Source organism: the organism of the source record quoted next, unplaced genomic scaffold (assembly GCF_019419815.1).
Source record: "Pyrus x bretschneideri cultivar Hongxiangsu unplaced genomic scaffold, Pyrus_bretschneideri_v1 Contig102, whole genome shotgun sequence".
NCBI classification, from domain to species: domain Eukaryota; kingdom Viridiplantae; phylum Streptophyta; class Magnoliopsida; order Rosales; family Rosaceae; genus Pyrus; species Pyrus x bretschneideri.
In genome coordinates, this window is record NW_025999394.1 from 658,839 (window position 1) to 729,726 (window position 70,888).

General features: G+C 38.2%; 4 protein-coding genes, 1 long non-coding RNA gene and 1 pseudogene across 13 annotated transcripts; all 6 read right to left on the minus strand.

Annotated features, from left to right (window-relative positions):
* Positions 1 to 5,071: 5,071 nt before the first annotated feature.
* On the minus strand, positions 5,072 to 6,916 carry LOC125470861 (2-alkenal reductase (NADP(+)-dependent)-like). Its single transcript, XM_048570572.1, has 3 exons — positions 6,577 to 6,916; positions 5,532 to 5,709; positions 5,072 to 5,438 (listed from the first exon to the last, which is right to left on the minus strand). Exons 1-3 carry the CDS (start codon positions 6,826 to 6,828, stop codon positions 5,260 to 5,262), a joined length of 609 nt encoding a protein of 202 aa, XP_048426529.1. The 5' UTR covers positions 6,829 to 6,916; the 3' UTR covers positions 5,072 to 5,259.
* A 605-nt stretch (positions 6,917 to 7,521) lies between these two features.
* LOC125470855 (probable sphingolipid transporter spinster homolog 2) lies at positions 7,522 to 14,020 on the minus strand. Of its 7 annotated transcripts, none has more exons than XM_048570553.1 (17): positions 13,754 to 14,020; positions 13,436 to 13,567; positions 13,069 to 13,170; positions 12,854 to 12,958; positions 12,662 to 12,737; positions 12,451 to 12,525; positions 11,684 to 11,786; positions 11,498 to 11,563; positions 11,020 to 11,047; positions 10,453 to 10,550; positions 10,115 to 10,191; positions 9,728 to 9,841; positions 9,516 to 9,635; positions 9,063 to 9,191; positions 8,724 to 8,802; positions 8,437 to 8,609; positions 7,522 to 7,830 (listed from the first exon to the last, which is right to left on the minus strand). In XM_048570553.1, the coding sequence occupies exons 1-16, from the start codon at positions 13,909 to 13,911 to the stop codon at positions 8,482 to 8,484; spliced, it is 1,590 nt and encodes a 529-aa protein (XP_048426510.1). In that variant the 5' UTR covers positions 13,912 to 14,020; the 3' UTR covers positions 7,522 to 7,830; positions 8,437 to 8,481. The 7 variants fall into 7 exon arrangements, with proteins under 7 accessions (XP_048426510.1, XP_048426525.1, XP_048426504.1 ...); XM_048570554.1 differs by lacking the exon at positions 7,522 to 7,830 and adding an exon at positions 8,153 to 8,281; XM_048570562.1 differs by lacking the exon at positions 7,522 to 7,830 and adding an exon at positions 8,160 to 8,248.
* A 796-nt stretch (positions 14,021 to 14,816) lies between these two features.
* Positions 14,817 to 22,828, minus strand: LOC125470864 (probable starch synthase 4, chloroplastic/amyloplastic). Of its 2 annotated transcripts, XM_048570576.1 has the most exons (18): positions 22,633 to 22,827; positions 22,463 to 22,539; positions 22,214 to 22,348; positions 21,591 to 21,792; positions 20,841 to 20,975; positions 20,007 to 20,111; positions 19,377 to 19,475; positions 18,883 to 19,012; positions 18,079 to 18,129; positions 17,886 to 17,996; positions 17,090 to 17,199; positions 16,834 to 17,002; positions 16,364 to 16,450; positions 16,054 to 16,122; positions 15,657 to 15,770; positions 15,460 to 15,521; positions 15,253 to 15,349; positions 14,817 to 15,146 (listed from the first exon to the last, which is right to left on the minus strand). In XM_048570576.1, the coding sequence occupies exons 1-18, from the start codon at positions 22,767 to 22,769 to the stop codon at positions 15,027 to 15,029; spliced, it is 2,010 nt and encodes a 669-aa protein (XP_048426533.1). In that variant the 5' UTR covers positions 22,770 to 22,827; the 3' UTR covers positions 14,817 to 15,026. The 2 variants fall into 2 exon arrangements, with proteins under 2 accessions (XP_048426533.1, XP_048426539.1); XM_048570582.1 differs by lacking the exon at positions 20,007 to 20,111 and having other exon boundaries at positions 22,633 to 22,828.
* Positions 22,829 to 25,330: 2,502 nt separating this feature from the next.
* Positions 25,331 to 25,717, minus strand: LOC125470695. The gene is made up of 2 exons (XR_007253023.1): positions 25,648 to 25,717; positions 25,331 to 25,510 (listed from the first exon to the last, which is right to left on the minus strand). It is a non-coding gene; the product is annotated as an uncharacterized LOC125470695 (long non-coding RNA).
* Positions 25,718 to 47,243: 21,526 nt separating this feature from the next.
* LOC125470715 lies at positions 47,244 to 48,551 on the minus strand (annotated as a pseudogene).
* Positions 48,552 to 49,180: 629 nt separating this feature from the next.
* On the minus strand, positions 49,181 to 55,249 carry LOC103941642 (phosphoenolpyruvate carboxykinase (ATP) 1-like). 2 transcript variants are annotated; one of them, XM_048570598.1, is made up of 13 exons: positions 55,100 to 55,249; positions 54,466 to 54,775; positions 53,224 to 53,408; positions 52,615 to 52,768; positions 52,427 to 52,511; positions 51,501 to 51,601; positions 50,949 to 51,247; positions 50,621 to 50,794; positions 50,426 to 50,491; positions 50,117 to 50,295; positions 49,866 to 50,035; positions 49,609 to 49,777; positions 49,181 to 49,518 (listed from the first exon to the last, which is right to left on the minus strand). In XM_048570598.1, exons 2-13 carry the CDS (start codon positions 54,765 to 54,767, stop codon positions 49,375 to 49,377), a joined length of 2,028 nt encoding a protein of 675 aa, XP_048426555.1. In that variant the 5' UTR covers positions 54,768 to 54,775; positions 55,100 to 55,249; the 3' UTR covers positions 49,181 to 49,374. The 2 variants fall into 2 exon arrangements, with proteins under 2 accessions (XP_048426555.1, XP_048426549.1); XM_048570592.1 differs by having other exon boundaries at positions 49,181 to 49,777.
* Between the last annotated feature and the right edge of the window lie 15,639 nt (positions 55,250 to 70,888).

Genomic DNA, 70,888 nt, shown 5'->3' on the forward strand with positions numbered 1-70,888 from the left:
AGCTTAAACCAAGGCTCACTCTTAAGGTCGCGAAGGATCTCGTTGATTGGGACCGAGAACTTGGTATAGTTCTTGGTAGCATGGCCTTCTTTTACCGGGGACCGGTCTCTGCGTTTGGCCTCTTGCATGCTTCGGTCGTTAGACTGCTTCTTGTCCACCTTATTCTAAGCTATCTCGGACTCCTTCTGAGGATGTTCAGGTGTCTTGTTCACTCGTTGGGCCTCATCCTAAAGCGCATGCTTCTCTACTTGAGCAAACGAATCTGCTAGAGTTAGGTATTCTTTCATGATCAATTTTCCAAATAGAGGATGATCTGCTGGAGTCACTTTTGGAAGGCTGTGCTGGCCATCGAGTCGTTGCAGCCGACTATCTTTGCCTTCTCCACCTTGAACCTCTCAGGGTATAGAACCAATCCTACGCCTTGTCTTGCAAAGTAGTGGTGAATATCTTGCATATTAAAGCATCATTGGCTCTGTAGAGGATCATCATGTTGATGTAGTGCTTCAAGTGCCTTTCTGAGTCTGTGTCTCCCTTAAATAGGGTGAAATACGGCGTATTGAACTTACACAAGGGCTCCATCTGCTCGATCTCGTCCATGAAAGGTGATATTCCCATGTGTGCCACGTCCTTACGAAGGGCATCACTTGTGGTCTTGATGTACTGGAATTCGTGCAATCGCTCAGTTATGAATCTCTCTACTTCTTCACTTCTTCTTGAATTTGCCTCTGCAGGGCAGCAGGGCTTCTGGCTGCCCCCGGTTATGACCTGCTGGTCTCGACTACTCTTCCATATGCTCAGCTCATCTATACTGTGGTTGCGGTGCATGTAGTACATTCCTGGCAAGGGAATAGATTAGTCATAGGTTGCCAGTCTACTTCGATGTGAGGTGGATGATGCTCCTTACGGGCTTAGCTGGGAATAAACACTTCGCTTGGAAGGTTGTCCATGTCGATTATCGAAGTACGACCCCAATCGTGAATGTATGCTCATCCGAAAGCCTAACCTAGAATGCACGCTCATTCGCGCGCTAAGATGAGAGTATACGCTATCTCAAGGGCCCAGGCGAAAGCGTATATTGCCAAAACACTCGATTTGTGGTTGGAGAGAAACATCATCACATACCTTTGTCCTACTTTGAGACACCTCGTCTGAGGCATGTTGCATCTCAGTGCGCTGTAGGAGCTGATTCACCAAGGTAGTCTACTATGCAAGGGCGTTTGTCAACTCGGCGACCTGTCATGATAGGTGTTGTTCACCATTTGGAGTGGAAGAGCTGGGATGGTAGACATCTACCTGAGTAGTGGAAGTGTAATGGACTCCAGGTGCAAAGCTTGAGTGAGGATGGGTCATATCTGCAGTAAAATAGGGTGAAAATATCCTTGGTTCTACCGTTGGCCTCGAAATCTGGATCTGGGCAGGTTAAATTGGTTTGGGACCATATTGAACCGTCTAGAGTGCGGCGAAAACAGGTTGGGCACATGGGTGCTAGGCCGCCTCGGTTTGTTCTACTTGGCCTTAAGCTGGAGGCGCGTTGGGCTCATGTTAGGTTGCAACTTGAGTCGCGGTTGACGTGGCTTGGGCTGCCTAGGTCTGGGCAGCTTGCGTCCAAGTGAATGTGGTCGACACTAGGGGTTGCTGTGAGGGCGAGCAACTACCTGAGCCTGTGCCTGTGCCTGTGCCTGCTGGCTACTTGTGCTATGGGCCTCATGCACTAGGGTTTCCTCATGATGAGTGGAGGTTACCCTGTGGGCCATAACAGTGACGGCTACCATTATTGGCATAGCCACGATACCTCGTTAAGGCAAAGGAGCGGTCATTGCCATGGTAGGCCTCAATGAGTGACAACGTAGAGCCACGTCACAATCTCCATCAGTGGTCCATGTCCTTCAATGTAGAGGGTCCCATGGGTTGTAGTTTCTAAATTTCCTGACATTGTATTTGTGGATCTACGAACGAAGAAAGTTGAAAGCAATAGTCTTTTTCAAGTCTTTGAATCAGAGCTTTTAATGAAAGCACCAATTTGTGGATGCAAATTTCTGCCTTCCTATGATTAATGAATATGCGCCTACAAAATAATGACACCTTTTGGCCTCACGCGCCCGTGATGAATGGGAAAGGGCTTTGTTGAAGAATCTCTGATGCCAAAGTTAGAATTCTAGAAAGAATGTGTTTAGAAGTTTGTGGGTAGCAAAAACCTCCAAAATTTTAGAGATAAAAGGTGGATTTATGGGAGAGATAGAGGAGATGGGCCGGTCCTCTAGGGTTTAAGGGTGGCCGGCCCTAGGCTTGTGTTTAAGTGGGAATATTCCAAGATATTTGTGTAAATAAATATCTTACAGTGATTTGGTAAATATCCTAAATAAATGGGATTATCATTACTTACTTGAAAGAAGCCTTCTTTGATTAGGAATGTATTTATGATAAGAATAAGGAATTATCTTATCATAAATACCTTTGACTTTTCCTATGCGCAAGTGTGCCTTGAGCAGTTGTTGATCTTTACCTGCTCTACCTCAGCTGCGCATGGTGAATGAGATTGCTTTCTGCTTATTTAATAGGGGCAATCTTATCTTTCTTAGGGAATCATCCACGTGTCAACTCCATAATTTTTTGGATTATTTTTTGCTCCACACTCCTCGGTCCATAAATCCTCCATTGTTTGCTAAATGCTTACTTTCGATTGAGAAGCCTCATATGGCCAATGTGTTTACTACCCACCTCGAGAGCGAGTCATCACTCACTCAGATAAAGGTGTGCAAAATTGCTTTGTTGTTGGTTTAGGTCTTCATGCTGCCTACTTCTACGGTTTTGATGGTGTTTTGTCTTCTTACTTTGTTGGCATAAGAAGTTTTTCCTTGTTGGTCCTCGGGTGATGGATATGGTTATTGGGGTGGGTTGCTTATTTCTTTTGCTGAGTATTTTACAGGCAAAATTGTGTATTCTTTGTGCATCTTTGTTGTTGTGTAATTACGGATTAGATTTGTTCTTCAATTGGGACTTATTTGCATTTGTGGTTAATTTTTATGGCCTTTTTTTGTTAGTGTTGATCGCGTATCGGCTGATCCAAACAACGAATTGGTGAGGTACATAATGGTTCTGGTAATGACGACTCTTGTCAACTGACAAAGCCTAATTGGACCATCATGTGATTTGCTTGGGCTTCTTTGTCCACTTGGCCTACTAGCAGGTTTTTTTATTTTTATTTTTTAAGTTTATCCCATATAACATTTTTTATTTTTTTATTTTTATCAATGAAGATTATGTTTGACACAAAAGAAAAAAAAACGTAAAGGTTCTTTTTGGGCTATTGAAATCTTAATTTCCCTAATATTTCAAGTTTTTTAAGGTTGGTTCGTATTTCGAAATTGCATGCTTTTATATAGGTTTATTAATTTGCTGATTCAACTTAATTATGTGCCATTGATAGGTTTTGTTTGGGCTTTCTTTTTTACTTCCTTCGCTTTGTAATTTTTACAAGGATTTTACCTATCTGTAGATGTATCTAGTTACAAGTTATTATATGTGGATCAGTTGCGGGAAAGAGGTAACAAACGAGGTATTTTGTAGAGCTTGGTATTTTTTTTTGTTTTTTTTGGACAAATGATAGATTTTGTTAGATTAAATCTTAGATTAGCTATCAAAGAGGTTTAAACCCACGCCGTTATGCAATGGCTTAACACATTTCCATCGTTGTGGTAAAGGACCACTTGCATTTTGTAGAGCTTGGTTTGCTAGCTTGACATGGTGAAAAATGTGGATCAGTTGCCAGAGGAACAAAGAAAAGAATGAAACGTTATGTTTTCAATTAAGTATTTGACACTTCTTGTTAGTTATCAATGAATAAATTGATTTTAATTTAAATCGTGTTCGTTTTGAGTTTGGATATAATTATAGGTAGGTTATGTGAAATGAGCAAGGACATGATTCGGGAATAGAGGCATTTAGTAATCAAATTGAATTTGATTCTAATTTGTGTGAATTAGTAAACAGTTTATATGATTCAATACTATTAGTACTCAGATTTTTAAAAATTTTAGTACACAATTTCAGCTGAAGTCTGACTCTAATTCCATTTCATTTCAACTCCTCCTCAATTCAATTCATTCTCAATTCCTGTCATTCGGATTACAAATTAGTATAAAGTAATTTCTTTAAATGTTGTTAGGGGTTTGTCTTTTTGTAGTTAGCTTCTGTAGGATTTTTATTACTAAAGAATTGTATTCTTTTTAACAAATGAAACAATAATCGAAGTTCCAATCATTTTTCCTTCTTCTCCCTTTAATTTCTTAACATATCAAAGCATGGTTTTCAATACATATAGAACTACAGACTTTGGTTTTCTGGAGCATACTCTCTTTTTTAAAATAAAAGAAAATTAATGATCTCATGCTATAATAGGTTTCATGTTGTAAAAATAGTGTAAATGCCCACTGTGAAAATTGTGTGAATTGAGACATGATGACTTTGGACATCGGATCATGGATTGGTAGGCATTGGTCGAGAGAGGGCTCTCGTCAGATTCTCTTTGTAAGGATTTTGGAGATCTTCAATTCACATCAGGTTGTAAATTTTTTTATTTAAAATTGAATATAAACAGTACCTGACGAAAACTAACCGCACAATTCACCTTATTTCCTTAAACTGACAAAAACTGACGAAAATTGAATACAAATACAGTTATTGCGTATAACATCTCCGTTTTTTTTTTTCCTTAAGGAATGGACTCGTTGAGAAAACCTTATTTCTTTGCAATTTTCTTCAGCTTTAGAGTGTATAATCACCTTTCAAAGTGTAAAACTTAAACTTTACGGGTTCTAATCTCGAGTTAGTTGATGGCTTCGATTATGTGTTTTAAGTAGTATCAAAGTTCAATAAACTTTATCATAAGGTGAGATTTTGTCGAAAGGTCCATCCTTTATAAAAGAACGAACGTGCTACAAAAAGAATCTCTATTGCTTTAACTTGTTTTTGATACAGTAATATTTGACACTAAGTGGAAGGAGGATATGTACTTTATGGAGAGGGATTGGCAAGGCCACACAATGGCCCAACCACTTACTAGATATCAAACTCAGCACAAATATTATACATCCGCGCCATCCATTTAAATCGAACATGAGACCTCTCACTTACAATTGAAGATGAATGCCACTAGACAGTAATACTAGTTGGTTTAGTCGCTTGAACTTTGTTTGCTTAAAGTTGCACTTAATGAGGGTTCTCCTTAATCATTAATTTTATACCAAAATGATTATAAAGCTAGTAACTCACCTTCTCTTTACTTCCAACACTTCCAACAACATAGCATCCCATCAGCCTTGCAAACTGCCCAACAAGCTGACCAACTGCACCAGCTGCGGCAGAAATGAAGACATAATCTCCCTTCTTCGGCGAACAGATTTCATGAAAACCGACGAAGGCAGTTACACCCGGCATACCTAAATGATTCAAAGAAATAAAAGATTAATATAGTGATTATACAAAGTATGAACATATATAACTCATAGTTTTGATGAAGAACTAACGCATACCAAGAAGTCCAGTATAGTAGGAAAGGGGAACATCAGTGTGGTGGATTTTAAAGAGCTGTTCTGGTTCTGTGATGATGCTGTACTCTTCCCATCCTGTTGTCCCCCAAACCAAGTCACCTTCCTTGAACTCCGGGTGCCCCGACTCCAAAATTTTAGCCACTCCAAACCCATTTAATGGCTGAAAAAATACATCAACAAGTATTTATTTTCAGATTTTTCATTTAGTGAATTCAGTTCTAACATGATTAAGCCAGATGATTGAATCTCAACCCTCTAAAATGAGAAAGCATAGTGATTTCATACTCCGTCTTCTCCTTCCCCTATACTATTCTTTGATTTATACAATCCAAAAAAAGAGAGATGAGTGTAGAGGAGATAAGGGAGAGTGAGAAAATAATTATCTGATAAAAAATACTTGGGTATGGTCATTCGTGCTACGTCAGTCATCTGCCCATGAAAGGCAAGGGTGATTCCCTGCATTCAAGCCCTACAAAGGCCTATTTTGGTGCCTCTGAATGCAGGGAATCCCCTTATGCGTGTCTTAGGCAGGACGTGGAATGTGGAACGGTGGTTCTTGATCACCACTGCCTTGGAGTCCTACAATCTATAAATCACAAAAATACATAACCAAAACATAACATTGATAATCATGGAACCAAACAGAAAATCAGGAAAGGCAAAGAGATTGCTCACAGAGCCAGGAGTGAGTGAGAAAATAATTATCTGATAAAAAATACTTTTTTTTTCTTGCCAAAGATGAAAAATAATTGGGTATGGTCATTTATGCTACGTCAATCATCTGCCCAAGACAGGCAAGGGAGATTCCCTGCATTCAAGCCCTACAAAGCCTATTTTGGTGCCCCTGAATGCAGGAGATCCCCTTATACGTGTCTTAGGTAGGACGTGGAATGTGGAACAGATGGTTCTTGATCACCACTGCCTTGGAGTCCTACAATCTATAAATCACAAAAATACATAACCAAAACAGAACATTGATAATCATGGAACCAAACAGAAAATCAAGAAAGCCAAAGAGATTGCTCACAGAGCCAGGAGTGATTGAAGTGAAGACACTGTTAGGAGGTTGAGTTCTATTCATTCGAAGCCTCAAATAAGGGTCGCACGACAAGTAAAGGTTCTTGACCACCACTGCCTTGGAGTCCTGTGGAACCTTGAGCTTCAAGGTACTAACTGTCACGTGCATGTCGGACTCTTCGGCTTTTTCAGAGACATAGTTCTTCAGTATCACCTGCTTGTTCCTCACTTCCTCTGCGCCACTCGTCATTGCCATTGCCATTGCCGTTGCTCAACCAAAACCAAACTCTATATCTTTTCAGGTCCTCTGTTTCTTTGAAAAATATGTAGCATTTAATTTACGCGTAATGTTAGGATGATCAAAATTTTAAACCAAATTATATGATTGTTGATGATTGGATTAGTATATTGATTAAAGTGCTTATTTTTTATTGGTAACGTGTCATTTGGTTTACTTAGCATTATCCTTAATTTACATATCAAAGTTTGCTTGATTTTGTTTGTCAACGTGTTTGAGGTGTTGTATGGTGGCACGTGTATGGTTGGATATATCTCCTTCCATTCCATTTCTGCTTAAGAAAGCTACGGTTATGTCATTATCTTAAGGAATCATAGATGGAACTAATACTATAGCTGTCAAGAAAAGTCCATGCTCCTAATCTTTAAGAGCATTCCACCACACGAATACACTGACGTTGCCACATGGGGTCCCTTGTCATTCAAGCAACATAACCAACACAAAGTTGTTGTTCGCGAGACCAACTTACATGACATAAGTACACCGCCACTATAGTGTTTGGTGTCAATTATACAATGCCACGTGGAAATATACTTGCATGTAGCGTTGCCCACATGACACGAAACATCACGGTAACGATGTTGGTTAATACAAGATGCCACAGTTACTGTATAATCGTTCCATGGAAGTCTTTCTCGTCATTCACTCTCCGAAAAATCATCATCAAACTCCTTTTATGTCAATATAGTGAATGAATGTTAAACATTGTGCATATAATAGTTGAGTATTTGTAGGAGTGTCGTCATCTGGGAAAAACAGTAACATTCACAATTTCACACAGAAACATAGCTGCCTGTGTTTGATGTGTAAAGGATACTCTGTCCAGCAACAGCATGGGATTTCTAATCGCCAAAGCGTCGTCCATGAACCTTTACTAGGACATAAATTCTAGCTCATTCAACTGGGAAAAAATTAGTCGTTTTACACCACAAAGACGACACTTCATTTTACGTCACTCCATATACCCTGAAAATAAATCAATCAAAAGGAGGAGGAAGACAACCGTTGATTTCGGCAACCGAAAAAGAAAATGTAGAGAACTGAACAAGATTACAAGGCAGAAGTAATGTGCTGCTGCGTACAAAAGCTGAATTAAGGAAGAAATTATATCATAAATATCAATACTGGTGTTTTTCTATTAGACAAGCTAGGAAACTATTGAATTGCATCTCAGACAACTTAATTACATCACAGTTGCCCGCTTGTTTCATCGAGTTAAGGCGAAAACTCTACATATTGATTTAAAACGGTAACTATAAATAAGCAAAGTTTTTTATAGAGAGGCCTAATCTGTTCCCAATAAAAATTTGTTGGAAAATAATTCGATAGAGAGGCCTAATCTGGAAACGGCGGAAGCAGCACTACAACTCTCACCTTGAAAGTTCTACAGATGAATTTTCGAATGATTTTCAGCACTCTGGAGATGAATTTTGTTGCTCAATTGATCAGGTTACTGTTTAACTCTAGAATTTACTAACCACGAAGATTTTCGTGGAAAATTAACACTATTTACACATTTTCCCAGCATAAATGGTAACAGAGACATGCAAACAATTATCGCATCTGCATTACCTTATAGATGAAACAAGCAACTTGCAAGCATTTACTATAGTAAATTTATGCTTCAACAGGGTCTTTCGCTCCCTCAGTTCTGTTCTCTTCAAGTGGTTTTCTGACCGTCTCAACCGTGGAGACTTCTTCCGTACCATCTTCGTCAGAACTACCCTTGTTGCTAACGAAGATCCCTAAAAAAAGTAGTACAAGCTTATTAACCTGATGCCGCTCAAAAAAATTAACTCCTTTTAAAAATTTATAATACCAGTTGAACAAATTATTATAACTAATTGTCCTTAACAAACCTATGAACCATATTCCAGACGCAAGAAACAGAACAGATGTCACAGCAAGAGTTGTTATCCTCCAATTTTTAACATGGTCCTACATATGAAAAGAACAAAACCCAAAACAGGAAAAACGAACATGGTGAGGATGCTAAACCGACAAGACAACCCTTCTATGAAAATTCACTCCAAACTGAACACTGGAATCAACTTCTTTCCCTTGCTGTCAGTATACCACCTAGGAGCTGCTTCTCCAAATACCAACAGTAATAGAGTGACACAATTATATCATCTAAACATCAGCAGTAATCTCCACTTCTCAAACAAATTATATAGAAACGAACTTTGAAGGCGCACCTGGAGTATTCCAGCAAGAGGTGAGGAAGGAACATCACCAAAGATGTGGATTGAAACAGTTGAGACAGCCATAGCCAATGGCCTAAGACTTGGTGTCACGCACCGCAGAGACACATAATTAACTGGAGCCTGCCAAGGAAAAGTGATTAACACGGCAAACGTTATATAAAACTGGAATAGTAGGTTATATTTATTATATATCAGTGAGCAGTCATTATCATATTATATGCTTCAGACGAACCACATATGTGTGGGTTTTCATCCCTACTGGTGGTGCTTATGTGCATAATCAAACATTGAGTCATGGCGTTAAAGTTTAGTAGACAAGATCATACTCATCATATACTAATCCACTCATTATTATAAGCAGACTATTACAAATTCAAGTTTAGCGTGCACAGTATGCATTGAAACCACCAAAGTTCAACCCAAATCGGAGAATTTTAAGATTACCTGGGTTGCAAACACAAGGAGCTCCCCCAATGCGAAGAGAACTACAAAACCATACAAGTTCCTTACACAGAAGGCACTGAAGCAAAATATTGCGCCTAGAAATGTTGCAACAGAGAGAAGCTGTGAAAGAAGCAAAGGGTTTCAACAGCACATTCTAATAAAACATGTTAAAGAAGACCGTATTGTAAACGCTGGACCCAAGCAGAACTCACCTTAAAAGCGTTATAAATTGTGGCAGTCACTGCATCAAGGATGAGCCCTCCAGCTAACGTCCCCAAAATTCCACAAACAATTGTAATACCTCCGAACCACAAATCTGGCTTATTCTGTCCAAAGTTCCAATGAACGAGAATACTGTCAGAATTGTTAGAATATTATTTCCTTTATGCTAGACTGCCGTTATTAATATAGTCTATTATATTCCGATAGTGCATTTATAAGGTAAAAGAGCTGATCCCATAAGTAATATCACTGGGAGATCATCGATATACCAACGCTTTTGATAGTTAAGGTCAAAACTCAGTTTCCTTTTAGCAAAAAAAGCTGGATTACATGACCAAAAAAAAAAAAAAAAAAGAAAAAGGAGCAAAGGGCTATACCATATGATAAATGTCATAACCAGCCTTTGGTCCCCAGTACGAGTAGGCTCCAATGACAAAGTTATATGACACATAACCTGCCAGTCAATTAAATTGTGAGGAAAAAAATATAAAAAGTTTGTAAATAATAAATAGCAACCTTTAGTAGCACTCTATCAAAACTTTCTCCGGTTAAATTAGTGTAAGATTGCAAACATTACCACATTTTTTTTTACCCAAGGCAGGTATACACACGTGTAAAAACATGATCAACATCTATAAGATTAAGTACAATTGAAATTACATTTTACTATATTAGGATAAAATTTTAGAAGAACAAGTAGAGGATGAGGGAGTACCTAAGACATTAGCAACATAAACTTTATCAAGCAAAAGCGCTTTCATATCTCTTGAGAATCTTGAGAGTTGGCTCAAAGACTTTGTAGCAGGGCTTGGCCTGAAATACACAAAAAGAAGAACAATCTAACAGATAAGAAATACCATTTTAGGATGTTGGATGTGTAATAATCCTGTCCTACACTCTCTATTGATTCTACCACGCTGACATTAATAAACTTTTTTTTTTTCAGTTGATTAGGGGGCTAGCGGCTGAAAGATCCAACAGTAGATTAAGAAGCAAGGTCTAGCCACATGAGACACAAGGAAAAAGAGAACAATGTATTTATTTAAACATGTTACTAATGTGCCCATATCTGAAATGGAACTGGCATTTGAATTGCAGATGCATTGCAACGGTTTTTGTTATTTGAGCACCCTACCTGGTAATGCTCAGCAGGTTTTCCCAGTTGACAGAGAGCATGGGAACACTTCTGAAGTGGGCTAATAATTCTATTTTTCTCATAATTACAAAGGACAGTGAAGATAACCAAGTAATAGGGAAAAAGATGGATGCAATCGTTACTTACCAAGAAGCTTTTTCTATGACATCTGAATCTGCAGTTAGAAGCTAATCAGAATAAACATACAAATTTGGATAACAAATAACTTCTTGAAATTTTAAAAAAAAAAAAAAAAAGTATCAAGCATTGGAGAACTGCTTCCACACTACCATTCATAGTCATTACGTTGACCATCTTAGATCCACCCAAAGTTCCTGTCCTTACAAATGCATTTAAGGAAAAGGTAATGTAACTTATTATATCGATAAAAATGATTGAAGCTGAACAAGGTTTCTCACACATTAATACTTTTTAAGATTAACGAGGGATATCTTTTAGAAATTAAAGAATGGAAAGTTCAAATGCCCCATTGTTATCCTACACTGCTAGTAAACGACAACACAAACTGTTCTTGGGACCATTTTTGAACTAAAAAATACAGAGTAATATTTGTTTTTTGAAACATGAAATCGACTTTGCAAAACAACAATAGAACATGAAATACCTTCAATTAAAGGACTAGTTGTTTCAATAGGTTCCAAAGTTTTTCTTGTGTCAGCAGGAGCAAGACCTAAAGTTACCAGTTAAGTTACATTATAACAAATCCGATGGATCATACATAAAACATAAGCTTCTTTATCACAGACGATGCATCACCGAGTCACAAAAAGAACAAAACGACAAAATTCACCTTTCAACTCCAATGGTTTCACCACAAAAGCCAATACACAAAATGGAAGCATACTTAATGCCTCTCCCCAGAATGCATAACGCCAACTGAAACTGGATCCCACCTAAACATTGATCCAAAGCAGAATATCATTACGACAAGACATCTAACCCAGTGCAAAATCACCATGATATACAAGGATGCTACCGATAGAGAAATTTGATTTATTCAATCTAATGACCACAAATAAAGAGAGGTGTATGAAGGCTAAATTGCAGTTGAAATCAATTGCCCTTACTACAAAGAACTAAGAAGTTGAACAAGCCATTACCTTAGTACAAGGAAAGAAACGCTTAATTTTAAAACACTAGGATACATTCCAAATTCAGAAGTGAAAGGGAACCTTCAAGAGCAGAGAGTATTGCATGTTGTTTCTTGCAACCAACAATTTAAGTTATCAAACTTTTTGATTGGTTTTGTAGATTGGGAGGAAGAGAAAGTGAGGGAAAGGCCAGCAATTGCCTAGATACGTGAACCGCTATCTCTATAATTACAGACCTAAAATATTGAACAGATTTTGTCAATGATGTCATGGATATCCAACAATATCATGCGAGGTGATTGGTACCATGAGTAAAAGCGGATAGATGAGCCTACCCACAGTAAACCAATTAACAAGCTCCGATAGACCCACCCTCACCCAAAAACAAAAAGGAATTTTGAAAATTCAACCAGCAGCCTTTATATATGTACAAATATGAAGTTAGCTTGCAAAATTTAAAACTTACAAATCCGCCGTAAACATAGCCCACAGCAATTCCAGTTGGTATACACATGTAAAACATAGCAAGCCATGCTGTTTTCTGGGCCCACAATTGATAAATATTCAGCATAATTGTGAAAATAATCATCAAATACATCAAATATTGTCTACCTCTGAAACATATTTGATCGTAAAGAACAATAGGGAGGGATGAAGAGAAGGGAAAGAAAACAAACCTGAGTTGCAGGAGCATGGTCATCGATGAATGGTGCTGCAAGACTAATGAAAGATGCCTCACCAACTCCAACCAGCCTAGAATGGTAAACCTCAGTTATAAACTCACAATCTAACACAGGAAGGTGATGCTGATGCAAAGAACAAAGCCAAAGTTGTAAAATCGGAGAATAGTACAGCATTGTTGCACTCACATGCGACAAATTGCAATGGTCCAAAAGTTAATTGAACCACCACACCCGGCTGTGGCAAATGTCCAAATAGATAATCCAACTCCAATCAGCCTAAAAGGATTGTGACTGAAAAGACAACAATGCTTATGAACTTGAAACCACATCGAGCTGAGGATATCTCCATTGAAGAGATGAAAAAGTTAGCAACTCATCTCATGCATACTGTAAGTACTCACCTTTTTGCCAACGATGCAAAGATGGGTGAGGCCACAAGAAGCCCAACCATAAATGCAGATGACAGAGAGCCGTCTTCAAAATTGCTCAATTTAAAATCTCCCCTGTAAGAAACATGCCACCGTAAACCAAATACAACCAACAGATCAAGGGAATCGTGAAAAATAGTGCAAATTATTCAAACAAGTGACCCCAATTAGATGCTTCACGGATTTTCAAAAACTTATCGGAAATGAATCTAGTTTCTTGATAAACAAATGGATAATAAATGCATATGCCACAACAGCCACTGGATTAGACAGCACAATGCCAGATTAATATTGGCCTCTAAGGCTCCGAAACTTTCATAAGAAACTTTAAAAATCTTACTGAATTCCGGTACCCGCGCTGCAAATGCCGCTAGGATCACAAATCCGAATGCTACCGTTGACACCATTGCTGGCTATTGCTCCTCGATCGACATAATTAATCAAGTTAATCACACAGAACATCACGAGCAACCTGTTTTACATACGAAATAAACAAAATATTTGATCACATTCCACGAGCAACCTCTTCCCTTCAAATGCAGCTTCAAAATTTGAAAATTTACTGGCTCAATTACATTTCCAGATAAGAAAAATGCAGAAAACCCAAGAATTTTTAATTCAAGAGTAATTTAAAGGAAACTGAGTTGGGAATGTTTACCTTTTGGGGGTGAACCATGATGGATATTGAGGTGAGTCTGAGACGGGGCTCTCCGACATATCTGGGTTGGGAGGATCGGACGGCGGAGTAGGGGTTGGAGGAGGCGGTTGATGGTGGTGCTGCTCTTGCTGCTTCTCTCGTTGTTGTGATTCCGCCATAATAATGATGAGATCATGAGAGAGAGGAGAGGAGAGGCAGGGGTGGAGAAAGAGAGCCTTGTTCCGCAAGCAACCTCCAAAGTTTACAGCACCCTCTGCCTCTGCCCCCTCTCTCCTCTCTCAGGACACATCTTTAACCATGTTTTGAAACTCATTTTTATCTATTTATAGAAAATAATAACAAAAATTCGTTTTAGTAGTATGATCTACGGGTATTTCTGTTCGAATGGCGAGAGTTAGTAGATTAATAATTATACCATAAAATAATACTTAAGCAAACAAACCATCAATATATATCATAAGGCCATAGTTAAGAGTATTTTTATTTATGAGAGTAACACTGCCATGTCGGGTTAGTACTGATCCACCTATACAATATTTGGTGAGCAATAAGATTAATATTTTGTGAACCTAAATTATAGAATTAGTGAATAGAGAAACGACTGCAAGTAGTGGATTGCTTTGGTAGTTAGAACTTTCCTCTTTGTTCCTCGTGTCTGGGGTTCAAAACTTCCCTTTCCCCTCCAGTCCCCATTTGACTTCTTGTTTATTTATCATTTTTTAATTGAGATTAGAATAATAATGTAGATGTCTGCCTAGCCACATTAGTTAGAGCGTATGTGCTCTCCTTAGAGTTCATGTCCACCTCATGACAATTTAGATTGGTTTAAAACGGTCCGGTTACAATTTCGCACTCTATAACATAGAACTTGTTTTAGAAATGCTTTTAAAACTACTAAAAGCGCTATCGGAAAAAAATGTTTTTGGGTTTCAAAAGCACTTGAAGTGCATTTAGGAGAAGTACCAGTTATGTGCTTTAAGTTTAAAAAGCACTTCCAAACACACCCACAACATAAGAAGAAAGTAGGTTTTGCAGTAGACAATTACATCCACACTCACCCAAATTGCGTAAATCTGTTTCCACTAACTAATTAAACTGTAACAACTTGACACCATTTTACACACATTAAACAGATACAGAAACCCAACTTTCTTATTCACCCGCTCATAACTACTCGGTTTCGAAACTGTACATCTCTAGAACCCAGCTCTCGGCAACGGAAAACCTGCATAGAGGAATAATCAAGCTCTAACACACGCGTTTATGTACACGTTCACAAATTTTTCAAGGCTGTATACGCAGAAGTATGGATGTCGCAGCACTCAGCATCCCACGAGAAGTCCATTTCCATGGCATCCGTTATCTTTCTCTTCCACTTCGACGGGTTGTTTTTCTTCAAATAACAGGACAGCAAATTTCAACAACTTTAGCATCTTAATAATAATTGGGAGTTTAGAAGAGAATCTGAAAGTTTAATGACCAGGTAAAGAATCGCATACAATTTCATCCAGGGCTTGGCTTAGAGTCATATTTCCAAACGTAGAGCTGATGAAACGTGAGAAATTAGTTGTCTCGTAGTTATGCTCGACAAAGTTCCTGTTCAAAGTTATAGCCAATGAGACATTTATAATTATACTTTCAAATGAAATAACAGCACAAGAAAATATAAACATCTGTACGTTTTCATTCCGAATAAGAAAACTTACCCAAACCCCTCGTCGTTGGAGTTTACTGTAATTGGAGCAGCTCCGTATTTTAAAGCTTTTAGCTACATACAATGAATAATTGGACATCAGACAAGGAAAATTATTTCCGTAAGTACATTTCTCGGGAAATTTTAAAAAGTATTAAAATCAAAACTAAAAGGAAACTAATACTAGGGAGACGGAAGGAGAGAACTAACTGGAACTTGAAGGTCTGGGTCATGAAAAGATTGGCATAAGATAATATCAGATCCCGCGAAAACCAAATGTGATAACGCTTCATCATTCCCATCTATGAATTGCACATTTGCCTCCTGCAGCCAAAGGAGAACACAAAATATGTATAGGTGACACAAAAGGCAAGCAACAACTTCTGTTCTCACATCAAAGAAATACTGCCACTTACGACCTAATAGTTATATACATCAAAAGAATAAAAAGAATCTCATAAACACAACCATGGGTTGCATTTAGCTTGAACATATTAGGGTCTGCAGAAACTTTTGTTAAGACAGAAAAGATCAAAATACAAAAGCAATATTCTAAAATGATTTGCCACAAATGTCATTAACACAATGAACAAGAGGCGACCTGTACCTTCAAGGGTTCATGCAATGATCCCAACTTGTTTACACTTGATATTTTGCCAATCCCCATGACGATGAACTGTAACAAGACACTTAACCATCACATCCATGAGAAACAATCTAGAAAAACAACTTAAATACCAGGTCTTTAAGGAAAGTTTTCCAAAAGAAATGGCTAGTTATTTCTTCCCTGCTACCAAGCACGCTGACCATTACTTTTTTTTTAAATTACCCTTTGTACATCGTAAAGGCGTTCAGCAAGTCTCGGCCACTAAGCCATACATTTTTCTGATGAGAAAAGAAAAAGGGGAAGTAACTACCTGTACATCAATCCTGCTAGTTTTCGAAAATATTTCCCTCAGCTTCTCCAGATCAACATCTGATACTTTAGAGAAGACGCATCCAACCTGATAAAATATTCGTAATTTGTTGCATTTCCAGTAAAAATCAGAAAACAAGTATAAAACCTTCCATAAAAAATGTAGGTGAAAGAAACATAAAATGAAAAGAAAATTAAGTTATTCTGAAGACAAGGCTTCCCTGAGCAAGCAGTCCCATACCATAGATTAATTAGATTAATTTCTGAAAGACAATCAAGGCTTAACTCGTAATGTGGATTTTGTCAGATAAGTTAACACACATCTAACCAAAGAATGTTAATTTTGTCCGTGTTTTCAACTTTTCACCCACCTAACATGGTTACCTAAGAAATAACAGGTCGTAACACACCAAGTACAAGCTAATGAAAACTAGGTGTTCACAGCTCAGATAACCTCAGATGCATACGTACAAGAAAAGTAGAAGCATGCTCGGATAACCCAAGGTGCTGCTGCAATGCAGCTTTGCAGACTGTTTTCCCTTTCATATCCTTCGCATTATACTGTACAGGAAGAAAGTTGTCCGTGGACGGATCCCAGGTGGAGTTGTCAAATCCACAAGGGGCAATAATCACTTTGTTTCTGAAAGAAAATGGGAACACTAGGTGAATTTTCTTTCAGTGTAAGAAACCAAAAGAATCTGCATGAATGTTTGAGTGAGCTACTTACTTGTGAATGTTCAAGGTAGGATCCAACCCATGACTCAGACTCTGAATAACCCTGCCTTTTGAAAGTATGGATGACATAATGACAACTTTATTGGAGTAAACAACTCCACCCTGCAAATTTATAGAAAATAAAACCTCCAGGGGAATCCATGCCGCATATTAAAGGAAACTAGAGCTTCCAATAAAGAAGGGACTTTGAAGTGTGGGAAATAATATTGAATAACAAATGAAATGAGCTGGAAACCAGGACATCATAGCAATGCTGCCTTTTTATGTGTTCTCCAAACTTATAAATGGAAGCTGAAATTTGAGGGAATACAATGAAAAAGCAAACATAAAAGAACTAGAGCCTATGTATTGCAACCGTTATAAATAAATATACTTAATTACCTTGGCCTCCTTCACAATTGTATCATAACCAAGCCAATTTCCGTTCAGTTAAAAGTTGAAATGCATTCTGAATTAAACAGTAAATCATTCATAAAGTCACCACGTCAAGGCTGGAATGCATTCTTATTTCACATCATACTCAGGAAAAACGGAAACAATACTCAAATCCTAACCCATGTTGTTACATTGTCAAAATTGGAAAAATTGCGGGAAGTTTCTCAGACATAAGATAAAATAGTGACTTTAACGTCAGAAGACTAATACATGCAGTCATTGAAAAATATCTATCCAACTGTGTATATTATGCGTTAGTTACATGACATAAGATATATAAAGGACGGTGAATTCCTGTATTATCTTGCAAAAAATTATCAAGAGAAGAGAGACAGAATAGCTATGGAATATACCTTCAAGATATTAACAAGATGTGCCTTGGTATTATCTTGCAAACGATCAGGACGGTGAAGTCTAGCAGGATCGAGTCCGCATAACTCTAGTTTCTCTGGATGCTCAAGACACTAAAGTATCGAAACACAGAGCATTATAAATTGGATCCATGTGAGTGTGTAAAGTTAAAAACAAAAATATACAGCTACTTGCCTGTGAGTTGAGGTCATGGCATGTCAAAAGAATTCTTGTACCTTCAAGTCCCTGTACAGATGTGGAAAAACAATTATACGGTAGCACGAATTCCATGCCAAAAATAAATAAATGTTTTTCTCTAACCTGCAACCACAAGTTGGGAAGGGGCAAGAAAAATACAACAAGATACATTAGAAAAATTGACTCTCATGTGACGGAAAACTAAAGCAGCCCGTGACATCAGTACTGTGATGAACATTTAAGGTACTTAGATTGGCTTCCATGTTGACCACATAAAGTTTTCTGCCTTTCCACATCCTTTACAAATTTCCTTAAGCAATGTGCAAGTTGTATAATGCAGGACAGACATGTTACCACATAAGCAAGCTGTTAGCATCATACCATCTTCCCCACTACATATTTTCCATAATTCACACTGAGACATTGCCCTCAAATTATATCCATAGGAAAAAGAGCTTCCTTATTCAGTACTTATTAAGTAGCTAATTAAGTTATAACATCTCAACCAGGAATCAAATTTTGATTATGCATGGCTAAGTACACGATGGGCTGCGCACACTTAGCTGCTTATTAGATCACTCTGTACACATACATTATAAATTTTTGTAAATATATATTAAATACGTCTTCCAAGTTGCATTGCATTAAGTTTCATTAAATGAAATGAATTACTTGCAAATTTATTCTTTGAAAATGAATATTAAAAGAAAGGTTCATGCTCGGGAGCAAGGAGAAGGATGCGGTAGTACTTATTTAATGGTATTCAATATAGAGCAAAGAAAATACAGTTTTAAGCTGTACCTGTTTAACAGTAATATCCCAGAAAAGTGGCCCAACAATAGCAGTCTCCCAGTTGTGGATATGTATCACATCAGGACGCTTTCCAGATTTTACAATATAATCCAATGAAGCACGGGAGAAATAGGTAAACCTGAATGCATCAAATACATGAACCATCATAGAAGAAATTGTTCATGGCAGAGCTAGATACCATATTAGATATAATCTCCTAAATATGGAGATACGGCACCACAAAAGTTAGGCCTTTTCTTGTATAGAGAGAATAAGATACCCATGAGTATCTGAATTCATGATGGTTTTAAAAGCCCAAAGTGCTCAATATAATTTTATTTCTACAAGAGCATACTAGTTCAAAGTAACCCACTTTCAGTTCATAATACTTTAAGAAAAGGCCAATCTTACGAATCTATGTTTTAGTAAGGTTTCCTCCTTTAAGAAAAGGTGAATCTTACCAATCTTACAATCTTACGAATATGAGCGAAAATTATACTGACCTTTCAAAGTCATCTGAGTAGCCATATAGCCTCTCACGATTGAAAAAGGATGAGTAGTATACTGGTTGAATTAAAGTAACTCCAATGCCATAGACAATGCTGCATAACAAGTAGATAAAGCTAGATAAATACAGATTTTCAAACATAACACTATAACAACACAGATGCTTTTCTAATAAACGAGCTAGTTGGAAGTTAGTTGGTACTTTGGATCTAGAACACAGATGCGCACACGCACGCATGCCCCCAAACAGAGAGACAGACAGACAGACAGACACATGTGAAAGACCTCACCACCACACAGTCCAAGTTGATCAACGAAATAATCGGGTTTCTTAATTTTTCCCTTTTAGTCTTATGATCCTCAGCAAGAGAGGGCCCATTTAAAAAATAAAAAACATAGCCACGATAGGCTCGTGATCATAAACCATGGCCAGTTAATGGGCAATACCCATGAGCCTGGTCAAGTCTGACGTCATATGTTACTGTTAGAACTCAAGTTCTCACCCAAACGGGGTTAGCTAAATGTTGTAAGCGGTGTACCTTGAATCCAGATATATTCAACTATTCCAAACTGAATTTTCTAAAGCAAACATAAATATAGTGTACAAAGAAACAATTCAAGCTTACCCGGTCCAGATTTTGTTCCCATGCAACTGACCATTGTAATACGAATAACATTCTGCCTCAATTTCTTTTAGGCCTTGAACTTTGTTTAAGTCCAAGCTTGAAAACCTAATCACAAGGTACAGTCATGAACGAAATCATTAATAATTGTCTAGTTTTCCAGCAAAATTTATTAAAAGGTTTATAGGAACTCGTGTACAAAATAAAGTCCATCCTTTTCATTGAATGCACTTTTTCTACCAAAAAACATTCTATAAACCATCATTTTAAGAAACCATTAGATCCTTCTTTCCCAAAATTATATCTTCGGAAACAACAATTTGAACAAAGAAAAAGAGAATATTCACATTTTCCATATTCTGCAATCCTACAGGCTTTCTATCTTCATGACCGCGCATTCTAATGAAATAAGTGGCAAGTCTAGAGTACTTCAGATCCCATGAGAAAAGAACAGATCTAAGTGAACATACATGGTGTAACTATCTCTTCCATCAGCATTACTACATCAGACTCGGTTTCCTCTATCTCCCTTGGCCATTAGGAATGCGGCAGGCAACTGAATTAAGCAAGAGCTACCTAGTAGATTTCTTGGACTACACGAGGATATGTCAAAAGCATACTACTGCCACAGGGTACCTACAACAGGTTTCACTAAACCAATATTATTGTCACAGTTTCATCTTTTCTTCTAGTTATCAACTTATGATCATCCACGAATACTCATAAGAGCAATTTTTGTCTTAAAGTTCTCTATCAAAGAAAACAATATTTAGGTCTTCCTAGTTAAGCACTCTGAGTAAAGAGAAACAAAAATTACAAAGGAGGTCCCATAATTACTTTGGAAGTATCACCTCCACCAAATTCCCCTTCCTTTGTAGTGCACAAGACAAGCCTGTCACATATGAAGCCAAGGATCCGAAAGAGACCAGGGGTGCCATTTCCGTGCATACATGGACAATGTGAAAGCAATTCCTGAAAGTTCAAAATAAAACATAACATCACTTTTTGAAAGAGAAAGAAGCGACAAAAAGAATGAGAGTAAACTGCCAATCTCCCCCCTAAACTTTTAAATTGGAAAATCAAGGACTTAAACTAATTTTTTTGGCCGATTCCCCAAACCCCCCCCCCCCTCTGCCATTAGTTTTCCATAGATTCCAGCCAAATAAATGTTAACTCTTATTGCGTGCACACCACATGACTTTCCCTTGAGAACAAAAATGTCACTTCGCTAGACCTTCAGATGCAAAAGCTATAGAATCACACAGATTTGCATAGGTCAACATTTCAGAAATCTAGGGTTTTCAATTATTTTAAAGAATGAAGCTACCGAAGTACCTAACATGTTTGTGCATATGTTTTCATTTAACAGAAATTTGGATGGAAAAATGAAAAACTAACAGCAGGGGGAAATCGGCCAAAAAGTTTCAGTCCTTAATTTTCCAATTAAAAAGTTTTGTTTTTTTTCTTTTGGGGGTTTGGGGGGGGGGGTGTGGGGTGGGGTTGGTGGAGGGGAATTGAAAGATTGGCATATTGTCTTCCAATTGTTCAAAATGTACAACTTTGTTTGTCAAATATGCAAACCACTACCTTTTGATGCTCTTGGAGAAGTGACGGAGTTCAGCTAGAATCTCAGTGTCTCCTTTCTGCAGGGTGTCATTAAATACTTCAGGTAAACTAAATTTGTTATCCATAACCAGCCTTCTCAAATCGGATGCCTCCACGGTGGTAACCATTCCATTGAGGACCATTGAATCTATCCGAAAGAGTAGCTCCCAACAGCTTACCCTATCTGGTTTACAGTACATCAACAGAAAGACATTATTAAACTAACGCTCATGAACTCTAAATACTTCTTTCACTTTCAAAGAATATGATCACTGACCATTATCCAAAACAAGTAAAACAACAAAGATTTCATCACATAATGGTACATAAGCCTAAATTACACCTTAGTTCCATAGTTTAGGCTCAATTCCACTGTACTTTTTATAATTCCAATTTCAATAAGTTCATTTGTATAGATTAGTTCCCCAGCATTTTCAACGTGCTCCAAATTTACATTTCTGTCACATTGTTTGACAAAAACTTTCAAATTATAACCAAAGCATGTTCATCATGACCCGACTTCACATTGTTAAAAACAGCACACCAAATTCTTAAGAGTTCAGAATACAAGAAATATTAATACTTATCAGGGATGATTAAGGTACCTTGAGGTCTTGCAATGGCAGCCTGCTTTTCCAGCTCCAGTTGCTCAATCCTATCCACCAACAGCTCTTTCTCTCTGGTGATTTTGTTGAGTTCTTCTACCGCCTTAACTCGTTGCTGGTTTAACTGCAGAATATCTGAATTTTCATTCCAAATTGCAATGGAATTAAAACAAGTTAAAAATAAATAAACAGAAAGAAAAAAAACACAAATAACATGAAATGCAATTGAGGAGTTTGGTTTTGGCTTACTCTTCTGAGCTTCTCTGAAGAGTTTCCAAATGTCTTCGGCCCGAGAGACGGACTCCGCATTTCCATCGCCCTTAAACCTGAAATCAATTGAGATTGGAGTGATTAGATCAAAGTAAAGCAGAAAATTGAGGTTTTAGAAAATAATGATAACAATTAAGTGATTGACTGACTTCATTTCTGAGGAGGAGGAGGAGGAGGAGGAGGAGGCATTGACGGCGGAGCAGCAAACTAGTGGAGTTGGAGGTTTCTGATGCGGTGGTTGCCACTGCCACGGGCGGAGGATCGAGCTGCTCATCAGCGCCTTCATTTTTGCAACCAAACTGTGCGAGTAATGGAGGAGGAGACGATAAAAGTCGTGATTTTTCTTTTCTGTAATTTATTAATTTTGACTTAATTAGATTTGAAATCACAATTACGTTTATTAAAATATTACGTACCTGTATCCGCAACCCAACCGTCTAACTTTGCTGAATTCGTTCTTTTTTGTTTTTTCGATAACGGGTTAGATAGTTAGTTGTAGAGATGATTTTTTGTCGGATTGGATCGGCAACAAATATTTCAATACTAATTTAGAAAAGTTTTGAACTCAAATATTAGTTTTAATTTTGGGTTATCAGAATTTTTTAGAAATTTCGAAACATAATTTAGATATCCTACAGTTTGCAAGACTTTGATCTATTCATACATGATTGCAATTCATGCTCATGGTTCATCTCAAACTATCATGTGATGCACCTAAACTCGAAATTAATTTTGATGGCTCGATAGTGGGTTCTAAAACTGTTGCTGGGTTCGGCATTAGAGATGCTAATGGTTCACCGTTGTGGTTGGCGCCTACAATCTAAGAGAAGCTGCAATTTTTGTTGCTGAAGCTCTTGCTCTTCGTGATGTTTTGAGATTTTCAATAGTTAAAGGTTTCAAGGAGATGTGTGTTGAAGGAGATTCCAAACTTATTATTGATGTCATTTTGAACAAGTGTAGCACACCTTCTAATAATCATTAACAACATTATATCTCTTGCCAGTTCTTTTTCTTTTATCTCTTGGTCACATGTATTTGTGAGGCGAATTTTCTTACTGATATTATTACTAGTGTTGACCACTCGATACAGGATACTTATATTTGGGATAGTCGTTTCCCATTACTGCTACAAATACATTTTTGTTTGATTGTACTGGGGGCAGTTTTATACTAGAGGTTTTTTCTCTTTAATTAAATTTCTTTTTCTTAAAAAAAAATTAATGAAAAGAATTTCAAAAATCAACAAATAATCTTATTTAATTAAAAAAAAAAAACATAAAATATAAACATGTGTCAGCGCAGGTCCCCCCAACCCCACCCTCCCCCAATATAATTAAATAAGAAAAATACATGAAAATATTATATTATGTATGAATTAGCTAACTATAACAACTATTTTTGGATCTTTCACAAAGCAAGATAACACAAACACACGTCTGGTACTATAATGTTGTAAGGTGTATTTTCATGCATATAATAAATAATATATAAGAATGATATATGTATATTTCACTCGTACCTACTTAAGGCAAAAGAAATGATATACATATATAGAAGGTGTATCGTTAAGTTTCATAAATAGTGTGGTAAGTTTCATAAACAATGCAGTAAGTTTTAAAAACAGTGTAGTAAGTTTCATAAATACTACAGTAAGTTTCATAAATAGTACAATAAGTTTCATAAACAGTGTAATAAGTTTCATAAACGGTGCAGTATCGTTAAGTTTCATAAACAGTGTAGTAAATTTTATAAACAGTATGTGTGAGGGCACGAGGGTCATGTGCGTCACTTTCTTTTTAATTTTTTTAATAATAAAATTATGTCTTTTTTAATTAAAATTTAAGTTCTTTTGTTATTTTTATTAAATTTAAGTCTTTTTCATTAAATAAGTTATAGCATGATTTTTTTTAATTAATAAACTTGACCTAAACCCTTTTCATGAAAATTTCCCAAAATAAAAGCTTTAAAATTTTTCAAACTTTTATGTATGCACCATTTAATATATTTTTCTATTTTTTGTGATCTTTTTACGTCAGTACGTGTGTATTGTGTGTGTGTGTGTGTGTGTGTGTATTAGCCAAGATAATGTTTGTGAAGTTGGCATTTCATTTCCCTTTACAAATTGATACTTAATTTTTTGAATATTTCTATGAAAATATCAACAATTTCGTAGATATTTTAAACACTGATAGTAACAGACAAAGCAAGGGTGAATCAACAGCCAAAATTAAAAGTAAGATACAAGATTTTTTTTCAATAGAAAAAAAGTAAGATACATGATATTTTTGATAAAAAGAGATAGTGCTTTCATGGACTTTCTAGTTGAACTCTTGAACCAAAAGCCACAAGTCAAACTCAACTCTTTAAAACTGAAGTCCCACCTTAGATCGAGATAAGATTCCTAAGCAGAGGTGAGTCCTTCACAAGAAACAGATGGATTCTGATCTGAAACATGCACCTGCCTCACTTACACTATTCTCAATCTCAAATTTCCTCATTCTTTCTATAAACCGCTAAGCAGTACGTACCATAAAAGAAAAGTTGCCAAAATATATCCAAAAATACTTCCTAACACACCTTGGGTGTCATTTTGTTTATTAGTAGGCGGAGGGGAGTCTTGCAAAACCAAAAATAAAGCCACAAAATGCATCTTCATCCCCACTCTCCAGCACCTAAAAAACTACATTCTACATTATTTGACACTGGGAATACATTTGAATTTGCAACCAAAAAAATCTCCTACAGCTCCAGGATAATTTAGTCCCAAAACATCAACTCTGCTTTAACAAGAGCAAAATACAATGTTGTTGAGACATAAATTGACCAAAGAAATTTTTTATTTTTTACTTTTTATATTTTTGTCAAGTGAGGCGAAAAAAATTCCCCTTCCTTCACTTCCCTTCCCTATGGCTGGTCACTCTAATGACCGAGCTTATGTTGCGATTTTGTTTAGCCATCCGTTCCCTCCTTTCTTCTTCTTCTATCAACCTAGCCTGCTCTTCGTCCTCCCTTCTTGCGATTAGCACACTGCAACATCACGACAAATATATAATCTCAGAAAGGCTCATACACCACAATGTACATTATCTATCAGATACAAGTGCAGTTAGTGTTAAGAAATAACATAATCATGATACTTTACGATAGTGAAATGCCATGCTTACCTTCGTCTCTCCTCCTTCATAATATCCTCAAAGTTCGCCTCCATATCACTATCATCATCGTCACTAGCGTATCATTCTGGTTGACTGCAAGAATTTCGGATTGATAATTAGAACAATATTATACAGTTCCTAACTTCCTTAACCACCAAAGTTTCAAACCAAGTTGAAATTCTTGTAATGGGCATCTCCCAATACGCTCGGCTCTAGTAATGGCCAACACCAGGCAACTTTCAATCTCTGATATTTTACAAAATCATTCCATAAATTCCAATTTGTTAAGATCAGGCATGTCACCAAGTTAAAATACCTTCACGCTTCAATTGTATATAAAAATATGTATTCAACTGAAATATAAACAAACATATTTGGCAGGCATTGATTTGACCAAAAAGAGCTAAACTGCATCCAGTAGCCTAATGTCATTTCAGCAAAGCTGAATTTTGAAATCAACCTCAGGCTTTACAACCATTTAAAAATTAAGAACAAAAGAATAAAAAATAATGAAAACGCTACTTACCGAAACATTTCTCTGATCTTACTTCTAAAATCCAAAGCCGGTTCATCATCATTCGGGTGCCGTCTCATAGGCTTCCCTTTGGGAGGACGCTCTTGAGACACAGGACGTGACGAGATTTGCCTTCGCATTTGTGGCTTGTTTACGTGCTAAATTCCATGAAAAATTAACAGATATTATGCACTTACCAAACAGGCCCTTAGGTTTGAACCCGAAAACAGAGTCATGCAATGCCAAATCCATGGAATTGAACAGAGCCTATATGGGTTTTGGTTATAATGTCTGATTTGACGAAAATTGCCGATTTTGAACAGTTGTTTCAGTTCACCATAATAAAAATTAGGGTTTTCTTTTGTGATTTTTCAAGAACTTTGCATTTGTAATTGTTCAATTTGAGAGGGAAATGCGGGGATATGATAGAGATGTAAGTGTAAACACGAATTTTCCTGAAACAAGAATACGTGTACAAAATATATTTTGTATTAATGATTTTAGGGTTACAATCTCTTTGTAATTTGATCCTCTGATTCTATCTTCGTAGAGTGTAGGTTTGTGGATGAGTTGTTAATCCAAAGGGCCGTCAGGGCTTGATCTAGGGATGAACAGTTGATGAATGGATCTTCAAGGGCCGCTGGGCTTGATCTTGAAGAATGGGTGTATGGGTTTGTTGATTTTTTTTTTTTTGGTTAATCCAAATGGTCGTTGGGGCTTGATCTTAGGATGAACAGAAGATAAACGATAAACATTTTCTTCAAGGGCCGTCAGGGCTTGATCTCGAAGGTTGAGGGAAGTTTCTTCAAGGAACGTCGGGGCTTGATTTTGAAGGAGGATTTGACGAAGAACGAAGAAGGTTTTACTGATCCTTCAAGATTTGCTTGAGAGCTTTAGAGTTTTAAAGCTTCAAGGTTTTGGTGTGATGTCAATTCCTCCTCTTTTCCTCTTGATGGAGAAGGTTATTTATAGGCCGAGAGAGTGAATCACTACCATCCATTTTTTGGTGAAGTGAGTGGATATTGTAGGTGAAATAAATGGAGTTGGTAGGTGAAGTAAGCACTTCAAGGCGTATCGTATACATGTATTTGTCACATGTAGAAGATGCATTTTGAAGTCCCTTAATGTAGATGTCAATCTAAGGGCTGTCGAGGCTTGATCTTGAATTGGGCTGGAAATTTCTTCAAGGGTCATCGGGGCTTGATCTTGAATTCGACTAGAAGATTTTCTGGTTTCCTCCAATCCTTGATTTTCCACAGGCTTAATCTTGAACTGGGTTGGAGGGTTTTTTGGTCTCCTTCGAAGGTCTGAACTTACTCCTTTTATCTGGAGTTGAATTTGATTTAAGGGTGGCGAACACTTGATTTTGAATCGGACTTGTGATTTCTTCAAGGGCCATCGAGGCTTGATCTTAAATGAAAATAGGACCATGAGTGGTTTCAGGATTCAGACATGTGGCAAGCAAGCACGAGATGGAGGTGATGGCCTGTTTCTTTGTTCAATCTTTCCAATTCATATTGAAGAGGGTTAGGGGATGAATCAACACGTGCAGTTGTTGCGTTTGCTGACGATCCACAAGATTGATGTTTCATTGTCACTCGCCTTAGCTCTTCTCCAGGCAGACGTGATATCTTCTCTGGAAGTGTATCAATTGTTGAAGACGACTACTCGAGAGCAACACTAGGTAAGCAATCAGGGAATAGGTTCCAGGCAGTTGGTTCCAGATCGGAAGGCTGATTCCAAGTGCCAACTGATTGCTCTCTTTCTCATTGCCCTGCAGGTAAGAACAAAGACAAAGGAAAGGACACGAAGAAAGCATGATATGAGATACTCTTACTTTTGACCATGATGATATGAGATACTTTTGCTTTTAAAGAAGTACTGGCGATTTGATGGCGTCGCGCGGTGAGGCTTTGTTCCTTAGCGACGGTGTCAGCGGAAGGTTGTTGAGGCTTCTTAAGCTCTTTGATTAGAAAAACTATATCGAGCTTGGATTTGACTTAAACTCATCTGTCTGGATTATACGGTTCTGCAGGGGAGGGCGTCGTGCTACAGTGATTTGTTCCAGCTCCTTGTACTGCATTCTTCTTTGCTTGTTTCTTTTTGCATAGCCGAGGTGGTGCGCAACCCTTTACCTTCAAATGGTCTTTTAGAGCATCACTTCTCAGCTATTCTTCCATGCTTGGCAGCTTCAATGTAAAGAGCTGACATCGTGTCAACTGTCTTGAAGTATTTGCTAAGGGAATTAAAGACTTACTAGCAGTTGAAGAAGAGCACTCAAGAGCATCGCTAGGTAAGCAATCAAGCAAAGGTTCTAGGCAATCAGTTCCAGATCGGAAGTTTAATTTCGAGTTTCGACTGATTGCTTTCTTTCTTCTTGTCTTGCAGACAAGAGCAAGGGCAAAGGAAAAGTCAGGGGAAAAAGCATGATATGAGATACCTTTACTTTCGTCCCTGATGATATGAGATACTTTTGCTTTCGAAGAAGTAGCAGATGAATCAGCACATATATTTGTTGCGTTTGTCTCCACATGCTTCGATCTACTGTCTCTTTCTGCCTTATCCGTTCTCCAGGCATCTGGTATCTTCTTTGAGGGTACATCAACAGTTGAAGATGAGTACTTGAGAGCAGTGTTGGGTAAGCAATCAGGGAAGGGGTTCCAGGCAGTCGGTTCCAGACGAGAAGCTTGATTCCAAGTGCCGACTGATCGCTCTCTTTCTCTTTGTCTTGCAAAAAAGAACAAGAACAAAGGAAAGGACGTGGAAAAGGCATGCTATGAGATACTCTTACTTTCGACCCTAATGATATGAGATACGTTTGCTCTTGAAGACTTGGTTGAATAGGTGTTTTCAAGGAAGAAGAAAACTAAGCATATTGAGAGGTTTGGTTGTAGCTGCATTCTTGGCAAAGAAGAAGAGTCATGCATTTTGGTTGTATGCCTTGCCATGAATGTTGACATATATAGGGATTTTAATAGCAGGTAGTGGTGCGGGTGCAACTTTGTCACCCACACTTGTCGGCAAAAGTGTGGTAGTTGGGATAGTGAACTCCATGCGTTTTCAACTTTGTCAGAGATCTTTGGCAAAGTTGCACGCGTTATCTAAAAGTTGAGATTGCGTCTAAAAAGCGTTGATGAACTTTACGTAGGAAAATCCGGCTTTTAAGATTTGAAGAGTGGTGTCTCTTCGATTTTTTTTTTTTTTTTTTTTTTTGAATTGGTGGTTGTGTTGCCTCTCCTTTTATAGAGGTATCGATCACATCCAACATGCATACTTTGAAGATTGCCTGTTCGTGAAAATCGTCTCCGGTGTATTTTTTTTTTAGATTTTACTTCATCCCACCCTTTTCTTTTAACATATTTGAAAATGGCTAACTCATCTAACATTTGCTTGGATTTGAGTCTCAGCGGTGATACAGGTGTGCTGCATCAGGGTAATATATGGTGCTCGTCTTTCTTATCTTCTAATGGCCCTCTTACAGGTGAAGACTCCGTGATGAGGGATGCAACAACGGCTACGGTAGTAGCTAGGAACCTCCTCACTCCTAGAGATAATAGGCTGCTTTCAAGACAGTCCGATGAGTTGGCCGTTCAAGAGTCCCTAGCTCTCAATGTTCAGTGCGCGGGCTCTGTGTACAACATGGGCCAACGCCTACTTGCTCGAACCCGTCAAATTGAATCATTGACGGCTGAGGTGGAAAATCTTAGACAAGAGATCAGATAGCTTAAGCGTGAGAATAGAGATTTGCACATGCTTGCAAATAATTATTAGACGAGCATAAAGATGAAGCTTGATCAGTTGCAAGAATCTGAAAGTCAAATTCAAAGTGACCATCAGAGGTTTGTGGCTTTCTTCCAAAGGCACCTTTTGCCTTTGTCATCTAGCGTTCAACCAAGTATTAAGGCTTTGAATAATCTATCTTCAATGCCTTCCGCTTCTAGGGTTTTGCCAAGTAGTGGGGCTTCACGTGAGCAATCTTTGTAAGGCTCCCTCTTTTTTCTTTCTTTCTTTTTTTTTTTCTTTTTTTTTTTTTGGTACGCATTTGTAATTTCTCGGAGATATCAATAGACATGCTTTATTTCATTCAGCGTATTGTGCTAAATATAGATAAAAAACATATATCTCACCAAGATGTGTTACTTTCCTTTTTTTTTTCTTTTATATATATATATATATATATATTTTTTTTTATTGTACTTTTCCAAGGTGGTGCTGTGCACCATCCTTCCTATTTTCTTCTTTGCAATAACTTTGTCGCCACCACCTCTTTTCCTTTTCCTTCTTGACTTGCTAACAGTAGCTTGCAATTGTGAGTGGTTTCAGCTTTTGGCATTGTGAGAGCCGAATGCCCTCTAATCTACTAATTTAAACAATTGGCAGCTGGTGCTGCCTTTGAAAGTGTTTCCCAACATCATCATTGCTGCCTTTTTTTTTTTTTTTTTTTTACCTTCACATGGTGCTCGAAGCCTTTATAATTGATACACACACACACACACACGCATATATACATATATATATATACATATTATTTATTTATTTATTTGCACAGTCATCTTATTACATTCTTCATTGCATGCGGATTTCTGTTTGCACAGGCACCTCATTACATTCTTCACTGCATGCGGATTGCTATTTCCACAGTCACTGTAACATTATTTGCATAGTCGCTGCACTTCATTCGCTTCTTTGGGTTCATGTGCACATATATATATATATATATGTATTTATATAGGATCGAACCGTCATCGCGCAACCATTGCATAGCCACTGCATTGCTTGCTGTCTTGCATCCCGACTGCCCTATCCTGCAATCCTGCATTGCTGGTAACTGCATGCACTGCTTCCTCGCTACACTGCGTTCTCCGTGTCTGCCGCCCATTGAACTGGGTGCTGGACCAAAAAGGTGGTTGTGAGCGTAGGTTTGAACTGCCAGGGCGAGTTGTTTTCCACTTCTTCAACCTCTGCAGTTCTCTGTGCTATTTGTGGGAGTTCAGTTGCGGTGGATGGGAAGAAGAGGAAGCAGTCACCTAGCAAGTTTCTTCGCACGGCCTTTACTCTGTAAGGTTTATTCCTTTTAAGCTGAGGACGATTTTGATATGTACATATATATATATATACACACACACACACACATATTGATTTTGACATGCATTTATATATATATATATATGCACGGACATTGAATGTCCCATCACCATGTGTGTGTGTGCACCTTTTGTATATATATCCAAATTTATAAACACGGAAATTTCTTGAAAACAAGAACACGTGTACAAAATAATATTTTGTGTTTAATGATTTTGGGTTACGATCTCTCTCAAATTTGGTCCTCTGATTCGATCTCCGTAAGATGTAGATTTGTTGATCCAAGGGACGTTGAGGCTTGATCTTGGATGATCAGTTGGAAGTTTCTTCAAGGGCCTTTGGGGCTTGATCTTGAAGGTTGATGGAAGTTTCTTCAAAGGCCTTCAGGACTTGATCTTAAAGGTTAATGGATGAGCGGATCTTCAAGGGCTTTTGGGCTTGATCTTAAAGAAAGGTGATGAACGGATCTTCAAGGGCTGCCGAGGCTTGATCTTAAAGAACGATTGGTTTTCTTCAAGGGGTCGTCGGGGCTTGATCTTAAATGAATAGTTGGTTTTCTTCAAGGGCTTTTGGGCTTGATCTTGAAGAATAGATGTGTGGATTTGTTTGTTGATCCAAGGGTTGTCGGGGCTTGATCATGGATGAAAAGTTGTTGAACGGATTTTTTAGGGCATTCGAGGCTTAATCTTGAAGAACAGTTGGTTGTTGATCCAAGGGCCGTCAGGGCTTGATCTTGGATGAACAGATCTTCAAGGGTCTTCGAGACTTGATCTTGGATGAACGATTGCCTCAAGGATTTGACGAAGAACGAAGAGTGTTTTCTCCATTCTTCGGGATTTTTGGGAATTTGGGGGTTGGATGCTTGAGAGCTTTAGAGTTTCAAAGCTTCAAGGATTTTGGATGTGTGGGGAGTATTCTCTTCCATTTTGGGAGTAGAGAAATGTATTTGTGAATTGGTTGATTTTGATGATGATTTTGCCGTACACAGTTTATGTTATTGCGGGCCAGGAGCGTGGTGCGTTTGTTTTAGGGGTAGTAGCGCTTCAAAAATCTGTCGTTGATGGGGCCGATCTTCAAGCCATCTTCTGCCATGATTAAGTAGGTGCCGTTGGTGTAGACCTCTTGTACTAAGTATGGTACATCCCATTTTGATGTGAACTTGTTTTTTGTTTTGTGATTTGTGATGATAGGCCTACACAATGCCAGTACGAAATCTCCGGCTTCGAAAGACCTTGGGCGGACCTTCTTATTGAATGCCTTGGATAGCCGTGCTTGGTAGCATTCTAAGTGTTATTGAGCTTCGAGCCTTCTTTCATCTAGCACTTCCAACTCTTGAAAGTGCAACTTTGCATTTTCTTCATCAGTCAAGCCTTTTTGTATAGCCATCCTTAGTGAGGGGTTTTAACTTTCGAGCGGTAGAACAGCTTTCACACCATATACAAGAGAATAAGGTGTAGCTTGAGTAGGAGTCATATGTGTAGTCCTATATGCCCAAAGTGCTTCACTTATTCTTTCATGCTAGTCTCTCTTTATTCGACCGACTACCTTTTTCAAGAGGTTGCATAGCGTCTTGTTGAATGCTTCTGTGAGGCTGTTGGCCGGAGCATGATACATGGAAGACTTTTGCTGCTTGAACTTGTATTTGTCGCAAAGCTTGTCCACGAGTCGGTTGGAGAATTGTTTTCCGTTGTCAGTGATAATGTAGCGAGGCATACCATATCGGTGGATGATATGCTCCTTGATGAAACGAATGATGATTTCTTTTTTGACTTCCCTTAAAGGTATAGCTTCAGCCCACTTGGAGAAGTAATCTGTTGCAGCTAGGATGTAAGCTTCTCCTACAGATGACTCTGGTGTAATTGGTCCTACAACGTCCAATCCCTATGCGTCGAACGGCCATGAAGCAACTGTAGGGTGTAGTGGTTCAGGCGATTGATGTATGAAGTTGGCGTGGAATTGGTAGGCTTGGCACCTTTTGGCTTGTTCCAGGCAGTTCTTCACCATGCTCGGCTAGTAGTAACCCATTCTTTTGAGTTGAAAATGTAGCTTTGGTCCAGACTGATGCGCCCCACACACACTTGAATGTGCTTCTTCTATGGCTTGATTGGCTTCTTCCTCACCTAGGCATCTCAGGAGCACTCCTTCAAGAGAGCATCGGTAGAATGTTCCTTTGTAGTAAAGGAAGCGGGGTGTTCGTCGACGTATTTCGGAACGGTGTCTAAGATCATCTGGAAGCTTTCCGTGCTCTAAGTAGCCGATCAGTGGCTGTCTCCACTCTTTGGTGTCGACTGGAAGTACTGAGATGACATTTGTATCATCCAGTAACATTTCAGTAACGAACGGGATCACCCATCTTTGGTAAACTAGCACGTCTGCAGCTTTATCTTTTCCTAGTGTCATACTCGAGGCTAGATTGGCGAGAGCGTCTGCCATTTGATTTTCCTTTCTTGGCACATGTTCTACTGTCACGGCCTCGAACTTTTGTAGTAGTTGAGTTGCCAACCGGAAGTATGGGACAAGATCATCTTTCCTCACCTTATATTCAATTAAGAGTTGATTGATTATGAGCTTGGAGTCGCTATATACCTCAAGAGCTGTGATTTCCATGTTGATCGCCATTTGGAGCCCAATAATCAACGCTTGGTACTCAGCAACATTGTTGGAGCATAGCTCATTCAGTTGGAAGGAGTAAGGTAGTATTTTCCTTTGTGGCGACATGAATACTACTCATGCCCCCTCTCCGTCTGCTTGTGCCGATCCGTTGAAAAACATCATCCATGTCGGGAAGATGTTGATGTAGAACACCTCCTCGTCAGGCAAGTCGCCTAAGATTTTCCAATCAACCGGGATTCGGTGATCGGCAAGGAAGTCTACTAGCGCTTGTTCCTTGACGGCTTTAGCTAAGACGTAGATGATCTCATATTGATTAAGAAGCAAAGCCCATTTAGTGAGTCGTTCTGTCAAGACTGGCTTGGACATGACGTATTTGACAGGGTCAGCTTTAGCAACCAGGTGGATGGTGTAAGCATGCATGTAATGTCTGAGCTTCTGAATGGCAAACATCAAAGCGAGGCACATCTTTTCTATTGGGGAATAGTTCAACTCAGCGCCGGTGAGAGTTCGACAAAGGTAGTAAAGTGCTCATTCTTTCTGGGATTCATTTTCTTGTGCCAAGAGTGCTCCGATTGAACTTTCCTGAGCAGTAATATACAATATGAACGGTTTCCCGGGCACAGGTGCTCCTAGAACAGGTGGACTTGACAAATATTTCTTTATGTTTTCAAAAACATTATGACATGCTTCATCCCATACGAATGAAACATCTTTCTTCATAAGGCGACTAAACGGTTGACAACACCCTGCGAGGTTAGAGATGAAGCGTTTGATGAAAGCTAGCCGTCCTTGTAGACTTTTCAGCTCATGTAGGTTTCTTGGCTCGAGCATGATTTGAATGGCCTTAATCTTTGATTGGTCCACTTCAATACCACGGTGCTTGACGATGAAGCCGAGGAATTTTCCAGAGGTGACGCCAAACACACACTTTAACGGGTTCATCTTGAGGTTGTATTTTCGCAGCCTTTCGAACACTATTCGTAAATCCTTCAAGTGGTATGATCTTTTCTTTATCTTGACCACCTCATCATCTATGTAACATTCTACATTTTTGTGTAGCATGTCATTAAAGATTTTCTACATTGCGCGTTGATACGTAGCTCCAGCATTCTTTAGACCAAAGGGCATCACCTTGTAGCAGTAGATACCTTTTGGAATGCGAAAGACTGTTAGTTCCTCGTCTTCGAGGGCATAGGAATTTGATTGTACCCAGAAGAGCCATCCATGAATGACAATGCCTCATGGCCAGTGGATGCATCCACCATGATTTCAATGATTGGCAAGGGGAAGTCGTCCTTTAGGCAAGCATCGTTGAAGTCCCGGAAGTCTACGCAAACACGTATTTGTCCTGATTTCTTAAGGACAATGACGATGTTGGAGATCTACTTAGGGTATTACATTTCTCGAATAAAGCCTGCTTCGATTAGCTTATCGATCTCGACCTCGATTTGTGGGATGAACTTGGATCGATAGCGTATTTGAGTTTGCTTTATCGGTCGCGTTCCAAGCTTTACCGCAAGATAATGAATAGCGATGATAGGGTCCAGGCTGGGCATTTCTTTGTAGGTCTAAGCAAAGACATCTTTGTACTCTAATAGCAGCTGGTAATACTATTCTATCTCATCCGTACTTAATAATGCACTTACGAAGATAGGTTTTGGTTCCTCGCTTGTGCCTAAGTGGAGTTCCTTGAGATCATCAACGGTGGCTTGCCCCCCCCCCCCCATCTTTAAGCTGTGGTGGTGCAGCAGTGACATTTTCCTTGGGGATTTCGTCTTCTTTGCCTTCTTGAATCGTGATGTGGAAAACATCTTGGACCTCCTCTTTAGTGTTGTCTTCTCGAGCTTGTTGGCATGAGGATTGTCCGGTGTGGATGATAGTACGCCTTCTTACTTTCAATAGTCCATTTGTGTCAACCTCTAAGATTGCTTGGTGCTTCATCCTTGAAGGAATCAAGCTTCGAACGTCGCCTTTTTCTTCTAACCCGTCGAGTTTTTCTTCTTTTGGTGTTGTCTTCCTCTTTCTAGAAGGTTTTTCATTATCTTCAAATCTTTCCGAAGCTGACCGTCGTGGAGGAGAGCTAGCTGTGTTGCTTTGTTTCTTAGGTTTTGACAACCTTCCGAAAACAAAGCTTTGGGATGTTGACACGTTAAGCCTCTTGAAGATGGAAGTTCGGTCTTGACCGCCAATGCGATTAAGCACTGAAATTCTGGGTCTTGAACGGCTCATCCTATCGAAGACTGACGTCCGAATGGTGGGTTTGGGCTCTTCTTGGTCTTGTTCAATGCTCACACTGACGTATTAAGCGTTAGTGTTTTTCCCTTTATTTGAAATCATCACGGGTGCATTTGGTGTAAAGCCAAGTCTAGCTTTGTTGTTGTCAACCTAGTAACCATGCTCTTTCAATTTCTTTTGAGTCTTGGTGAGGTTACGTTCTTTGTCGCTGACGGTGTTTGAAACCTTCTTTCCATGATTAGAACAGGAAGCGAAGTCATACCCAGCCTTCGACATGAGTTTGTACGCGTTTGGATCAAAACCTTCCTCGGTCCTCTTGGTTGGAAGAAAGCTTGATTCCACCCCTTTTGGTAAAGCTTTTATGAAGCCTTGTGGTAGTCTTGAAACCTTAGCATCGCCTAGCTGTGTCAGAGGCAACACTGCATTTGTTTTGAGCAACATGACATTATCCTTATGCCATTGTGTATCGACTTTTCTTACTCCAGTTTCGAATGAAGATTGACCATTCTTTCTTCTTGACATCGGGATGTATTGGAATATGGATGTGTTCAGTCCTTTTGAAGACGTCCTACTTCCGTTGGTTATTGTAAGTTTAACAGGCTCATCATCGTCTTTGCTTGAAGATGGCACAGCTTGCCCTTTTTACGTTTTAGGCATGGCTTGCCACTCCTGCTTTTTAGGTGCTGTTTTGCCTGTGGATCTGATCTCTTCTGGAAGAGTTTCGGGCACCATGTCTTCCATGTAGAACTTGGCGTCTGCAAAGTGTGATTCGGCTTCGGTGCTTGGTGTCGCCTTAGATCACCTTTACTCATTCTCGGTAAAATTTTAAGCATTAGTGAAGGGTGGACGGTACTACCCCATTTGCGTGGATCCAAGGTCCTCCTAAGAGCAAGCTGTAGGAAGTTCTTGCATCAATCACATGGAATATAGTGCTTGATTTGAGCTCACCAATGGTCATCTCCACTCGGATCATGCCCATCGCCCTTTGTCCTCCCTGGTTAAAACCCTAGATTAGCAGACAGCTTAGGTATAATTCATTTACCTTGATGCCGATTGTGGTCATTGTTGATTTTGGCATGATGTTTATGCTCGACCCACCATCTACAAGTATGCGGTTGACTTTGTGTTCCCTTATGTACCTTGAGATGAAGAGAGGACGGTTGTGAGGCTTTGATCCCAGCAGTAAGTCTTCGTCAGTGAAGTTAATTGCGTCATAGGCGACACAACATGTGGCACATTTATGTGGCTAAAGCTTTAAGTCTTCGTCGTTGCCTTCTTGCACTTCGTGGTCGCCGGGACTTGCCAAGACTGCTGCTAGTGCTCTTCGCATCTGTTTTAGCAATTGTAGCGCTTCCTCTATGCTAAAGTGCGTTGGCAGACCTTCTTCGGGTGTGAGGGTATTTTCTACCTCAGTGGCGATAACTTTGCCTTTTGAGGGCTCTTCTATTTCTACTTTAACCATGTGATAGGCGACGGTAGTGCGCTGTTGGAAAAAGTCATTCGGGAAATACTCATGCAAGGAAACGGGAATACGTGGTTCCTGCTCCATAGGTTCCCCAGCATATGTTGTCTTATCAACTTTTATGTTTCTTTTAGGCATCCCATTGTTGCGGCGATGGTGATTTCCTTTTATTTCCGCCTTTGGTTGTATGACTTGTGGTCTTGGCTTCCTTATCTTTTTCTAGGTTACTAATGTCCATCCTTATTCATCATCGATATGTGCATCTTGGTCACTTCCTCCCGGTGATGGTTGTGCAAGAGGTGCCGTGCAACTTTAGCATTCACGGGAATGGTCAGGTGTCGCTTGGAAAGACATGGGATCAAACGATCCAAACGCAATTGTAGTGGTATGCGTTTGGCTGAGTCTTCAAGGTCGAGCTCAATTTGCCCTTGTTGTGCTAGCTTTATGATGAGTTCTTTAAGAACGAAGCACTTGCCAACAGGATGGCTCACAATACGATGGTATTTGCAGTACCTAGGATCGTTTACGCGATTCATCTCTTCAGGATGCTTGCATTCAGTTAGCTCAATCACCTTTTCTTTCCGACAAGTCGTCCAACATTGCAGCCATGTCAGAGTCAGGAAAATGGTACGTTTTCTGTTCCAACTCCCTCAAGGTGCTCTTGTATCTGTATTGGGTGCGAGAATGCTCACCTTTCTTTATCTTCTTCGCTTTCTTCTTGGAGGAGATCTTGATGGGCGCTGAAAAGGTCTTGATGGGGGTAGTGTTGACGGTGAAAGCTTCCTTAGCGGGCTTCTTCCCAGTCTTGTCTACATTTGGGGCGAATACTTTATCTTTCTTGAAGTTAGTAATCGACTCATTTTTCCTGTGATTAGTAATACTCAGCTCCATGTCGTGGGAACGAGTTGCCAGCTCTTCAAATGTTCTCAGTTTTATGCCTTGGAGGATGTAATGTAACCCCCAGTGCATGCCTTGAATGCATATCTCAATGGCAGAGGTTTCAGAAAGCCGATCTTTGCAATCCAAACTTAAGGAGCGCCATCTATTGATGTAGTCGACGACAAATTCATCATTCCACTGTTTCGTACTGGTCAGCTCTAGCATGCTTACAGTGCGGCGAGTGTTGTAGAAGCGGTTGAGGAATTTCCTTCCTAGCTGATCCTAACTGTTGATAGACTCGGGTTCAAGGTCAGTGTACCAGTTAAAAGCGTTACTTTTCAGCAAACGTATGAATTGTTTGATGAGGTAGTCTCCCTCTGTCCCAACATTGTTGCAAGTTTCAATAAAATGGGCGACATGTCGCTTTGGGTTGCCTTTTCCATCGAACTGCATGAATTTTGGGGGCTGATAACCCCTTGGCATCTTCAAAGCATCAATCTTCTTGGAGGAAGGCTTTGACTACAGTACGGAGTCATGTGAGCTTCCTTCGTATTGTGTCTTGATGGTGCTTACGATCATCTCCTGTAGTTGCTGGATAGAGAGAGATCCCATGAACGCCATTACTTGGTCTAACTTCAGCTTCTATTCGAGTTTCTCCATTGGAGGCTCCTCTTCTTCATCAACTTCTTTCTTTAATAGACCAACATTTGGGTCGACTTTCACGTCGGGCCACGCATCTAGTTGGTTGACGAGTGCGGCGATCTGCAAGTCCTTCTCTTCCACAGTCCGTGTGAGCTTTGCGATTGCTTCATTTATCTGAGCTAGCTGCTCTTCAATTGAAGTTGCTCTAGTGGTCATGACTTGCATGGTTGTACTGCCGCTTGAATCAGTATCGGAGAGTAGGGACTCTAAGTATTTCCTCAGGCTTTCCCCTCTTGGTGCCCTTAGCGAGGCTAGGGTGATCATAGGCTCGTGCCTCAGGTGCTCTTGTTCCTTTGACAGAGTTAATGCAAGGGCAGAAACCGAGCAAAAATAGCTCTTGCCTTACTTCGGGTTGTGATGCCCGAAATATCACCACTTACGGTGATGATGCTCTTGTTCTTCGCTTTGATTGCGGGAACCGCTTGATCCTTTCTTGATGCTATTTGCGCTTTTCGATGATTTGAGGATATAGATGAAAGGTAGAGATGTCCCATTGGGCGTGCCAAATTTGTAAACACGAATTTTCCTGAAACAAGAATACGTGTACAAAATATATTTTGTATTAATGATTTTGGGGTTACAATCTCTTTGTAATTTGATCCTCTGATTTTATCTTCGTAGGGTGTAGGTTTGTGGATGAGCTATTGATCCAAAGGGTCGTCGGGGCTTGATCTAGGGATGAACAGTTGATGAATGGACCTTCAAGGGCCGTTGGGCTTGATCTTGAAGAATGGGCGTATGGGTTTGTTGATTATTTTTTGTTAATCCAAAGAGTCGTTGGGGCTTGATCTTAGGATGAACATATGATGAACGATGAACACTTTCTTCAAGGGCCGTCAGGGCTTGATCTCGAAGGTTGAGGGAAGTTTCTTCAAGGGCAGTTGTGACTTGATCTTGAAGGAGGATTTGACGAAGAACGAAAAGGGTTTTACTGATCATTCGGGATTTGCTTGAGAGCTTTAGAGTTTTAAAGCTTCAAGGTTTTGGTGTGATGTCAATTCCTCCCCTTTTCTCTTGATGGAGAAGGCTATTTATAGGCCGAGAGAGTGAATCACCACCATCCATTTTTTGGTGAAGTGAGTGGGTGTTGTAGGTGAAATAAATGGAGTTGGTAAGTGAAGTAAGTGTGTGTTGTAGGTGAAATGAGTGTGTGATGTAGGTGAAATGAATAAAGGTTGTAATTTTAATACATTGGTCAACATTTATTTCATTGAAATTTCAATGTCTACAATAAGCAAATATTGGATCTTCGTCTATCTATTTTTTATTATATGTAAATTTTCGATATTGATACTCTATTATTTTTTGGACAAAATTAGTTTGACAATTTTTTGGGATAGGATTATGGTCAGTCAGGTGACAAATATGAGGATTATGAGGGCGATGAGGATGGTGAAGAGTATGAAGAGGAAGAGAAAGATCCGAAGCCTACCAAGGAAGCATTGGCATACCTTGATTTGAGACAGCGCTTGAAAAAACAATTACAAAAGAAGAAAAGTGGTTCTTCTTTGGTCAACTATAGTAAAAAAAGAAGAAGCTCCTCTATGACAAGGCATGTGGTTCTATAATACCCCTATTTTTCCTTTGTGGAAAATCCATGCTTTCTTAGTAAGACAAGGCATGTGGTTCTATTTGTTTCTACTACTAGGTTCAATGCTTTCTTATTGTAAGTAACCAATGATTATTTGATGAACAATATTTGGCCTTGTTATCTGAAGTTGTAAGGAAGCAGTAAGTGATGCAACTAAAATAGTTCTATAATGTGTTGATTTGCTTGCATTATACCGGAGCTTGTAACGATATAAGTTTTATAGTTGCAATTTCTAGGACAGGCTAATGTTTTTTTTTTTTCAGGCATATCACCAGTGGCGAAGCTAGGAATTGACAGGGTGAGGGGCGAAGTTAAAAGATTGCAAGGTTCAAAAGAATAGCAACAATCAAATCCTTTTATATAGTAATGTCTTCCATAATTTATCAATACAAACAAATTGCAATTGTTGCTGGTGATGTTTCATATCATGAAAGTGTCGCATAATAGACTCATAATGAATAAAAGCAAATACATCTCTCTCAATGTAAACAAACATGCTATCACATAACCATTGATCTCCCATTTTGTTATGCAATGGTGTTTTCACAATCTTCATAGCAGAACAAACTCGCACCACCGAAGCGATTGCAAATAGTAACACCAAAGCCAATGTAAGAAACTTATAGACTAACATATAACTTTTTGTATGGCTTTATTATGAAGACTTCCAACACTTCCCTCATGGACTTGAAGATTTTGGGGTCCTTTCTTCCAATTTGTAAACCCTTTCTCAATGAAGGCATCACTTCCAGTGCTACCCATTTGATCAAAATCACATTTGAAAAGATAACAATAACAGCACAATGCAGCATTTTTTGATATACTATACTTCAACCACTTAAACTTATCAAACCAACCGATGATAAAACATCTTTTTAACTTTTCTTGGCAAGATGTGGTCTCTAGGTTGACAATGATCATTATGGAGATAGTGTCTACGAATTGCTTCACGATAATTAGGTGGATAATCAAGCATTCAACATCTATGTCCAGGGTCTGCACGAAGATTAGCCAATATTTCATCCAATTTAGTGGCCTCAAAATTCGTATTAAATAATTAATTAGGGTTAGGATTATAAATTTAGGATGCGTTTGTTGCACCAGACTATCTCGAACTGGACTAACTTCAGGGACTAAGCTGGACTAACCGGTATAAGAATAATGAAACATTTAGTGCAGTGTTGGACTAAGTCACATACTAAATTATTTTTAAAATCTAAATATTATTTTATCATTTTTTAAACTCTTTCTCCTCTCTCCACCCTTTATTTTCTTTCTCTTTTTTTCTCTTGCTTTTCATTTCCAGAAGGTTCTAGTTTTCTCTTCTTTACTTTTTTGTTTTTCTTCCTTCGAATTCGGGAACTGGGCACAACCTGGTTGAAACCCAACCAAGACATGAAAGACTTGTCGATCGATTCATGAAGGAAGGTGCACAGTTGAAGGAACCTGGTTGAACCCCAAAAAAATTGAACGCAGCTCTGCTGTGCGCAGAGCAAAACCAGACAGCACAAGAGGAGACAAAGAGCAGCAACAGAAGGGGAGGGGTTGGCCAACGCTCCAGCCTTGTTTTTCCGGCGAGGGGAGTGGTGGCCGCCACTTCTCGCCCTCACGTGGCTTCGCCACTAGATATCACTGTCTGAAAGTAATATAGAGAAATGAGAATACATTCTGAAGAGTTGTCATCCTTGCAATTTTATTTGCAGTTCCTTGTTTTCTTTTTTTGTGATGAGGTTATCAGACAGATGATTTGTTTCATAATTTTTCTGTGGACAATATAGTGGTAATTGGTAAAATAGAAGTTTTGAAATTGATTTTAAATTGTTTCCCTACTTATTCTGTAGTTTTGGATCTTTCTTTGGCCCATCTCAACCAGTTATTGTTGAGATAGTGATTCAAGAAAGCAAATCGTTGTTAGAAACCAAGCACCTAGCATCCAGTGCTACCAACTCTGTCCATCATGTATATATTATTACTCCCTCTTTTTGATATAGCTCATAAATTCATAACATTACTTGCTCACATTGACTTTTTTCTAGTACCTGTCATATACAATTGGTCTACACTTTACACATATAATGAGTCCACTTATGCCATCCTGATCCCAAAATGATTATGGGATAGTTTTGGCCCTGTAATTTATGTGTTATGTCGTATCTTGTTATTTGTGGAAATTTTTGGGAACTTTAGTTTGTTCAAAGAAATTGATTTGACATGCATATTATTTGAGATTCTTCTTTCCATGTGGTGTAATTTACAATCTTATTATTGCTAGAACCATTTTGGAGTTGCTTTTGCTTTCCACCTCTTTTATTGGTTCTAATCTTAAATTTGATGAAGGGGAGGGTCTAGGAATTTCTAGATTTACCTGTATAAGTTTATATTGTGAAACTTTATGACTTACTTGACATGCCTGATTTGTGTCTTGCTGCTTATTTTGTTTAGTTTTTAACCTCAGAATTAGCTATTCCTTATTATGTAACAAAAAAAAAAAAAAAAAAATTCTTGGAACTCTCTTCCTTTCATGAACATGCTACTGTTTACAATGATATGCTTAATAAGATTTTTTACATGCTTAAAATCTTGTTGCAGAAAAATATTTTGTTCCAACTCTTCTTTTTTGTTTTAACACAAAAACATGTCAATAAGTTATAGTGCATTAATTTGATGATGGCACTTGCCTTTGCAGAACAAGAAGAGCTCTGGATCAACCTCTGCTGGATCGAAATCTGCATCGAATTTTGAATTCGAAGACAAAGTTATCAACTTGTTCGAAGATTTCATGGCCAGGTAATTCTGCTTTGATCTTTTACCACCGGAAGAAATTCGCTTTTTTCAATCTGGGCAATCTTTAAAATTCATCAATTCTGCAGACTCGGCAATTTTGACAAGTTGGTGGCAACTGGAAGCACATTACTCGTCGACTTTCAGCAGGGGCTGGGTAAGTAGCATTCTGGGTTTTGTTTCAAATTTGATTTAGTTTCTTAGTGAGTAATATTTTTGTTTTTGTAGAGTTTCTTCAACGACCTCGGATAGATGAGACATCGGATTTGGTTAAAAACATAATCCGAGGTAATGAAACAAAGAGGGTTAAGTCATATGTTGAAGCTGGATGTCTCAACGCTGACGATGGCAGGCGAAATATAAGCAAGTGTGAGTGCAATTCTGTATATTTTCTTACGCTTTCATTGGATTGTTTGGTTAGATAATTGAGTGTTAAGACCCTCCCAAGCTCTTATCAGTTTTATATCAGCAAAGTTTATAATTGGAATATGCTTAATTATACTGGAAATAATTGGAATGAGTTGATAGCTTGATAGTCTCTTCTTTCTCTTTATTTGAATTCAGTTCTCCATTAAAAAAAATTGGATATCGGTTAAAGGCCACTGATCGTACTTATGCTCTTTTATCCCGCAGTAGTGACAGTTTGTAATTGGCTGATAATTTGTAGCGTTGATTTACTGAGTATCTAACTAACAAGCATGTTTTTCTGATATCTGCCCTTGAATTACCATCCTTTGTTTTTGTATGGTGATGTTCCCTTACTTTGAGTTTTGCCACTTTCTTATACGTTATTGGTCTGGACTAGGAACGTGATGTATTTCTTATACATGGTGAAATTCTTGTGGAGAAGTGGATACATGCCAAATTGGACTTTGTGACCATCTAAGTACAGGTAACATGTCTTTCCGAAATTGTCAGTATTTGTTTCTTTTATTATATATCACAAAAGAATCTTGTTAAAGGGAAAGCGAAGTGGTGATGCCTTTACATCAATGAGCTGTTTTGGTGATGCCTTTACATCAATGAGCTGTTTTATCTGTTCGTAGTAGTAGTTCTTTCATATCTCGTGTGCTGCAGTTTGTAGTTTGAATGTTTGATATATGTTGCAGTTTGTCTTTTGTTAATGGTACATTTCCCTACTTGATGCAATCTTGCACTTGATGTACTCTTGAAATTTTTGTTTAAGAATACAAGTGTTGTTGTAGGCAAAAACGTACTTAATGAACTTGAATGCCTCCTGGAGCATGTAAATGGCGCAATGCGAACTGCAATGGGAAATTTACCCGACTTTCAGGATGACAGTTTTACAGACAGGTTGAATGAAGAAGCATGCAACAGTGATAAGGTGGTCTTTATCCTTCTTTTCTCTTATCCTAAGGAATATCTCGATGCTGTTTGTACATTCAGTTCTGATATGTTTCTCATCTCTGTTTGTTCCTTCTCCTAGTAGAACTCTGTTCTAACCTTTGCACTCGTATGCCAATACTTCTCTGTATAACTAAATACCAATGTTTACAAAATCACAAATCACCTTGCATTGCACATATGACAAGTATTAATACCTGACTCGCAAGCTAAGGTTAGCCATAACAGTTATAACCAACTCCTAATATCCATCTAACAAACACTAAACAACTAAACCAATGACTACATGACACTTGGTAATCAATATCAACAGATTATTTTTACAATTATCAACATCGTATCATCTACCCTCCCTGCCTCCGAGTTCAGTAATTATCGTTGCCCATCATTGGACTTTTGTCCAATTGTCCGTACATTCCTGTTGTATTTGTACCTGTATACGCAGACACATGTATCAGTGGTAATCACTGATTTGAATGTATCACTAAATTACTCTGATAATTGCATGCTTGGAATTTTGTTGGGGTTTTAGGCTTTTAGCTGAAACATATGTGCCTCTTTGTAGCTTTGGTGTTTAAGGACTTACTGTCCTTGTTATTTTATCGGGTTGGAGATTTTTGGCAATCTTTACTGTTATTGAAAATCAGAGTGCTTGCACTTGCCTATAAGCATGGTTTAATCTGCAGAGTTTCGGTCAAAGTTATATGATCCGTCATTCACATGTCTCATTTCACTAGAAAATTCTTAGTACAACATTTATACTGTGTATCCAGCTTAAATATCCTCCTTTCTTTACAGTTTTGATTTCACTGCTTGCCTATTTTGAAGGTCAACCCTTAATATCTCAGATTTCCAGATTATCCTTTATTTTACAAGTTTTTCTATTCATTTCCTTATCGAGTTTGCTATGGTTGGAAAATAGGAAGAGGAGCGGTACATAGAAGTGTTGAATGCATATTTCTGTCGCAAAATACTATGATTAAGAACGTGTAAGATTTTTCGGGAATGAGGGAGCTATATCTTTGAGTTCTAAGATATTTGGCTGATCTTTCCATCACCTAATTTTCTCTCCTTTTTTCTTTTCTTTCTGAATGTTCATTCCACACTAAGTATTCCGTTCCTAGTTCAGATTTGCATACTGCTCAGTAAAATTGTAACACCAATTCTGATTTCTTATGGTCGATGATAAATTCGAAACACCTGGTACTGATGCCTAACTTCTACAGGAGGAATTTACGTCATCCCATCCCAAAAGAAATGAAGTTACCGATTATGCTGTCGTGATGGGGGCCATTTACAGTATGGTCAAGCAAGACTATATGATGCAGGTAATTAAGCTCTCACCCTGAATTCCCATTATCTGTGCCCTTTGGTATGAACTTTTAAAACATCCAATGTAACAACTTGATGCAGAAGAGGATTGTCTCTGCTCTTAATCTCAAGTCATCTTCAGGAGAATTAGAGAGCTACTGCCTGATGTGGTCTTTGCGTCCGTTCATAAATAACGAAATTATGGATTATGCTTGGAAACTTATTCCCTGAATGTTGCGGGAATCTGAATGCCAAGGTTTGCTTACTGTCAGATTGTTAAATTAATTGTCATTATTTAGTTTATTTCACAAAATTATAAATAGAACTTTCAAAAAAATTTAGCTTTTTCTTTAACAAGGAAATAAAACTTTCATCATATTGAATATTAGTTTACAAGGTTAGTGTAATTTACAATCCATTGACCATCCCAAAACCCATCTGACAAAATTAGGTGACATTTTACAGTTTTGCCGGCGGTTAGAAATTGTGACCGGCTGCTGCTAGTATCCACTTCTGTTAGCTTGTTTTCCTCACCAATCCGATAGTGAAGGTCTCAAAGTTGTTCTTGAATAGACCAGCCAATTTCATCGGTGTCTCATTGTATGCATTCTTGTCCGACCACTGCGAAACCCGAAAAAAAAATGAGACAGAGTGAGAGAGGCAAGTCGGATTGGAACTTCCTATTCTTACCAATTCCAATTTGAAAGTCATTGAGTTTGGAACACCCAAATCAAATTAGACATTTGAAATTGGGTTCGGAGTTGGACTATTAGTATTAGGAATATGTTGTTCTGAATTTTTTTGAAAATTCTGAGAATTCAAGTAAGGGTGCTACCGTACCCACCAACTTGGCAAATTTGCGCACCCACCTTATATTCATTTGTTACGAACATTTGCACTATTGGATAGGTGGGAAAGTAAGACTGGTGAGTACGAACATAGCACTCTTCTGGAATCGGAGTCAATGTTGAATTCAAGTATTGTCGGCTTAGAATTGGAAAGCACTTATCATTCAATTTTTTTTGGATCCGAATTGAAACCCTTTGTTCGATCTGACTGTCCGAAATTCAAGCCTCGTTATGAAGATATTTGAAAGTGTATTCATACCTTCCACCAAACCGGTCAGTGTTGACGAGCCATCCAGTACCTGCACCATGCTTCTGCGTCTTCTCAGTCAACATCGCTGCATACTTAGTAGGATGCAACATAAAAATGATGCCCCAAAGCAAGCTGAGAATGTTGCCTATGGCTCCTTAATACCCTCTTCGGTTCCAGCAACCTTGTAATTACTCAATAATACAGATAATAATAATAATGTATTCGATGGGGTAGGCTGCACGATCGGATATGAGAAATGATTTTCACGCTCTCTCGTTACCTGTAAGAGATTTGTTTGAATAACCCACCACCCGGGCACGGTCGTGTTCATTTGTTTGAATAATCCACCACCCGGGCATGCTCGTTGAACACGACATTTTCCAACACTGCCCCAAACTTGATGGCATTGAAAATGTCAGGCTCCTTCTCCCTTGAGAGGTCAATGCACTTGGTATAGCAAGCACCTTCGATGTTTGACACACCAGTCTCACTCCAACAGTGCTCATCGTCTCCAATTAAGAACCTATTGTGATCCGTTGACGGAGTTGTCTTTCTTGTACCTAATTATTCAAACATGCTAGCAAACATTTATTAGAACCAACTAGCCTCTTAGCATGCACTTTACGGTCAAACATCAGTTGGTTCTATATCCCGACAATCCAAACAAGAGCACGACATCTCCGTCTTTCCCCATATTGCAACCAGAAGGTAGGGAGAGGATCTGTCGCTTAGGGATGAGATAATGCATAAAACTGAAGAGGCCCGGCGTCCATGGATCCGAGGATGACCATTTCTTTCCTAGCAAGATTGATGTCTATGCTGGTAGAGGATGTCACGTGTTGAGTGTAACGATTGCAGGGAAACTGTCCGGCACTGTAGATGGTGAAGTCCGGAGTTCCGAAGTTCTTCGGCTCTTCAGGAGTGGGTGGGATGCACGTGCACATGTACACTAATGAAGCTCATGCACAAGTTTTACAATGACATCAAAATCAATCGTTCGTGAGTCTTATATATCTTCGTGCAGGTTTCCGACGTGGAACATGCTTCAAAACTTGCATGTTGTGCATGAACAATGAATGGAAAGCCCTGGCAGACATGATCCACACTTTGATTTTGTTTTGTAGATCGCATCATCCCAGTTCAAGAATTGATCATTTAGAAAGACCTGCAAATCGAAAATTCAAGTCACAAACAATGATCTTGTACCCTGTTGAGAAGTACGACACCATTTTTGCTTGCTACCAATGAGGGAGGAGGGGTACTTGCAAAAAATACATTTTTCACGCTCTAGTCAATTTTTTTTTTTTCGATAAAATACAAAGTATATATAATGTGTCATACATTCTCCACTCACTTTTGGTGGTAATGAACCCACTGGCTTTTTATAGCCACTGAAATCTTGAGCTCCAAGTCTCACATCACATCCTTTGATTTTCTCCAGAGTCCACAAGTTATTTGATCATTGTAGTGAGATATGCATGTTGCATGCACATTTTAGCTCCACTTTCCCATGTTTAGTTTAATTGCTAAAGGATTTGATTGCTTGGCTTCTGCAAAGGTGAAATCGATTTGAGTCTAAATATTACATTTTCTGTCTCCAATGCATCGGAAACTTGAAATACTTTTTGAGTGAAATTAAAATATTTGAGTTTCAATGTAAGATTTGAGTCTAAAACGGCGCTCGCACCAGTTTAAGAAAAATACAAGTTGAGAGTCAGGTGCCCCTTAGCTAGAATATAGTAGGCATTCTATTATAACTCCTAAATATTGTCCAAAACTACTCAATTTTGTAAATTGGTGACTGGAAACTGCCTTCTTTTCTTTGTTTCCCTTTAAATTTGTGTCCAGAATTTCAAATTAACTTCGAAACAGATGAATTTTGAAAAAAAATGAGAGGGGAAGGAAATGGAGAGAAACAACATCCTTTGATTATATATATTAATAGGACATAAAAAAAGTACAAAAGAACTATTTAGCATATCTAATGACTGGAATAACAATACGCCTACTTCTGAATCTGTCCAATTCTTATTTCCATCAATTGCCTTGACCCCCAAGCTTCCCTAGAGTTTCTAGTTATTCTTCTTTTCTGCCAAGGTTTTAGAAATTTGGTCCGGCCGCAAGTATCTCCTCGGTCAGCTTGTTGTCCTTCCCAATCTTGTAGTTTGTGAAAGTCTCAAAGTTCCTCTTGAAGAGGCTAGCCAGCTTCATCAGAGTTTCATTGTATGCATTCTTGTCCGACCACTGTAACCACATATAAGATTCGGATATCACATTAATGATGAAGGTTAAGACCGAATAGGGAAACGGTATATAAAGAGAAAACCAACTTACAGTGTTCACTGGATCCAGTATTTCTGAAGGCACTCCCTCGACCTCAGTGGGGATTTCAAGTCCAAACACTTCAGTCTTCTTGTACTTCGCGTTTAAGAGGCTGCCGGAGTGGATGGCGTCAATGATTTTCCTGGTGTAGGGCAACTTAATGCGCTTTCCTGATCCATAGCTACAGGACAGAAAGATGTTTGTTTGGTTAAGATTTTCTCACGGAAATGATTCTCTAAAATTATGATGATAATCGATTGCACATATACCTTCCACCGGACCAGCCAGTGTTAACCAGCCATCCTGTTGCACCGTGCTTCTGCATCTTCTCAGCCAGCATTGCTGCATACTTAGTAGGATGCAACATTATAAATGCTGCACCGAAGCATGCTGAGAATGTTGCTGTTGGCTCCTTGATACCATCTTCAGTTCCAGCAACCTATAAATTTATCAACAATTAGTTAATATAGTAACCGAAATGTTACGTGTTCACGAGTACAAATAGAGAAGTTGAATTTACCAGAGCAGTGTAGCCACTGATGAAGTGGTACATGGTCTGAGCAAGGTTTAACTTGCTCACAGGAGGGAGCACACCAAATGCATCGCATGCCAAAAGTATGACATTCTTTGGATGTGGACCAACGCATGGTATCTTTGCGTTGGGAATGTATTCGATGGGGTAAGCTGCACGAGTGTTCTCTGCAACCAGAAGAAAAACAGCTCAATATATTATATGGTCCATCAGAATTATGTATAAGCATAATCAATCACCGTATGAGATTCAAACTCAAATTGTGTAATTTTTGGGATGAAAACAATTGATATTTACCTGTAACAGATTTGTCAGAATAGTCCACCTCTCGTGTATGCTCATCAAACACGATGTTTTCCAACACTGCCAACGAAGAAAAATCCGATAAATTCAAGTCAAATTCAAAAGATCAAACAAATTAAACACTATTACTTCTTCATCATCTTGATTCCATCATATCCACATATCCAAGAAATCAAGGTGATATATTACCAGCGCCAAACTTGATGGCGTTCCAAATATCAGGCTCTTTCTCCCTTGACAGGTCAATGCACTTGGCGTAGCAACCACCTTCGATATTTGACACACCGTTCTCAGTCCAACAGTGTTCATCATCTCCAATCAAGTACCTATTGTGATCCGTAGACAGAGTCGTCTTTCCAGTACCTAAATGGTAAAATGAAAAGGAAAAGGCAAATAGCATCCATAAGAAAAAATTAAACTGTCATAGCTAACAGAGAGTGAGAGAGAGAGTAAGAGAGCACATATCATATGGCTGCGAGAGCAAGACGACAACCGCGATCTATTGACGATACTATACCTGACAATCCAAAGAAAAGGGCAACATCTCCATCTTTCCCCATATTGCAGCCAGAATGCAGGGATAGGATTTGTCGCTTAGGCATGAGATAATGCATGACACTGAAAAGACCTTTCTTCATTTCCCCAGCGTACATGGTGCCGAGGATGACCATTTCCCTCCTAGCAAGATTAAGGTCTATGCTAGTAGAGGATGTCATGTAGTGGGTGTAACGATTACATGGGAACTGGCCAGCATTGTATATAGTGAAGTCCGGAGTACCAAAATTCTCCAGCTCTTCAGGAGTGGGTCGGATACACCTGCGACCCACCGAGTTATAGAATTGTACGTACACTAAGCTAATATCACACATGTTTTCACCTACCTAGACGGATACCTACGTTCTTAGAGACGATACATAGGTAATACTCGGAAAAGATTACGTGTCAAAACTCATACGCAACGTTAAGAGGACTTATCTGGCAAGCTTACCCAAAGGAAGAAGGAATGTATACAGAAACATACACTGCAGAGAAAGCAAATTGTTCATAAAAACTACTCAGCTTTACTTACATGTTGTGCATGAACAATGAGTGATAAGCCCTGGCAGACACGACCCGAACTTTGATTCTGTTTTCCGGATCCCAGTTCAAAAATTGATCATTTACAAAGACCTGTAAATATCAAAATGTCAATCATCCTTACTCCCCGCCACTCGTTTCTTAATCAACAAGGTACGAAAAAGAATATAGCTATACACAAATTATATATCCGTACTCAACAACTAATTTCTTCCCCCAAACATTTTTTCCCATCTTATAAACAAGACATTTTTTTCAGCTACTTTCTTAGTTCATTAAGCTATTTTACATATTTGTAAACATCATAACAGTATGGACTGTAGGGAACAGTCTGACTGGTAATAAATTATCAATGCATCATAATGTGTTCTAATATATTTATGCGGTGTTTCAGTGCCAAACAATAATTTCTCAACAAAGTGAACGGTTGACTGGTACTAATGCATGTTCTTTATGAATAATTCCTTCTTTCCCAGTGAAGTAGTGATGAGGTCGAGTACAACACAGCAAGCATATGATAAATACACAGAGCACCGCTCAAACATGTATGAGTAAATTATGCAGATAATTGTAACCGATAATATCGAAAACATTGCCACTCCCAATGAAATCTTGGCCAAGTTGTGGAAAAGGACAATGGAAATACCATCACCCACGCATCACTATCTCCTAAAAGCAATATATTCCAAGGATACGAACATGCATGCATTTTTCCACCACCAATCTTTTTCCTCCACATGTAAATATTCTAAACCGGCCATAAAATCTTTTTACCTGTTTTATAAAATACAAGTAAATCTAGTTTCTAATACAATGACGTGGTATCGAATAAACGCGAGTCAAATTCTGAAACTTATTACCTATAAATTCGTCGTTTCTTAGCAGGAAAAAAATGAAAAAAACTGAAAAAGTAAAGACCTTGTCCAAAGAATTCAAGTAATCCACAGCTCTTTCTCTGTTGACCATGAACGTATGCTCGTCCATTTCAATGTTAGGTGAGCCCCTACAGATGAAAAGTACCACCACGTTTAAATATAATTACACACAGTAACAAAGGGTAAAAGTGAAAAATGCGGGCAGTACTAGTAATTATAATTAGTTATTACCTTCCCCACCAAAGGTCGTCCTCGGTGGTGTCATCCTTGACGACGCGTTTATCTCTTGGAGAGCGACCAGTCTTGGCTCCAGAAAGAGTTGCTAGCGCGCCAGTTGACGTAACGAACGACCCCTTCTCATACTTTATTGCCTGCTCATATAACTCTGCACCGCATACCACCCAAAACCAAACATCAATTAAAAAAACCCTAATGCTCAGGGTCCTACCTCAATCAGTTTAGCATATAAATCGAGGGTAAAGATCTCACACTATCAGTTTAGAGTTTGGTACTCTCATTGCAAAGTGTAGAAAAATTATATAGTAATCAATTCGAAATCTCATAGGTTCAATTAGGTGTCAAAATCACAACCCTAACCCTAGACAAACTTTGTGTGCATCTGTTTCTGTTATTTGATAAAGAGAAATGTTCTTTTGTTAGACTGTATAGCAACGTAAGTATCAACCACAAATTTGAATTATTCGTTAGATGTGTATAGTTCATATTCACGAGTAGCTATATATATAGATGTCGAATACAACGTAAATCTGGCAAAGCAACGTTATCCTATTTATTCATAGATGCAAATTGTGAAGGATAATCATATAGTAGTGGTATTACCAGCTGGAGAAAGGTTGTAGAGGACATGTGTGAACTTCAAGGCGCTGTCACTGACGCTAATGGTGGGCGTGAAGTAGTGGTGGTGCGACACGTGCGACGAAACCTTGGGGGTATCGGACTGCTTGGCCGGGTCTCCTCGAACAACCTTTGGTCCTGTCTCTCTCGTCAGCGATGCCAAAGATGCACTACCACCCACAGATTCAGCATAAACAGATCAAAAACCACAAAGCACGGAAATCAAGCCAAGGTATGCGAATTTTCAAGGTCGTGACTCGTGACATCAAGTCCATTTTCCCGGAATATGACTTTCCGGGAAAATTCGAGGTCTGTTTGTTTGTCAAAATTAAACCAAGCAGGAAATTACGGGCCTGTCCCACTATTTGGAGATTATTTTTTTATTTGAAAAACACCTTAAAAACCCAATTTCATTTGATCTTGAGGGAGGGCCCACATAATCCTGGGACGTACTGCGGGTCCATATATGGAATTTATGAGTTCATTTGAAAACAACAAAAATACATCTCAACAAAATGAACAAAATTTACTTTTTAAATTTAGAGAAACTAGTCACTTGTTAAATGATAAAAAATAATAAATTTAACCTTGAGAAAGAAGAAAATAAAAGAAAAGAAAAGGTTATTTTAAAAAAAAGAAAACTAATGAAAAAGACTTAAAAAATTTGAGTTTTAATGATAAACATAAAATAAAAGGTAAAATGAATAGTATCAAGATTGACTTTTTAGTGTAAAAATATGATTTTTTTTTATTAAAATAAACAGTACCGTGAGCATTTCGTTAATACTCTTTTTAAAAAATGAGCGAGTTGGGTTTAGATTGTTAATAATAAAATATTTGACGTTGGTTAAAGTATACTGTTGTGATGAATAGTTAAAACACTTTTTTTAATACTTTTTACTTGCTAATTTAATAAAAATTTAGAATCTCTCTTGTAAATGTTACAACTAGAGCGCAAGAATAATGATATATCAATTGGGTAATATTATGTAGAGAAAATCAATATACACAATAATTTGTAATAAAATTTAATTTCAGATACCGTTATTATAGCATCTCAAGTGCACGTAATCCCCAATTAAATCACAATACGGCGTGCTATGAAATTTTTGGGGTGAGGTTCTAAAATATTTTCCACAAAATAACTTGAAATAAGATAAAAGTTGTAAAAATTATTTGGACTTGAAAGGGTGACGTGGGTGCATGGGTGTGGCGACAAGTTTATACCTGATGGACTGGAGCTGCTGCTTGTGTCGCTCCTCCTCAGAGAGGGTGACGGCAAAGGCACCACCCTGAGTGCCCTTGATTGGGGTGGTGGGTGCCGACTTCTTCTTCTGCAGCGAGTGGAGCTCGTCGATCGTCTGCGCCTTCACAGGTGGCGTGCTGTCATCGTGACACACCCCATTGTCCTTCTTCTGCGTCTGGATCTTCGCCAGCCCGTTCCTCGCCGTTCCGTTACCGTTTGCCGCCGTTGCCACCGTTCCGTTTCCGCTCGCAAAGCTGAACTCTCCGTTCCCGTTCGACGCCATCTTCTTCTCTGCCACAAAATAATCATCATAATTCAGTCCCATGTCAGATTTACGTGTAATAAAATTGTAGTTAGTATAGAGCCTTAATTAATTAGATTTTGCGTCCATCTCTTTTTTCACGCGATAAGAAATGTAACAAATGAGGATTAGAACGGTTTTTTTATTCTCTTTTACGTGTCTACTTCTCTTTTCATATCACATATTTATGTGATCAGAAATAGACACAAAAAACTAATAACACCACGCCATGATACGAAAACCTTTTCTGAGTTATTCTCATGATTAGAGAACAATACAAACACGAAAATAACAAAATTAAAGAGGGAAGTTACCAGAAACTGTGAGGTGGAGGAAAAAAAGGGAAGAGGAGACTAATGGAAAATGAAAAATAATGAGGGAGTGAGAGAGAGCATCAAAGTTGAGAGTAATGAGTAATTGGTGGTGAGAAGCAAATGGTGAGGCAATAGAGGGGTGAGGGGTGTCGTTATATAGGGTTGAGGGAGAACTCTGGTTACAATCTAACCATGGTTAAATCCTATCTCTCCGAGTCCTTAGCGCACCTAAAAGGTAAGGATAAAGACCACATGCTGCCATCGCCATTCTATTTCTAACCAATTGTTAGAGTCAGTTTCCTCATTTGTCCTTTTTTGATTAATTGGTTGGAGAAATATGTTTTTGTGGAGTTTTTACTAATTTTAAGCGCTAATACGTAGCGTATTCTATATTTGTGCATTGAAACGCGGAAAAATTTATCCGCGTCCTTGCCGCAATAATAACGTTTGGTGATGTGGAACCCGTCGCTGGTTGGTTCAATTTCAGTCGTCGATTGCTTTTCAGTCGGTCCTATTAGTTGATGGGTAGCAGCTTTATCCTCACGAGTGGACTGAGCAGCACTGTAACATGAGTAAAATTAGGCAACAGAAGTATACTTGGTCTTTAATCATATCCATAATCCAACTAGTAATTTGCTAAAAAACAAAAGAAAAAAATGGTAAAAAATGTGGTCGGTAACTGACAGAGAAAAATGGATATGGTTTTGACTCCTTAAATTTAGATATGGTTTTGTCTTTGTAATTTTAACTCCTCAAATTTCGATAAATAAAACTTAATATGTTTCCACCATAATTTGCAGACAGAAAATTGCTCTTTAATTGACAAAAACAAGAGAGTTGAAAAACAGAAAGGGATATGGAGGATGGCGGTATATGTCACACTGGTACTAATTGAGACGGAACATGATCACTGATATAGTGCTCCGTTCTAAACACAACGAAATATTTTGAATTGTAACGTTACAAAACGCTGAATTCGTGTATATAAACTGTTCTCATAATAGAGAGATTTTTTATTGTGATAAGTATAGATGGTAGTACATCACGTGTTATTATACAAATGGTGGAATATGTGTGTTAAAAAATTAATAACTTAAAAAAAAAAAATTCTCACTACTTATATAAAAATACATGATGTACTACCCACCAGTGTTCTGATAACAATGAAAATTTTCTTCTCATAATAATTCTCCCACACAATCCAATGCCATTTGCCATTTTTTATTGTGATCGGTTCAGGAGATAGTACATCACGTGTTACTATACAAATAGTGGTGGAATATATGTGTTAAAAAGTTAATAATTTTAAAAAATAAATTTCTCACCACTTATATAAAAACACATAATGTACTATCCGTATTCCGATAACAATGAAATTTCCTACTCATAATAATTCTCCCACACAGTCCAATGCCATTTGCCATTCATGGTGCATCAATAACGAAGAATCATGTGTCATTTGCCATTCATGGTGCATCAATAACGAAGAATCATGGACACAGTTGATTTTGACACAAGATGAGATAAGGATTAAAATTACTCCATTCAAATATATTACTAAATATTCTTGCTTTTACTACTGGCATGTGCTAGCTTTAAACTTTTTGTGGATAATATGCAAGGTGCATGGACTTACCTTTACTCAACTATGCAATGTAAGTGCAATTAATAACCTGATTTGGTAAGTGATCGGTTACTCTATGATTAGAACATTCTTCTTTAATCTACTTTATTTTGAGTTTAAATTTTTTTTATTGGTAAAAAAATAAATCAATTAAAAAGAAATTCTCTTATGTTATAAATAGGTAAAAGTTAGAGAGATACTATTTACTAGTGACAGGAGTGAAGCAAGTGTAAAATATCACACTGTAACTATAACACAAGGGGATGACAATTAAAAAAGGAAAGGATAGATACTGATGTTATTGATCTTTTCTTCCTCTCAGTATATTTTGATAGCACATTGAGTGCTCTATTTATAGAGCAACTCTAAACAAACGTATTAATTACATCTTGAAATTTACAACACACACTTTTTAAAATACAATCCTCATTCACTTCCCAAGTCCACATTACTGTGTGGGCATTCATTAATCCACCAATATTTTCAACACTTCCCTTAGATGCCCACATATCAACATCAGTTGCCTCGTTAATACCTTGCTTGGAAAAATCCAGTGGGAAAAAGCCATAGTGAAGGAAAAAGAGTACAACTTTACCTGGATTGTTCATATAGCGTTAAATATGCTTATGTTGTCTCGTTAAAACCTTGATAGGAAAAACCCAGCGTTAAATATGCTTATGTTGTCTCGTTAAAACCTTGATAGGAAAAACCCAGTGGGAAAAATCCTAATCGAAGGAAAAAGAGTACAATATGCATGTATCATGGATGCTCCCCCTAATATGTATCTCCTCCTGATTTCATATTTTCCAATTTTATCTGATTGGTAAGTCGACGTAATTCGATACTTTGCACTACCTTCTGAAATGTGCAATTTGGTAGAGATTTGGTGAACATGTCTGCCAGATTTTCATTGGAACAGATTTGTTCTGAAGCTCATGTGCACTGAAAAACTTTGGAGATATGTGTTTAGTCTTATCGCCTTTGATGAATCCTTCATTCATTTGGGCAACATAGGCTGCATTATCTTCATGGATGACAGTTGGATTGTCTGTCTTCGAAGTTAGACCATATGAATTTCGGATATGATGGATCATTAATCTTAACCAAGAACATTCACGATTTGCTGTAAAGTTTCTGAGTGATTTGAAGATGTAGCAACTAATGTTTGCTTTGTTGAGCGTCATGAGATTGTTGTATCTTCATTCTTGAACACATATCTAGTTTGTGAGCGGGCTTTATGCGAATCAGAGAGAAAGCCAGCATCTGCATATCCAACAAGGACCTTGTCATTTGTGGATTTCTTTGAGTAGAAGAGGCCCATGTCTGTTGTCCCACGAAGGTATTGCAATATATCTTTGACTCCCTTCCAATGACGAATTGTTAGAGTAGAGCTATACTTTACTAACAAGTTGACTGAAAAAACTATATATGGTCTAGTACATTGTGCTAAATATAATAAAGCATTGGTGTGCTGAGTGGATAAACCTTACTCATGTCAAATCGCTTCAGGATTTTTTCAATGTAAGCTGATTGATGGACCAATATTCCACTAGCACAATGCTCGATCTGCAGGCTGAGACAATATTTTTTTTTTCCAAGGTCTTTGATTTCAAATTCGTTTTTCATATATTCAGTAGTTTTATTGAGCTCTTCAGGAGTTTCAACTAGGTTCATATCATCGACATATACTACCACTATAGCAAATCCAGAGTTGGATTTCTTAATGAACACACAAGGGCAAATGACATTGTTGATATACCATTCTTTAATCAAATACTCACTGAGACGATTCTACCACATTCGTCCAAATTGTTTCAGCCCATACAATGATCGCCTTGATTTGATTGAGAGCATACATCGTGATTTGTTAGTTGTTTCATGCAACTTAAGTCCTTCTAAGATTTTCATATATATGTCAGTATTTAATTCTCCATATAGATACGCGGTGATGACATCCATAAGTCGCAATAGGTACATAAACAGCATAACCAAAAACTCGTAAATGTGAAATGTTTGGCTGATACCCAAACACGAGTTGTACTGAAGAGTATTGGTGGTTGGCTATAGGTCTCAATCGAACCAATGATGCAACATGTAAAATGGCATGTCCCCATGCAGAAACTGGCAATTTTGTTTTCATGAGCAGAGTGCGAGCTATTAACTGAAGTCGCTTGATCAATGCTTCTGCTAAACCATTTTGAGTATGGACATGAGGAATATGGTGTTCAACATCAATGCCCAATGTCATGCAGTAATCATCAAAAGTTTGAGACGTAAATTCACCAGCATTATCAAGTCGGATTGACTTAATGGGGTACTCTAGGAACTGTGCTTGCAACTTAATTATCTAGGCAAGAAGTCTCGCAAAAGCTACATTCCAAATAGACAAACGACAAACATGTGATCATCGGGTAGATGCATCAACCAAAATCATAAAATATCGAAATGATCCACAAGATGGTTGAATAGGCCCACAAATATCCCCTTGAATTCTTTGCAGAAATGATGGGGATTCAGCATCAACCTTTAGTTGTGATGGTCTAATTACCAATTTCCCTTGAGAAAAAGGCTTGCAAGGGTTATCATTTGAGATAACAATGTGTCTGCTCAATAATGGATGTCCATTAGAGTTGGTAATGATCCTACGTATCATGGTAGATCCTGGGTGACCCAGACGGTCATGCCAAAGCATGTAAACTTTTTAATTAATGAACTTCTGGTTCATGACAGTATGTGATTCAACTATCTTTATGTATGTATAATACAATCCACTCGTCAAACCACGCAACTTCTCTAATATACGCTTCTGGGTATCATTGGAGGTAATGCATAGATACTCCACATTTTCTGCACTTTTCGTTTCAATGTGGTATCCATTTAAATGTATATCTTTGAAACTCAACAAATTTCGAGTAGATCGAGTAGCGTATAACGCATTCTGTATGGATAGTATTGTTCCATTTGGTAACATAATATGGGCTTTCCCTCAGCCTTTAATTACATCTAATTGGCCTGATATTGTTGTTACGCTTACTTTTGTAAGCATCAATCTTGAGAAATATTTTTCATCTCGAAGTATTGTATGCGTGGTTGTATCGTCTGCAAGACAAATATCTCTGTCATTACTCTTGTTTTGAGAATGACCATAATGCTTATCCATGCTTTCTGAGTAAGGGGATCATGGTTAAAAACAATTTATAACAGGAAATTTAAATGCCACTTTTATTGAATTTGAAATGCTAGTTTTAAATTACAAGTTTAGTACATCAAACATAAATGATTCAATAGGACCGGTACAATTCATTCCCCATTTCCACAATGAAGTCTGAGAGATCTAGGTGAGTTGTGTTCAACTACCCTGATAAGCCGCACACTGGATCAGGTATATCCATTGGTTTACCTTAGTCGAGAAAATTGGTCTCAACACCCTTCTCCTTGATGGAGGTTTGATATAGATCCATCAGATGTTTTAGGGTATGACAAATACGCACCCAGTGTCCATTGCCACGACACCTATGGCAGGCTCCATCAGAGTTTCTGGGAGCATTGTTCATATGAGCTTTGCCTTTGTAGCGATTTACATTTTTGAAGTTCGGGCCTGAATTATGCCTTTGAACCTAGTTGTGAAACTGGATACCATGATTCTTGCCTTTCCCATTCCACCTTCCTTGCTTGTGGCCATGTCCGCGTTTATGATTATTGGCACCAGAGGATATGACGTTCATTTCAAGGGAAGCAGAATTCACTTCTTGGAATGGTGCAAATTTAGTAGGTTGGGGCTGATGATTTTTCATTAAGAGCTCATTGTTTTGTTCAGCTACCAGGAACACTTATATCAGCTGGTTGTATTCAATGAAACCCTGCTCTCTATACTGCTGTAGTAGGAGCACGTTTGAGGCATGAAAGGTGCTAAAGGTCTTTTCCAGCATATCTTCCTCAATGATGGTTTCCCCACAGAGTTTCATCTCGGAGCTAATTCTGAACATTGCAGAATTATACTCAGCCACTGACTTGAAATCCCGGATCCTTAGGTAAGTCCACTCATAACAAGCTCTTGGAAGAATCACCATTTTCTGGTGATTGTATATGTTTCTCCAGAGAGCTAATGGATCTTCAACTGTTAGGTACTCGTTTTTTAGTCATTCATCAAGGTGGCGACGGATAAAGATCATGGCCCTTGCCCGATCTTGAGAAAATGCATTGTTCTCCTCTTTAATTGTTTCTCCAAGATTCTCTGCCTCCAAATGGATCTTGATATCCACTACCTAGGTAAGGTAGTTCTTCCTAGTAATGTTCAGGGCAACAAAATCAAGTTTTGCCAAGTTCGTCATTTTATATTCTAAAAGAAAAACTAAGATGTGTAAGAACTTGCAATAATATGTATTCTGGAGGAATGTAGTGTTATAACTTATGATTCTTACAAATTTTTTATTTTGATCTTCAAGCCAAAATGATAAGCACTCGAAATTTCTGGCTCGAGATTTACATAATGAATGGGGAGAGCGATTGTACTACACCATTCTCATTGAAATAACATAACATACGATGGGCAATTATTCTGCACCACTCAAGTAGCAGGAAAATTTAAATATGCAAGGTAGAGTGGGCAATTATACCACTCCACCTAAAATTTGCAATAAAATTTGATCTGCAGTCTAAGATAGGCGATGATACCGCACCATCTTGGATTGCAATAAAATTAAATTTGCAGTTCAAGATGGGCGATTATACCGCACCATCTTGTATTGCAGTAAAATCAACATAAATAAACATTGGGTTAGTAATCAAGAGCTACACCAAACAAGAAATCAAAGATATACGTAACTGTTAGGTTGAGAACTAAAAGCAGATATGGTGCAAATAGTTCTTCGCGAAGGTATATCCAGCAGTTGAGGCAAAGGAAGAATAAGAACAGTAAAATCCTTAAAGGAAATTTTTTTTTTCTTTCAGCGAAGATAAATGAGAAATGGTTAGAGAGTCGTGCTACTAACGTGTTATAAATACGTAAAGGTTAGAGAGATAACATTTACTAGTGACATGAGCGAAGCATGTGTAAAATATCACATTGTAACTATAACATAAGAGGATGACAAATAAAAGAGGGAGGGATAGATACTAATGTTATTGATCTTTTCTTTCTCTCAATATATTTTGATAGCACATTGAGTGCTCTATTTATAGAGCAACTCTAAACAAACGTATTAATTACATCTTGAAATTTACAGCACATACTTTTTAAAAATACAGTTCTCATTCATTTCCCAAGTCCACATTACTATATGGGCATTCATTAATCCACCAATATTTTCAACATCTAATGGAATTTTCTCATTCTCTCTCAAACCATTTTCATGTACAACAATTATATATGTATCACCCGCATGCATGATAGTTAATCACAAGTTCTCTCATATATAGGATGAGTAATATTGGGGTTGCTGTGCTTCAAAAATTGGTAACAAATTGTTACATTAATTATTGGCCCCTCGGGCTGTTTAATTATCACGTCGACTGTTATTTTTTTTATGTGACGCTCCTTGGATTCATTTTGTGCTTGCATGGATTCTACATTGGGAGAATGACACATATGACACTTATGCAGAGTATCGTGGCATTCAATACTAATGATATAGTATCATGGGTAAGTCTTTATCCACATGGCATTAGATCATTGGCATTGAAACCACGATGGTGGTGTAATAATACTATGGAAGATGCTCTTCTACATTGGACCTTGGCAACAAGTGTATTCTTGAATGCCATATGAACAATAATCGCATCACGATATAAGAAGGATTGCAAGCATAAATCCTTGTAGAGCTAAACTATGGAATCCACCAGTTGTTTGAGAGAAATCTCAAAGAGTTCTTTTTATTAAAGATTGAATTGATGATTACAATGGGAAACAACCACAACTTAAAAAGCTGTTTACAACATGTCGAGACAACTCAAAAGCCTTAAGAAAGTAAAACGCAAATAATAGACATTAAGTGGAAGCAATTGAAAAGTCTAAAATTTATTACAAACTTAATTTTGTAGTTCTGAAAGTCTAAACTATCGTTTTTTGGTTTAAACACGATGGGCTCATGGTAAATTATGAGTCTTGATCTGCCCACGATTTTCTTCAAAATCAACATATTATATGTCCAATTCTGACATTAGAATATTTATTGCTGTATTTTTTGTAGACATATTAATTGAATCCAATATTTCTGAACTTTAATTCTTCTTTTCTAGAATTTAAAAAATTTTATTTTCTTCGTCTTTCTTCATTAGAATTGATATGTATCTTGTCCTAAATCAAATAAATAAGAACTTTTTGTCAAAGAAAACCTAACCTCCTATAAAGTGATGAAAAAAATACCCAAGCGTGGCTAGTCCAACATTCGTATAAGCAAGAAACAGCTTTTGCTTTTACAGTGAAACATTTTGTAACTTTAAAAAATGTTGTTGTCAATTATTAAGAATCAGAGACCAAAGTGTTATAGTCCCAAACCAAGGTCCAAATTAAGTGTAGTTACCCAATATAATATTCGAGGAAGAAGCGTCCTACTTTTCCAAAAGAAAAACAAGGTGTCGTTGTCAGCAGCTTATCGCTCGATCTGTTTAAAAAAGCAGGCACAGCAAATGAAGCACCACATCATATCGTCGGTTGTCCTGTACTGAAAATTATCCGAGGTTTAAATGAGCATACAACCCGTCCCAGATACACCGACACCGATTATATTATAAGAAATTTTAACGAAAAGTTCATAATACTGTTGTTTACTTTAATGAAAAATTATATTTTTACACTAAAAAGTTAATTTTGGTACTATTTATTTTATTCTTTATTTTGTCTTTATCGTTAAAACTCAAAATTTTCAAACTATTTTCATTAGTCTTTCTTATATTATATCCCCATTTCTTTTACACCTTTCATTTTTCATTTGTTTTGAAAATTTGTATACTTTTTGTAGCTTATAATTAATTGTAAACTCCGGCATGTGGTCCGCCAGCCATCATAATCCATGCTTATGCATGCAGACTGCTTATACCAGCAGTGCTCAGGAGTACGTAATAAGTGCGGGAGAAGGACCATTAGTGTTATTAAAGGGACTTTTAAGGGGTGAGGTTTGCAGAACTAGCCTTTGCTGCAGTTGAAACTCTTGGGTTTTTGGCAGAGGATCAGCATCAACTTGCTTGGACAATTGAATGAATAAGTAATATTTGATTCGTTGTAGATAATAAATTCGATTATTAGATAATTCAAGGTTTGCCACAATCAGCAGTGTGATGATTTGTTTAACTGAAAGTAGGAGGTCATGGTGGAGAGAAAATCTGTACTTAACTGGTATATTTCATTTGTGTGTATAGCACTCACCACGTATTATAGATATACAAGAGGATATATCCTCGACCATGAGGCATCTATGGTAGATATTTCAATACTTACAGCAAGAGTTTAAATCTCATTCTCTTCACCGTAATAATTTAAGAAAAGAAAAGAATGGACACATCAACTTTTGCATTATGTGATTAGCTAATATTGTAAGACCATATAACAACTTTCAACGCATTAACTTTAGTGTAGGATTTTCAATTGAATTCTTGATACATTGATTATTGTCTTAGACTTACTCAAATATTACAAATGAACAACCCACCCACCTTCGATTCCCCTTCCATTTTCACTCAATATATATCAGGAAAAATTATATAGGAATTGATTCGATGAATGGGGTTTCATGTTTATCTCAGCTAGCTAGGCGTCCGTTTTTATTGAATGGTAAACTGGTAATGCGCCGCAACGACCAACGGTCAGGGACCAATTCTGACGATTCTGCAGTTGTCAAACCGATGCTCTCTTTTCTAGTACTAGGCCTAGGCTTTATTTAAGCACAGGAGCACGAGTCCGTGGTTGGTCAGGCTTTAGATTTCTAGATCTTGTCTTCCAAATCCAAAATATTGTGCTTTTGAAGAATAAAACTTTTCAGATAATATATTATGCCACTTAGTGCTAATACTACGACATTCATGTCGTGTTTTCTGTGTAACAAAAAATAATCACAAGGCGACACGTAAATTTTTGGATAAAAGAAGATAAAAATACTCTTGAGGCATATCGAAATTCCTACGCACGAGCAGCGAGCAATCATCCCTCAATCAAGTCAAAAGTGCCCAAAATAGATAACAAATTCAAAACTATTTCATCCACTCTCATCCTATATTCTCCACTAGATAATTATTCCATAAGCCCCAAAACATTTCTTTTAAATTATGTTAATTAGTCAATTAATGGATTTATTACCTAATTAATCTATTAATGACTAATTAACTACAAATTACACCCAAAAAATACCATAAATGGCCGGTCCCTATTCTCCTAAGAGGGCCGGCCATATCCCTATAAATAGCTCTCCATTCTCGCAAAAAACTACTTCCAAGTCTCTTGCAAAACTCTACAAAATTCTCCAAACACTCTTCCCTCAAAATTCTAATCCCCCCTCCCAAAATTCATCGTGGGCGCGTGAGGCTTTTTAGCCTTAACCAAAGGTGTGATTTGTTTTGCAGGTGCAATTTTGTCCAAGAAGGAGAAGGCAAAAATTTGCATCCACAAATTGGTGCTTTCATTGAGAGTTGAGTCCCACACTTGTAGAAGACTCTCGCATCAAAGGTTTTCTATTTTCGTGTCCATTTGTAGATTTCTCGTACGTTCTTATTATTAGAATTTTTTAATTGCAAACATTCTTTGATAAAACATAAAAGAGAAGTATAATGGTTAGAAAATTCAACAAATGAAAATTTCAACACTCAAGAGATGGGACCACGGCGATCTACGAGGCTAAATGTGACAATAGGTAGATTGGCACCACCACCACGAGTTTCCACCACGGGAACCACCGCAGTGGCTACCACGGTAGCCATCCACAGTGAGGTCCATAGTGTCACCACCACAACCCGAGCCATGCCATCCAAGGCGGCTCGCAGCACTAAGGCCACGGCCCAAGCCATGTCACTCCACGCCCAATGCGTTACCAAGCCGAGCCCAAGCCTCGCACCCACGTGCATCATACGTTGAGCAACCCATTCTCGTGACCTAGCCTATTCCTGCCGAACAGCCCATTCTCGTGGCCTAGCCTGCTCCAGCCTATTCCCGCAGCATTCCAAGTAGCCTAAATCGGCCCAAGACTATCTCAACCATCTAAACCAACCATTAAGCCAGGGGCATTTTCACCATGTTTCTTCGTAGATTTCACATTTCCCAATTCAAATCTCGTGCCTGGAGCCTACCACACTTCCACTGCTCAAGGAGGCATATTCCTTCCAAGCTCTTCCAATCCAAATGGCGAACAACACTTGTCTCGACAAGTCATAGAGTTGAAGAGCGCCCTTGCACAATAGACAACCTTGGTGAATCAACTCTTGCAATGCACCGAGATCCAACATGCTCCAGACGAGGTGTCCCGAAGAAGGACAAGGGCAGATGAACTTCTCTACAGCATCCCGGCAAGCAGTCACTTGACCAGTCACGAACCGAGCGTTCTAACGGAGTACACTCCCGACTGGACCCTCGAGATAGCGTATACTCTCGTCTTAGTGTGTGGAGGAGCGTGTACTCTCAGTTAGGCCCACGGACAAACATACACTCACAGTTGGGTCCACACTCCGATAATCAACATAAGCAACCTTCCAGGCGAAGTGTTTATTCGTGGCAAGGCCCGCAAGGAGCATCATCCACCTCACATCGGAGTAGGCAGCATAGCGGGCGGAGAGAAGCAGTTACTCAATCCAGCTCAAATACAACCAGCAGCTTGCGAGTTACCCGCTCACCTGCTAGGAACATACCACACCCATCGCAGCAGTGGCATAGACGAGCTGAACACATGGAAGAGCTGCCTAGACCAGCATGTCACGACTGGGGGCAGCTGAGAGCTCTGCCACCCCCAATAAAGGCAAATTCAGGAAGAAGTAGAAAGGCTCCTGACCGAGTGATTGCTCAATTTCCTGCGCAACGAAGCTATTGATAAGGCGCTCCAATGAGACATAACCAACATAAGTGAGTCATCTTTCAATGACAAGATCGAGCAGACGGGACTACCTCATATAGATTGCTGGATATAAAGACTACTTCTGTTTCGACACGTAGCAGCTCAGCCTAATGGCATGCTGGGGGCAGACGAGTACCAGAAGGACACACCAGCCCAACTACCAAGAACCAAGGGCAGGCTAAGGATTATTTCGGTTGTCCGAGCAGACTAGTTTTCCTCAGCTGCAATCACGACAGTGATTTCCATGCTTTCCTGTGCGAAGGGATAAACTAATTGCTCTCTAGTGCGAGAGGGTAAACTAATTCCCCGACACCCAAAATGGTTTACTCTCTAGTGCGAAGGGATAAACTAATTGCTCTCTAGACTTAACAGTTTGCTCATCCGACACTTCATCTTCAACAACTCCGATCTTGGCAGCTCCATCCTTGACTGTTCCATCTACGGCAGTTGAGAAATTAAACTCAAGCAATTTCCTCATTTTTGGCAAGTAGCCCAAACGTGGCAGCCCAAATCGTTGCCCATGCCATGCCACTTCCTCAGCCCATGCCAAGCCAATATGGCTTCAATCAAGCCGAGTAGCACAAGTGGCCCCTGCCAAACCACCTCCTTAGCCCATGCCAAGACAACTTTTGGCCCATACCAGCCGACATGTTGCACCACCCTGACGGCTGCCCCACGACAACACTATCCACGAAGAAGACAAGAAAAATGAAAATTTTCTTACATCAGTGCGGCACGGAGAAAATGAAGAAAGCAAAGAAAGACAGTCCTTTGCATGGGCAAGATGTAGAAGATTGCTAGAGGAGGGGGGAACAAATATCCTATAAGTTTTCTCTCTTGTAGGGTATAATAAATCACTCTTCAAAGTTAATTTAACAACCCACTTAAGGTAGACTTAAATAGGCTTTGAGAGAAATTTATTTCCCTTTCCTAGAAGAATCTAATTTCCTATAAAAAAAAGGGAATCTACATCAAAATAGGAAGCAGCCCAAAGTTTCCTAAAGCAAGAAAATCTTTACATCTGTTGCCCTTTCTTTGTGAGCAGCCCAACAAGTGTGGGGGTATTTGTGGAGCCAAAAATAATCACAAGGCGACATGTGAATTTTTGGGTACAAGAGGACAAAAATACTCTTGAGGCATACCAGGATTCCTACGTGTGAGTAACAGGCATCATCCTTCAACCAAGTCAAAAGTGCCCAAAATAGGTAACAAATTCAAAACTATTTCATCTACGCTCATCCTATATTCTCCACACGGTAATTATTCCATAAACCCCAAAACATTTCTTTTAAATTATGTTAATTAGTCAATTAATGGATTTATTACCTAATTAATCTATTAATGGCTAATTAACTACAAATTATACCCAAAAAATACCACAAATGGCCGGTCCCTATTCTCCTAAGAGGGCCGGTCATATCCCTATAAATAGCTCTCCATTCTCTAAAAAAACTACTTCCAAGTCTCTTGCAAAACTCTACAAAATTCTCCAAACACGGAGGTTCTTCGGCCAAAGCCCACCCCCCCTACCCCAAAATTCATCATGGGCGTGTGAAGCTTTTTGGCCTTGACCAAAGGTGTGATTTGTTTTGTAGGTGCAATTTTGTCCAAGAAAGAGAAGGCGGAAATTTGCATAGACATTTTCCATGTTCGTGTCGTTTTCGTGTCATACCCGATATTTTAACGGGTCGTGTCGTGTAACATCCGTTAAAATAAACGGGTAAAATGACCCGACCCGTTACCCGTTAAGGAAAATATATTTTAAACCAATAAATAATCAAATGAAAAACATAATACTAAATAAGTATATACATACCATATTGTCACATCCAAAACATAAAAATGCAATTTTCTTTTAAGCATATATTTACATACCCAAAATAAGAGCATAATAAAAAATAAAAAAAACATTAGAACATTACAAAATATCAAATGTTCAAAAGATTTGCAAAATTAAGGACATTGGAACATTAGAACATTGGAACCTTGCACATTTTCTTCCAATCAAACCCTTCAATTTTTCTCAATCACCATGGGAAACAGTATTGGAACTTTGGCTTGATATATTGTCTTCAAGAGTTATATTGATAATGTTTTCAATGAGGCTTTCCACATTAGCACTCTCTTCCGCATAAACTAAACATAGAAAAATCAAACATTGTAAATCATTCAATTATGGTTACTAATTGAATGATTTACAATGTTTGATGATTAGGCGCCAAGTTCATTGGAATATTTGAATAATTAAGATGAGCAAATATTTCCAAGTACATATTAAAAAGAGCAGTCAATGTGCCATAAACATTTTTATATTCCATAGAATTCACACCATGAAGCTTTGTGTAAGCCCAATCCACATAATATAGCTTATAACGAGGATCCAAGATGATTGCAATTGACATAATCAAACTGTAATCTGAAACTTCATGTGCTTATAATCCCCCATCTTATTCATGAAACTATCACAATCATCAATGGCTGCCTTAATTTGAAACTGAATTACAAACACTTTAGGGAAGAATAAATTTGATGTGGGGTACTTTGTCCCAGAGAATAAGCATGTAACATCATAAAAGTACCCCAAAAACTTTGAAATCTTCACCACTTTATTCCACTCTTCAAAAAAAGGATAACTTTCAAAATTTGAATCACTCAATCCTAAATTAATAAAAGCATATCGATAGAAAATGCCACCATCTAGCATAAGATAGGTTAAATTCCATCTACTAGGGACATCTTGTCTCAAACCTCTTTTATTATCCAATATCCCTACTTGCCTAACACATTCATGAAACTTTAGTTTCCTAGCCTTAGAACCCTTTATATACTTGATGCATTCACGAATTTTTGCCACCGAAGAATCAATTTCTTTAAGTCTATCTTGGACTATCAAATTCAAAATATGAGCACAACAACACACATGAAAGAAGTCACCATTCATCAAGAGAAGACCTTTAATATTTAATTGATTCCTCAAAATGTTAGCAAAACAAATATTTGAAGAAGCATTATCCAACGTAATAGAAAATAACTTCTTCTCAATCCCCCACTCAGTTACCAACGCACTTATTTTCTCACATATGCAACACCTGTATGCGGAGGAGGCATGTGATAAAAACTTATATTTCTTTTATTCAATTTCCAATCCTTGTCTACAAAGTGAGCAGTAAGTGCAAGATATCCATCAGTGCATTGAGATGACCATAAATATGATGTCTAACAAATTCTACCTTCAACCGAGCCTAACAAATTATGCAGTGCTTGTTTTTCAGTTTTGAACATCCTCAACACACAAGCTTTGATAGTATTTCGACATGGTAGCTTAATATTAGGAGATACGTATGCAAACAAAGCCTTAATTCCCTCATGTTCAACAAAACTAAAAGGAAGATTATCCTTGATGATTGCCTTTACTAATAAGTTCCACATGATCAAACTTTTGGGAACACAATTCAGATGCCGACATAAACAATTCAACATTATACTTTCCAGGGCATGTATTCAAATGTCTTTTTATATTACCTGTCCCATGATGGCTATCATTACTTTCTTACAATCTTTGCATTCAGCACGACTTTTACCATTTTCAAAAATAGTATCCAATTTAGTGTAAGTGTTCCAAACATGAAATTGAAGTTTTCGCTTACCTAAATTGATTCCTCTAACCTTTTTCTTTGGAAGACTCGTATTTGTATTGTCTATACTTTCGCTTCCAAGATCTTGTTTTGTTCCTATTATAATCTCCATGGACACCTCATCATTAAGGTTTACTGAATTTGAATCTCTAGCATCCATTGCTTTTGAAACAAAATGGGTATAAATTATTTAATAGCTTTTTAAAGATGTAGGATTCTAGGAACACTCAAACTTAATCCAGTTTATAAAAGCATGAACAAGCAGGAACACACACCAATGATGGATATATACACTCAGCTTTTTGGAACGTTCTGCACACATTTTAACCAATACCGCATGTAAATGATTTTAGGACATGGGGAAGCATAAAATTTCAATCTATTATGTAAAATTTCAATATGCAAAAATATCCAGGTTCAATCTTGAATTTAAAACTTTTCAAATTTAGTTTAATTTGTGCAAATTAAGCAAAAATATCCAGGTTCAATCTTGAATTTA

Bases quoted from the DNA above. Each gene is read 5' to 3' on its own strand.
- LOC103941642 (XM_048570592.1), bottom strand. From the start codon at position 54,767: ATGGCGTCGAACGGGAACGGAGAGTTCAGCTTTGCGAGCGGAAACGGA. The intron at 53,409-54,465 runs GTATAAACTTGT...TGTGGGTGGTAG, and splicing joins CAGCAGCTCCAGTCCATCAG to TGCATCTTTGGCATCGCTGA. The intron at 51,248-51,500 runs GTAAGTAAAGCT...GGTGGGTCGCAG, and splicing joins TCATTGTTCATGCACAACAT to GTGTATCCGACCCACTCCTG.
- LOC125470855 (XM_048570545.1), bottom strand. From the start codon at position 13,911: ATGGCGGAATCACAACAACGAGAGAAGCAGCAAGAGCAGCACCACCAT. The intron at 10,551-11,019 runs GTAAGTAACGAT...TGTGTATTTCAG, and splicing joins GTCATAGAAAAAGCTTCTTG to GCCAAGCCCTGCTACAAAGT. The intron at 8,282-8,436 runs GTAATGCAGATG...ATTCATCTCCAG, and splicing joins TTGCTTGTTTCATCTATAAG to AGTGCTGAAAATCATTCGAA.
- LOC125470864 (XM_048570576.1), bottom strand. From the start codon at position 22,769: ATGAAGGCGCTGATGAGCAGCTCGATCCTCCGCCCGTGGCAGTGGCAA. The intron at 20,112-20,840 runs GTAATTATGGGA...CCTTGTGATTAG, and splicing joins GTGGAGGTGATACTTCCAAA to GTTTTCAAGCTTGGACTTAA. The intron at 17,003-17,089 runs GTAAGTAGCTCA...ATTTTCTTTCAG, and splicing joins CCTACCTTGAACATTCACAA to AAACAAAGTGATTATTGCCC.
- LOC125470861 (XM_048570572.1), bottom strand. From the start codon at position 6,828: ATGGCAATGGCAATGACGAGTGGCGCAGAGGAAGTGAGGAACAAGCAG. The intron at 5,710-6,576 runs GTGAGCAATCTC...GTATTTTTTCAG, and splicing joins CTTCAATCACTCCTGGCTCT to CCATTAAATGGGTTTGGAGT. The intron at 5,439-5,531 runs GTATGCGTTAGT...TGAATCATTTAG, and splicing joins CTACTATACTGGACTTCTTG to GTATGCCGGGTGTAACTGCC.